General features: G+C 38.0%; 2 protein-coding genes across 6 annotated transcripts; one reads left to right on the plus strand and one right to left on the minus strand.

The window, feature by feature from the left end:
- Positions 1–15,683: 15,683 nt before the first annotated feature.
- LOC126720353 (extensin) lies at positions 15,684–33,645 on the minus strand. 3 transcript variants are annotated; one of them, XM_050422700.1, is made up of 4 exons: positions 33,098–33,644; positions 31,452–31,844; positions 30,924–31,415; positions 30,047–30,415 (listed from the first exon to the last, which is right to left on the minus strand). In XM_050422700.1, the coding sequence occupies exons 1-4, from the start codon at positions 33,177–33,179 to the stop codon at positions 30,384–30,386; spliced, it is 999 nt and encodes a 332-aa protein (XP_050278657.1). In that variant the 5' UTR covers positions 33,180–33,644; the 3' UTR covers positions 30,047–30,383. The 3 variants fall into 3 exon arrangements, with proteins under 3 accessions (XP_050278656.1, XP_050278657.1, XP_050278655.1); XM_050422699.1 differs by lacking the exon at positions 30,047–30,415 and adding an exon at positions 15,684–15,800 and having other exon boundaries at positions 30,924–31,844; positions 33,098–33,645; XM_050422698.1 differs by having other exon boundaries at positions 30,924–31,844; positions 33,098–33,642.
- Positions 33,646–39,408: 5,763 nt separating this feature from the next.
- On the plus strand, positions 39,409–49,184 carry LOC126720354 (pentatricopeptide repeat-containing protein At1g79490, mitochondrial-like). 3 transcript variants are annotated; one of them, XM_050422704.1, is made up of 6 exons: positions 39,409–42,076; positions 43,367–43,672; positions 43,905–44,734; positions 44,885–44,943; positions 48,241–48,343; positions 48,739–49,184. In XM_050422704.1, exon 1 carries the CDS (start codon positions 39,526–39,528, stop codon positions 42,028–42,030), a length of 2,505 nt encoding a protein of 834 aa, XP_050278661.1. In that variant the 5' UTR covers positions 39,409–39,525; the 3' UTR covers positions 42,031–42,076; positions 43,367–43,672; positions 43,905–44,734; positions 44,885–44,943; positions 48,241–48,343; positions 48,739–49,184. The 3 variants fall into 3 exon arrangements, with proteins under 3 accessions (XP_050278661.1, XP_050278660.1, XP_050278659.1); XM_050422703.1 differs by having other exon boundaries at positions 43,905–44,083; positions 44,536–44,943; XM_050422702.1 differs by having other exon boundaries at positions 43,905–44,943.
- Positions 49,185–71,889: the final 22,705 nt, after the last annotated feature.

A 71,889-nucleotide genomic window follows, 5' to 3' on the forward strand; every position in this document is an offset into this window, starting at 1 on the left:
GCGATCGTCTAAAATATGATATTTTTTTTGATATTGGTTGTTTCGTTTTTTTAGAATTAAAAGTTTTAAAATACGTTTTATAAATATATGAAAATTAGTCCAATTAATATATTAAATTGTATAGAAAGGTTGGATTATTATTTTTAATTTATATATCGCTTATAAAATATTAAGTAACAATACATTTTACATTGTGTTTGAACACAAGATATGCTGAGTTGGTCATATTTTTGCGGATAGTAAATTTAAGTGAGGTTTGAAATGAATCTATTTGAAACTGAATTGAAATATTTAATAGAAATGACACCATTTAGAATTACAAGATCTTAAAACATTTTATTTTATATTTAAAATACTCTATAATATGAAAAATCTTCATAGAAATGTAGCCATATTTTTCATGAAGGCATTTAACATGGCAATAACATATATGGTCAATATTTCCTAATTTTGGCATGATCATAGCGGTATTAATAAAATGAAACCAATTTAATCAAGGATAAAATTGTTATAAAAAATATATTAAATTAATCACTTTTTTTTTTTTGGCAAAGAAGTGTTCAGAGTATGACCATTAAGATATTGGAAGAAACTAATAACTCTTCTTAAAATGTCTAACTTTAAATTGTCACCTAATGCCACAAAATGTGTTGAGTTAGTCATGTTGAAATTGAAACCAACTAATTACATTGTCCAGAGTGGTTAATGGTTGGGAAATTTCCCATACAATATATTTGGGCCGATAAAAGATAAAAGCTTATAATAGTAATGTTATAAGGGAATTTTTTGTAATCAACTCTGTGAGGGATCTAATCCTGCCATTCTTGCGTATGCTTAAATTGTGTAAGAGGTTTTTAGCAACCATTTCTATAAAACTCAGGATCTACATTCCTAACCACAACAATACAATCTTCTAATACAAAGTTTTTTGGCATTTGTGGCGTCAACAACTCATGAAGTAGTCCTTATTGGTTAATAAATGTATGGGAACTAGCCAATTTACCTATTTTTAGAGGCATTTTTTTCAGAGTATTTGTCAGAATAGTTTTGAGATAATGCGTATGAATAACATTCCCATTGTTAGAAGGCAAATTATTCAACCAAAAGTACTACCCTATAAAAAGATATTTAAATTGCAACTACTAAATGAGGTCGGAAAGCTATTGACTTTGGTAAAAGAGAATTCAAGCTATTGCAGATGTTACAAATCACTAGATAAATTTACTCTGCATTGCACACTTAAAACTTAAAAGAGAGCACATTTTAATTTGACAACAAATAAAGAGAAACGTTATAGATAAATAGCAATGTGAGCTATCTATGCCAATCTCTTTGCCAATGTGAACTATCTAGCTACTACGTACTTTCAGTCATACATAGCTTAAAAAACATAACTAAATTAGCCAAGGTTATTCAAAGAAAACACTTCAACAAATTTTTAAAACTAAAATGAGTCCTAATGTATTTGGAATGTTTTAGTCAAGTAAGTTAAACAAAGTTTTATTAACAGATGAGCAAATGAGGAAGTTTCATATAATATCAAGGGAAGAAAGTAAAGTTTGAATATATATATATATATATATATATATATATATATATGAAGAAGTAAAAACAATTTATTGTTCAAAGTATATATAAAGATAAGGTTAAATTGCAAAATTACACCTTTAAAATTTGAAAATGTTTGGATTTTATATCCTAAAGTTTTATAATTTGAATTTTACCCCTTAAATTTTATTTCGTTTGCATTAGCAATCTCTCCGTTCATATTTTCCGTTAAGTGTTATGTAAGCTAGTCACAAATGTTTAGTTTGTCCAATAAAATGATGCAACGTCATTTTTATTATGTTATGTCATTTTAAATTTTTTTAGTCTAAAAAATGATGTGACATCATTTTTGTAGGGACACGGTTTTAGTTGGCCCGATCCTCGTTGGTTAGGTCTTGGCCCAAAGGGTCCCACACAATGAATTTTTTTGTAGAGTATGGCCTAAAGAACTTGGTTTCAGTTAGCTTAAACGGTTTGTTGCATGGGCTCAGGGGATACAGAAACAAGAACAAAAGAAGGTAGCAATGAAGAGAGATCTTTCTCAAATGATCTGGTCTCAAACTTGATTAATGGGCACAGATTCATGCAAATAAAATTTCTCTACAGTGTTCTCTCCTCTCTTTTTCTCCGTCTCTCGTTCCCCTTGTAGAGAGGGAAAATTCCCGACTTATCACAAGCAGACACGTCACATTACCAAGTCCACAAAATACAGCCAATTACAAAGCACCACGTACTGCTGCTAGGTTTTGCTATCACTATTCAGAAGCCAACAGAAATTTGCCAAGTGTCATGCAAAAACCAATCACACATCAGCGCACGTGTAAGCGATGATACAAACAGCTTCGCACGTGTAAGCGATGACACAAACAGCTTCGCACGTGTAAGCGATGACACAAGCAACCTCGCACGTGAAAGCAATGACATAAGCGGACCAATCAGGCTGTGACATGTGTCACCAATCAGACTCCGCCACGTATCGCTCACCCACCCCCAAACTCCTATAAATAGAAGCCTTCCTAAGGCATTTGAAAAAGGGCTGGAGGAGATCTCTGAAGGATGAAGATCCAGAGGGGCAAGATCCAGAGGACGAAGATCCAGAGGACCAAGATCCAGGGGACCAGGATTCAGAAGTGAAAAAGCTCTGCTGGAATCAAGCCCTGAAGCCTCCAGGAACTTCAAGAACTTCAACCCCAAAATCGGAGAACATTCGAAGCAAAATCATCCAAACTATCTGCCTAGATCCAAAAGTTTGCGGGAATCAAGCTCAAAGGTCCGAAAACATCAACAAATCATAAATCAGTGAAGCTCTACGGATTCAAGCCTCCAAAGCCCCGAAGAACTTCCACCACAAATCTTCAAATACAAAGAACATTCGAAGAGGAATCATCCAAATCATATTCCTAAATCTCAAAGTTCACTGGAATCAAGCTCAAAAGCCTCCAGAAACCTCAAGAAATCACAAATCAGTGAAGCTCAACGGATTCAAGCCTTTAAAGCCCCAAAGAACTTCCACCACAAACCTTCGAAAACGAAGAACACACGAAGAACACGAAGAACGTGAAGAACAAAGGATTTCCAACAAGCTCATAGCCAGAAATTCATTGTAATTCCGTTCCAAAGATCTTCGATCCATTCTTCAGCCAAATTGAAGTACATTGGGTGTTCAAGTCAAAATCACATTACTACAAATCCAATCAACAAATCTTTTAAGGAGATCGAATCAGAGGATAACTCTTTTGTAATCATAGAGAATTGTACCACACAATCATCAATACAAATTCGCATTTGTGAAACTATTTCACTTGTTTGACTTATTTCGAACCGAGAAATTTAGTCGCTTACAAATTCTGGCACACCCGGTGGGACATCTCTGCCTCTCATCTCACTCTCCTTTAAAGAAAGAAATTTACATCATCTTGCTACCAGCTCCAATGGCCTCTAGCAAGAACATTGAAGCTTCAACAATAGCTACTTCAATTAGACTTGGTACGACTACTACCAACAGCTGCATTGGTGCAATCAATCATAGCCAACCTAAAGCAAACAATCAACTTCAATATCAAACAACCAAGGAAGCCAAGGTCCAGACAATCATCTCCTTAGACCTTCTTACAAGAAACAAGGTCATCAATAAGGACGTCTCCACCTTGGAACACCTCAAGTATGGGGGCAAATCCCCTTCTTCCTACACAAGAAGTTGGTCGCACGATTTCTCTCCCATCGAAGGGAATCCAAAAGATGAGATTTCACGTGCTCACATCAAATCACTTCATTCTCCATCATCTTGGGAAGTTGTGTCAGTCATGATGACTAACACCTCTACCATGGAAGAAAAGATGGCCGAAATGGAACAAAGGGTCGTCCTTCTCACAAAAGCACTTGAAGATAAGGACCTCCAAATCGCAACTTTAATGAACAAACTCGAAGTACAAGATCTTGGTGAATCAAGCCATGGTCATAAATTCACATCTGCAAAGGATGACGAAGGGAGAGAAATTGAAAACACTCCCCGACGAGAACAATCTACTTCAGTTGCTTCATTGTCAGTCCAACAATTACAAGACATGATAACAAATACCATCCGAGCACAATATAGAGGTTCTTCTACAAGTTCTCTCACATATTCAAAACCCTACACAAAGCGCATCATTGGCCACCCAATCCAAAAGTGCTTCATCTTCAAAGAACAAATCATGAAGCTTGCCAAAGAAAACAAGATTGATTTAGACTTTGATGAAGTTGTCGGGTCAAACAATGTGACCGTTGCTTGCGATGTACTTCCAACTCTCAAGCAGGGGGCAAACACTAACCAAGCTCACAAGTTGATCAACAATGATGATGCAAGGATCGGCCCCATCAATGGGAAGTTCCTTAAACACTTCTATGCTTGAACATCAAGGATTGCTCCTCGGTAAGAGCTTAAACTACCCACTGTAGCGCTGCAAGAGTACATGATGTCTTCCCATTACCCTTGAAAGCGTACCAATAAGGAGAAATTAATCCCACTCCATGTTACCAATTGCGAGTGTAGCGTGGTGGTTGGATGCCGATGTCACTCTTGAGGCTGAGGTCTCGGGTTCGATCAGTGGTGATACCCACTATTATACATTGCGCCCCCTTTTTTGCAAAGAAATCACAAAAAAAAAATTATAAAAAAAAAAATCTTTTGAACTACGTGATGACTTGATCCCTCTCAAGGGTACGTAGGCAACTTAGTATCTTTTGCTGAGTTCAGTCACGCACTAAAAAAAAATTATTAAACAAAAATAACCAAAAAAAAAAAATCTGTTGAACTACGTGCTGACTTGATCCCTCTCCGAGGTACGTAGGCAGCTTAGTACTTGTCACTAAGTTCAGTCACATGAAAAGAGGAAGGATTGCTAGACTAGTTTGAAGAGTTTTTCAAAGGTCATCAATATGCTTTTGAGAACCCTTTGATTGGCAAGGCGTCACTTAAGATCAGTCAATTGCTCACTAAATGATGCTCAAAAATCATTGTGGTAGAAAATGATAGCTGCAAAGAATTGAAGTGAAGTCTGCATGGCATTGCCCCTCTTCTGTGGACATCCTCCTACGTCTCTAAAGTAATTCTTTACATCACTTATCTCCTGGTGGCATCTTTTTGTACCTTGCAAGCCTTAGCTACATCGTCTCTCTTCTAAGTTGTGCCACTTTACAACTCTGAAATTTGAACCACATCATCTCCCTTCTGAGTGGTGCAGTTTCACATCATGTCTCCAAAAGTTGGACAATGTCACCTTCCTCCTGCATCTGAAGTTGGTGTTGCGTCATCTCGCCTCTAAGAGCATATTCGTGCAATGTCAAATTCTTGGTGGCAGGTTCAAAGTCTTGATACAAGCTCCTTGCATCTTCAAGGTTTTGATGACATCTCTTTGCATCCTCAAATTCTTAATAGGAGCTTCTTCAAACTTCAAGGTTTTGTTGGCATCTTCTTGCATCTTCAAAGTCTTTATGAGAGCTCATTGCATCTTCAAAGTCTTGTTGGCATCTCTAAAATCTTGATGTTTGGTGATAGTACTATGTACCCTCGATGTTTGAACTTTGTTGTCTCTAAAAATTGGCGCTAATGCAACTTCAAAGGCCAATGTTGGTGCGACTTCAGTACAGATGAAGTGTTGACGCGATGTCATGGCAAAGACGAATATTGGCATGGCTTCAGTGCAAATAAAGTGTTGACGTGGCTCCATGGCAAATAGGGGTGTCCACGGGTCGGTCCGGGTCGGGTTTGTGCCCAACCCGAGACCGACCCGATAGAATCGGGTTGAGAAAATCCTGACCCGCCGCCGACCGGCGAGGGAGTCGGATCGGTGCGGTCGGTTTTGCGCCGGAAACACGGTCGGTTCGGTCGGAATCATCCAGGGTGAAAAAACCAGCCAAAATAGTTGATTTCAGGAGAAAAACGCCAAATCCGGCGGAGATCTAACCGGATCTGGTGAGATCTCGCTAGATCCGGTGAGATTTCACTAGATTTGGACGAAATATCACTAGATCTACTTGATAAGTCGCCGAAATATGAAAGTTTGTTGTCGGAATCTAGAAATTTGACGCCGGAATCTGGAAATTTAACGCCGGAATCTGGAAATTTGTGCCGGAATCTGGAAAATATCGCCGGATTCTGGAAATTTTTTGATGGAAATCTTAGTATATCGGTCGAATCAGGTTTTTTCGGGTTTTGGGGAGGAAAACCGAGACCGACCCGCCGGAGTCGGTTTTTGGAACAAATGACCCGCCGCCGACCGGTGACTTGATCGGGTCGGCCGATTTTCGGGTCGGATACGGTCGGAATCTTCGGGTGGATCGGGTCTTCGGATTGGATGGACAGCCCTAATGGCAAAGATGAATATTGGCGTGGTTTCAGTGCAAATGAAGTGTTGACGTAGCCTCATCTTGAAAAGGCTTCATTACAAAGACAAGTGCAAATATTGCTTCAATAGACAAAGTAATGGTGATGCTTCAATGAAAATGCAAATGCAAGAGTTGGCGCAGCTTCATGATAAAGATGAACGTTGGCCCGACTTCAGCGCAAATGAAGTATTGACGTGGTTTCATGGCAAATAAGAGTATTGGCATGACTTTAGTGCTAATGTGGAGTGTGGTCATGGCTTCATAGCAAAGATGAATGTTGGCACGGCTTCAGTGCAAATAATGGTGCGACTTCATAGTAGATGCAAGTGTAAATATTGCTTCATGGCAAAGATGAATGATGACACGGCTTCAGTGCAAATGAAGTGTTGACGTGGCTTCATGGCAAAGATGAATGATGACATAGCTTCGGTGTAAATGAAGTGTTGACGTAGCTTCATGGCATGGATGAATGTTGTCATGGCTTCAGTGCAAATGATGGTATGACTTCAATACAAGTGCAAGTGCGAATGGAGTGTTGTGATGGCTTCATGACAAAAATGAAGTGTTAACATGGCTTCATGGCAAAGATAAACGTTAGCATGACTTCATGGTAAAGATTCTTGATGTCTGGCTACAGTGCTATACGCCCTTGATGTCTGAGCAATGTTGCCTCTGAAAAATTGCTTTATGGCAAAAATGAACGTTGGCACGGCTTTGGCGAAAATGAAGTGTTGACGTGGCCTCATGGCTTCGGCACAAATGAAGTGTTAATATGGCTTCATGGCAAAGATGAGCGTTGGCACGGTTTCGGTGCAAATATGGCTTCATGGCAAAGATGAACATTGGCATGACTTTGGTGCAAATATGGCTTCATGGCAAAGATGAGCATTGGCACGGCTTCGGTGCAAATATGGCTTCATGGCAAAAATGAAAGTTGGCACGACTTCAATGCAAGTGAAGTGTTGACGTGGCTTCATGTTGAAAAAGCTTCATTAAAAAAGACAAATGCAAATTTGCTTCAGTGAACAAAGTAATGGTGATGCTTTAATGCAAATGCAAGAGTTGGCACAGCTTCACGACAAAGATAAGTGGTGATGCGACTTCGATGCAAAGAAAGGTATGGATGCAACCTCAATGCAAATGCAAACTTTGCGCGGCTTCATGATAAGAACAATTGGTGTGACTACGTTGCAAAGACAAGTGTGGAACACGTTCATGCAAAAAAACAAGTGCTAGCATTGTTCCATTAACTAACAGCACTAGTATTGCTTCATTGCGAACACCTGAGCCAATACGACACCAACAACAAGTACTGGCGATAGCATTGTTGCCTAGCTGAATATTCTTATGGAAACGTCGTTGCAAAGATGAATATCACTAAAAGATTGTTGTTGCAAGAAAATAATGTAACAACATGAAAGCATACATCACTGCAAGAACGTTGCTATCAATAAAATACAAAGCCACCAAATGAAGGCAAACACTTCTATGAGAACGTCAGCGTAAAGTTTGATGTCAAAACCTAAAGACCAAGGAAACTGTGCTGCAAAACAAAAACAAGCAACAAAAAAATTTGTTAGGGAAAAGATCTTATAGCACGTAAAAAAAAAAAAATAATAATAATAAAATAAAAAAATAAAGAAAAAAAAAAAATCTTGAAAGCAGGAGGAAAAAGCTGAAGGTTGAACATGTATCTCAGTGATGAAGAAAGGCAATAGCATGCCTTTATATAGAAAATTTTTGAGACAACAAACAAAAAAAATGAAGAAAGTCAGCAAACCATTAATGATTCCACCAACCGGCCAATGGAAAAAACTGCATTCACATTTCAGAAATGTGAAAACAATTAGAGCTCAAAGTTAGATTTTACAAAATGTACTCAAAGTCAGGGAAGTCTGCACCAAATTTTGAAATGAACGAGGATATCCAGCCATGAAGATAGAAGCTGACGGCTCATCACCCACCTCATGACCTACAAGTCCAAACCCAGGTGCTGCCCTGTCAGAGCCGCTCACAAAAAAGGACCAGAAAAGTCATCATAGACAAACTATCACCCACGGCCTTCCCTTTAAGATTTGTGAAAATCCAGACCTTATTTCACAAAACTGACCCCACAGGGACCTTAAACGGACTTCAATTGACAAAACCCTGAAAAATCAAGGTCACCAGAGCTAACACGCGCTGCAACGCGCCGCCAAAAGCTTCAGAGGATCGCGGCCTCCTCCTCCACTTCTGCGCAAATCGGGCCACCATTTCAAAAAACAGAAACTTCCACTAGATCCAGCGGGCCCTGATCTACAAAATCTGAAAATTTCAGGCCCAAACGATGAGCCACGCCCTAGCACGCGCCGCCAAAAGCTCACGAGGATCCGTGGCTTATTCCTTCAATCCTGCACAAATATGCTCGTAATTTCAGAAAACGGACGACACCAGGAGATCCAGCGTGCCCAGATCTACAAAACCCCAAAATTACAGGCCCGAACGAAGAACCACGCGCTGCCACGCGCCTCCAGAAGCATCGGAAATCTCTGTCTTCAGCCACACGCGCTGCCCCATATTCTCACGCGCTCACACGCGCCGGCCTGCCTCTCGCATGCATGCACGCGCCACACGCGCCTCAGTGCATGACGTCATCAATGACTAATCGGTTTGGCCCTCTGCCCAGATCCGACCTGGACCGACCCGGATTCGAACCGCCTGAAAAAAAAAAAAAAAAAAAAACCTTGACCAAGTAGACCTTTGATCTTGACCAAAAAATCAAAAATTTCAAAACGGACCTGTCCCATTCAATTTTTCGAGTACATTCCGATTTTGGGACCCATTTCTTCATTCGAGGCTCGAAAATTGTGCAAACGTCCAATTTCCAAAAAGTTGACTTTTGTGCAAATGTTGACCAAACGTCAAAATTTTTAAGATAGACCTATCTTACTCAAATTTTCGCATACATTCCGATTTTGGAGTCCGTTTCATCATTTGAGACTCGAAAATTGCACAAATGGCTCAAATTCCAAGACAGTTGACTTTGATGTTGAAATAAACCTAAAGTCAAAATTTTCAAGTCACACTTGCTTTTCTCAATTTTTCGTGTACATTCCAAATTTGGGGTCTATTTCTTCATTTGAGATCCAAAATTTCTCAAATAGTGTGATTTTACAACTGTTGGCTTTGAAGTGAACTTTGGCCAAGAATCAAGACATTCGGGCAAAACTTGTCTTGTTCGGACTTTCTCAAAGATTCTGATTTTGAAATCCACTTATTTTGGATTTGGTGATCACCAATCAAACCCACATCTTTGAAGTATTGACGATGTCCAAAACTTAAACTCCTGAGATCAAAATTTGAGATTCATCCATTTAATTGGGATCTCCTCAGGGTTATTCTCCAGACTTCATCAAGACTTCTTTCTCCAAGTATAAATGAACTCTCACAAGTGTGTCGGAACTTGAGGTTACACTGGGTCATTAATTCAACCTACCATTCTCATTCGGTGCCTACCATTCCCACCTACCGTTCCCACCTACCGTTCCCATCTACGATTCTCACCAAAAATTCTCAACTACCATTCTTAACTACCTACCTACCATTCTTCATCTCTCTACTATAAATAGGAGGGCCGGGTTCATCAAAAACTCATCCGAAAAAAAAAGAGAAAAAAAAATACACTGAATCATGAAATGAAGAGTTGCTTCTTTCAGATTTTCAAGTCCTCCTTTTCACAGCCATTTCTCATTATGACCTCATCATTCTCAACACCTAGCAACCGATTTCGCTTCATAATCGGTTTGAGATCAACCCTCCCATGGTTCGGTCGAAACCCTATTTACAACATCATTGCAGTTTTGAGATCCAAACAAACTTTGTTTCTCAACTTAACAACCACCTTTGTCCATAAAATTACTCGTAACAAGGTCTGCATTGCGGTTCCATGTTTCCTTGGACTTAGTTGGCCAGGAAATCCAAGTCCGGCAGACACACCTGTTCCTAACCTCAGGGCTCCTGTAGTCTCTTTCCAATTGCTTGGTCTTCCAGCAGAAGCAGTGGTTCGGAACAAACAGCAACTTGTCTGGTTTCCAAACCAGGTTCATAAGTTAGCTCCATCTTTCATTTTTTCTGTGCTTTTCCAACAAGTGGCAGTAGATGAAGATGGTAAAAAGTGTTGGGGTATCCTACAAATTGTTTTCCATCCAACACTTAAAACAATCTCCAAGGCGCCAGCTCATCAGAATTCAGCCTTTGGTGCCGGTAAATGGTCATCAAAGCTTTATTCCATGTCCCCACTACTATGGGACCCAAAGGTCATCGTTGCTGGTACCTCAAAGCTCATTTTCTGAAATTACTCCAACTTAAAATTAGCTTGAAGAATTTCAGAAAGTACTCTTCTGAAATTACTTCAACTTAACGTCCGTCAGTATGGTCCCATTACACAGGCACATTCAATTACTTGCTGCCGGACCTCATTCAGCATACAGTCAGTCCCATATTCAAAGTTGTACTTCCCATAAACATCTACACCAGAAGGGTCCCAGCATACAGGGCCAGCACCATGGTGGTGTATGCTTTGCTCATTTGCTTTGCTTCATCTCCATCTTCTTCGTTGCCACTACCAGCATACCCAAAATCCATAAGCTTCTGAAATTACCTCAACTTAACCTGAGTGAAATAATGACACATGCACATTCAACCACTTTCCTACATGTCCTCGTCGTAATCCAAAGTATGTTCTTCAGAAATTACTTCGCTTGGACTTCTTAAGAACACGAGGCTAGCCTCATGACTCTGCATGCTGTATCTAGCCACCATTCTCTCATCTTCCCCATCTTCAACATCTTGTGATTGCCGCCAACGATCCAAAATACTCTTTTGAAATTACTTCAACTTAACCTCTGCTGAGAAGGCTCCATCACGCAAGTACGTTCAAATACTTGCAGACCCCTTTTCGGTCTCATCAAAGCCTTTCATGTGGGTGGGTCTATTCTTCGGAAATTATCTCATCCTTTTGAAAGCTCCACCATCTTCAACTACTTCACTTAAAGAGTCAAGTACCAAAAATCCATTTTTCGAAACTCATTCCCACACCACACTCCGAGATTGTGTGCGTGAACGAGTCTCAAGGGGGTATTTGTAGAGAAGGAAAATTCCCGACCTATCACAAGCAGACACGTCACATTACCAAGTCCACAAAATACAGCCAATTACAAAGCACCACGTACTGCTGCTAGGTTTTGCTATCACTATTCAGAAGCCAACAGAAATTTGCCAAGTGTCATGCAAAAACCAATCACACATCAGCGTACGTGTAAGCGATGACACAAACAGCTTCGCACGTGTAAGCGATGACATAAACAGCTTCGCACGTGTAAGCGATGACACAAGCAACCTCGCACGTGTAAGCGATGACATAAGCGGACCAATCAGGCTGTGACATGTGTCACCAATCAGACTCCGCCACGTGTCGCTCACCCACCCCCAAACTCCTATAAATAGAAGCCTTCCTAAGGCATTTGAAAAAGGGCTGGAGGAGATCTCTGAAGGATGAAGATCCAGAGGGGCAAGATCCAGAGGACGAAGATCCAGAGGACCAAGATCCAGGGGACCAGGATTCAGAAGTGAAAAAGCTCTGCTGGAATCAAGCCCTGAAGCCTCCAGGAACTTCAAGAACTTCAACCCCAAAATCGGAGAACATTCGAAGCAGAATCATCCAAACTATCTGCCTAGATCCGAAAGTTTGCAGGAATCAAGCTCAAAGGTCCGAAAACATCAACAAATCATAAATTAGTGAAGCTCTACGGATTCAAGCCTCCAAAGCCCCGAAGAACTTCCACCACAAATCTTCAAATACAAAGAACATTCGAAGAGGAATCATCCAAATCATATTCCTAAATCTCAAAGTTCACTGGAATCAAGCTCAAAAGCCTCCAGAAACCTCAAGAAATCACAAATCAGTGAAGCTCAACGGATTCAAGCCTCTAAAGCCCCGAAGAACTTCCACCACAAACCTTCGAAAACGAAGAACACACGAAGAACACGAAGAACGTGAAGAACAAAGGATTTCCAACAAGCTCATAGCCAGAAATTCATTGTAATTCCGTTCCAAAGATCTTCGATCCATTCTTCAGCCAAATTGAAGTACATTGGGTGTTCAAGTCAAAATCACATTACTACAAATCCAATCAACAAATCTTTTAAGGAGATCGAATCAGAAGATAACTCTTTTGTAATCACAGAGAATTGTACCACACAATCATCAATACAAATTCGCATTTGTGAAACTATTTCACTTGTTTGACTTATTTCGAACTGAGAAATTTAGTTGCTTACACCCCTCTCTTGGGAGACTTTTACATATTATATAGGCCCTCTCCTATCATTTGGGCTTTATACTTGTTGATCATCCAAACCCCCACTTGAGCATGTCCCATCAGACACCCTTATCAATTCTTTGTGAGTTGCAGTGGCCAAGGTGGCACTGTTCAGGGGTCTTCTCTTCATTAATGCGGCCAGGAGAGTAGTTGTGATACATTTAATGCGGTGGTGGCAGCCTTTGTTGAGATATTTTGGGTCTCCTTCCTTTTGTCATATTTGAGGAATGGACTACAGTGGCTGGGACGCACCTTCGGTCTGGATTTTACATTGTCCGAGGAGGAATTCCTCCTCGGACACATTCTCTGTACCCCAGTGGGCCTAAATAAGGATTCTGGGCCACGATGTCTCCTCGGACGGATTGGTCCTCGGACGAGTCCAGGGCCCAATCAACCTATTATTCTGGACTGGTCCCTACAATTTTATTGGACAAATTAAACATTTGTGACAAATTTAAATGACACTTAACAGAAAATATGAACAAAATTTCAAGTGTAAAATTCAAACACTCTTAAACTTTAGGGTGTAGTTTGCAATTTAGCATAAGAATAAAATGAAAGTAAATGTTAATTCTACCCTTGTATCTTTCCTTTATGAAATCAATCAATTCACATATTCTAAATTTTAACCTAATTTAGAACCTCAAAAATCAAGTAATAGGAGAAGTAAGAGAGGCCGCCCCTCCTCTAGAAAGGACATGAGTAGTGGAAAATATTTAATGGATAAACTAGTGAAAGAAGCAAACAGAAACCTTGTAATACATCCATTAAAAGGAGAGATATTACAGATGAAGAAAGTTTGTGTCTGTACATTAGACATTTCTCTCAAATTTAATACAGTGGAGTATATGAACCTTAGAACAAAGAGGTAAGGAATTCATGAACAAGCTATTCTCAAACACACTTTTAATGCACATTATAAGCCTAATGGGCTGATTAGCTTCTACTTCAAATCCTTCTTATAAATGATCTTTGCATTTGCATAGTTTCATCATCCATGTCTATGTGGTTCTGAAATAAAAAGAAAAGGAATAAATTTAGTTACAATTAATATATTAAGTTTCTTGATTAAATTCAAATAGCTGCTTTGGATGTAACTGTCATTGAAAAAGATAATACTATTTATACTTCATTGCAACATAATCATATATTTGAATACATTTAGGGAACTAAATATATTACACCTAAGGGTTGTACTTAAATTTTGTCCCAAATAAAAAGTGTTGTTTACCTATTATGTTTCATCCAAAAATCTTTTGTTTGGGAATGTTTTGATTTCTTTTATTCTTTTCTGGTATGTTTTCCTAACTGTACTTTGTTGAAAACCCACAAGACCAATGATATTATAATTTCTGGACATTCCTTTAGGTTTTAATGTTTTATCACCGCCATCATATATGCAAAAGACATGGTTTTTATTAATTACTAGTTTGTAATTTTATGTATATGTACAAGGTTGCACGGATACAATTAAAAACAATAATAATTACATGGTTAAATTTATACTTTTTAGAATATATAACAATGTGAGGGCAAACCTAAATATTTTGTAAGAGATTAAATTCTATAAGGATGTGGTGTAAAACTCAAGTTTTAACCCTCCAATCCCATGTCTCATTATCATATTACATATTATAGAATAAGTATAACCACACTCAATCAATTCTAATATCCATTTAAAAATTTAACTTAATTGTGAGTTTATTGAAATATTATTATATGTGATAAGATGTATTAAATTTTAAGTAAATAGTTGATATGTCAATCTTTTATTAGATGATGTAAAACAAATTTTACATCTCATCTTTATTAAGTTCAGACTCATTTTTTAATACCAAAACCAAAAGGAAAGCAAAATGTAGGCAATTGTGCATGCATTAGACAAGGAAGCACCACCTCCCAAAGCTCACTCTGTGTCTGTTTGTGCACAACTTTTCTTTACTTTATCGAAAAGAAGGTTTCGTTTACAAACAAAGCTTGGGTTCTCGATGTATGGTACCTGATGATTTTCGATGGAATCTGTTGGGGCTACAACTGTAAGAAGGATATAGAGCACGACATGAACATTGACATGATATGACACTAGACAGAGAAATATGACAATTTTGAAGAAGATTTTTATTTTTATTTTTTTTATTTTTTTTTAAGTTTCTAAAATACAGAATAATCAAAATATCTAATTTAAAAAATGATTTTTTTTACAAAAAAAAAAAATTATGTTTTTTTCCTCCTAATATATTATAAATACGGACAAAACTTAGGTACAATACCTTAGATGTTATTTCTTAAATTTTCCTTTTAAAATTCAGCCATTTAATTACTTAACTAAAAAATACACTTCCTTCCCATAAAAAAAAAATCTACATGACAGAATCTTAAAAGAGGAACTTAAGGAACAATATCTAAGTACTATACATAAGTTTTGCTCTATATACATATATTAAAGAGTATTCTTGTCTTCTTGATATATCCGTATTAAATAAATTGTGGAATTATAGAGTGTCCGTATTTCTTAATCTTAGCGGTACAATAAGCAATTAAGGATTGATACAATATGGGAGTTAACAAAATTGACCAGATGGTATTAGGTTTCATGATCAAGATGTCAGAATCAAACAATTCAAACTTGTTGGCAAACATTTTTCAAATATATGTTGATGTTCATTCATCATCCAAATTTTATTATAATTTCATAGGTTCAGAATACTGCAATGCATGCAGTTTATACATCTCATGCAAAGAGATTAAAGGTAGATCCCACGTACAAAAAGAAAATTTTCAACACAAGAATCTAAAACCAAAAATCTTAAAACCCTATACTTATTAAGGGAACCACCTATCAAAATCTTTAAATATTACTTACAAAATTCATGTTGAATTCACTGTAAGTCTATAATATATATTGATTATTCAAAATATATATGGGAGAGAGCCTGAGAAAAAAGAGGGTCAAATCTGTCTTCTAGTTTTCAAGAGTGGGTCTTGCATCTTCAAGCTAATAGTACTCAAAGTGGCACCCATCATAACCTGTGGACACACCCCCAAAAAAAGAAAAAAAGAAAAAGAAGAAGAAGTAGGATTAGTAAATTACAGTAGCAGATACGTACATACACATTGTATGAAAACAGAATGTACATGCTTTGCCCTATTTACAAATTACACTATTTAAATTTGAAATATTTTAAATTTAGTTCTTTTACACTATTAATTTAGGTCCTTTTAACTTTCAATCATTTTTAATGTAGTCATGTTGTCCACATCCATTCAATCTGCACCGTTATGTCAACAATGTTGTTTAGAAAGTGGGAAATACTAAAACTAATGACAAGATTTAAACAAAATTAGACAAAATGACTAAATTGAAAACATATTAAAGGACAAGAATGAAAAAAATATTTTAAGAATACACCACAGGTGGCTCAAATAATGGTGGGCTTGGAACAAATATAGTGGGGGCTGGTATATCTGTAGTTGGGCTTGGAACATAGCTTCATATATGGGCTGGGCTCAATATAAGGTGGGCTTAAATATAGGCCCTAGTGGGCTTGGAACATAGGTAGTTGGAAATGGTACACTACTGGGTGGGCTTGGAAAATTTTCTAGGGGATTTGTGGTTGGCGGGCCGGAGATCGTGCCGGTTGGGCTTGGAGGTGGGCTTAGGACTGGAAGAATTGGTGGAAGACAGTAAAATGGTGATGGTACTGTGGATAAGTACAATATAGAGATGTTTTTTCAGGCGAGGGCATTGGACCTAGTGGCTCGAATGGTGGGAATAGGAAACACAAGCCAACCGCTTCAACCAAGATTAGCACCAAGGCTCGTTTTAGGACAAGTCATTTGGTTGAACTTTATTACACAAAGAAAATTTCCTGAAAGATTTTGAGGGTAGATGAACCAAATAGGCACAAATTCGTACTTTTTGACACCCCAAAATCACACCGCCAGACATATAAACCACAATTTAAATAATTTTAAAACAAGATATAGAAAAAGAAATGCCAGTCTTCTTATAAAAAAAAAAAAAAGATATAGAAAAAGAAAAATTACCCAAAAGAATTTGGAAAAGAAAAAAATCTGAAATAGAAGTTGACAATATAAATTAGCAAACATATTAGCTACACAATGAAAAGATTCCAGAACCCAATCAGAGAATGACTCAAACACAATCAAAGATTCAAAATAATATTCTACATTGATCCTAAATACCCATATAAACTTCAAATAAGCCAAAACCCATAAATCTAAACCATAAGTTCTTTAACACTCTGTTTGTTTCGGTGTAAAATATTTTCAATAATAAAATATTTTACATGTAAAAATTTTTACCGTAAAATATGTTCAAGTGTTTGGAATGACAAAACATGGAAATTACATTAAAAAAAAACATTTATAACAACCAAAAACCGAAACAGAACGACAGAGAACAAAAATCTTATGTACCTCAAATGAAGACCCAAAAGGGTGAATTTTCCATCTACAAACTTCAATTTTTTTCAAGCCCCAATTTCCTTTTCCAATGAACCATTTTCAATGCAATTATTAGTGCCATCCTGTCTTTGATATCATCACAAAAACAAAAATACCAATGCCTCCATGACTTTTTCACCAGCAAGGTGCCACAAACACTCCAGAAGCCTACAATAAACCCAAATCCAACGCAAACATAGAACCATAGCCTTTCAAAATCATCTCCACCATGCTTGTCTTCAGAATTGCCACCATTAAAATTTGGCTCATCAAATGTTTCATCTCCTGGGCACTTGGTTAGAAGAGGAGAGCCACACAACGAAGGGTTGCCCTCATAGATGGAAGCATCATTTAGTGTTTGGAGCTGATTGCCAAACGGGATTCTTCCAACCAAGTTGTTAAAAGACAAGTTCAAATATGCCAAGGAGGTCAAAGAAGACATGCTTTCAAGAATAAGTCCAGAAATATTGTTGTTTGAGAGATCTAGCGTTTCTAGCCACCGCAAGTTCCCAATATCATCAGGAATCTTTCTAGTTAGATGATTCATTGACAAGTTTAGCGTACCTAATCCCTCGAGACTTGTTATTTCATTAGGAATTATTCCTGTCAAATTGTTCCCCGAAAGATCAATGGTGTTAACAAATTTGAGAGTAGTATCATATTGCAACTCTCTTCCTTTTGTCACTATGATTGCTTTTTCAATATATATCAAGTCAAAAGAGTTGTATTGATCAATGTTGTTTCTGTAAACCAAAGTAGTCAAATTATTTAAACAACCTGAAATGCCTCCGAAAAGATTGTTTTGTCCAATATCTAGGATATAGAGATATGAAAGACCGCACCATTCTCGCGGGATGATTCCATTGAATAGATTTGACCGTAAACATATAATTAAGATACTTGGTCCTATCCATGATGGAAGGTTCCCAGATAAATGATTCCCACCAAGATCAATGCTCAAAAGAGAACAATATTGTAAAGTAGAAGGAATTTCTCCATAAAGGTGGTTGTTGCTCAACACTAATATAGAAAGGGAACTCAAGAAACCCATTGATCTCGGAATTTTTCCATGCAAGTTGTTATATGAAATATCCACAGCCTTCAAATTTTGTAACCTTTTCCAATGATTGGGGAGCTTCCCTGAAAGTTGATTGCTCTTGAGGCAAAGTAATGTAAGATCTTTCATTTTTTGTATGGATAATGGAATTTTACCATTGAGGAGGTTCTCTGAGAGGTCTAATATTTGCAAGCTAGGCATTAGATCACCAATATTTGATGGGATAGGACCTGCAAATGAATTGTTTTTTAAATATAGTTGGACCGAATTTTTAGCAAGCCAAACTGGGATAGGACCTTTGAAGTAGTTATGACTTAGATCAATAAATTTTACATTTGGATATACTAATTGTTGTAACAACTTCCCTGTGATCTGATTGTTGGATAGATCCAAGTCAACGAGTTGAGAGGTCTTAGAGAACCATTCCTCAGGTATAGTGTCTGTGATTCTAACGTTTTTAAGATTGACATACGCAAGATCATTTTGAACTTGAAGCCATAAAGGAAATTTGGGGCCAATGAGATAGTTTTCTAGTTCAAGAGTTTTGAGCCTAAAAGGAGGAACCCAGTTGTACATCACGATGAAAACTAAAGAGTGGACTGTGTAAGTTGTTAATACAAAATCTTCTAACCTTGTGAGATTCATCAATTGGGTTTCCGTGATGACACCTCTCCAGGAATTTGCACTGAGATCCAAGATGACTAGTTCTGAGAGTTGTCCAAGACTTGCAGGAATGGTTTCATTCATCTCATTAAAAGAGAGGTCCAACTGCTGTAAGGATGACAATTTGCCGATAGAAGGTGGAATTGAACCCCAAAAAGAGTTGCAATAGAGATTGAGGTATCTCAAGCTCTCAAGTCTCCCCAGTGAATCAGGTATGTTTCCAAACAACTTATTGAGACTCAAATCTAGGGACTCCAGGCTATTGTTCGGGCAAGCTGAGAAATTATCTAAAAAACCATTAATATTGCCGCTAATATTGGTCAATCTAACAGATAAAGTCTTCAATTTACAAAGATTTCCAAAAACGCTTGGCAAATTACCTTTGATGTTTGGATTTTCACTCAAATCAAGGTGCTCAAGATATCTTAGGTTCACAAAATTGTATGGAATGGTACCTTGTAAAGAATTAGAGCTGAGATCAAGAATTGTGAGGCTTGTAAGATTAAACAGCCACTGAGGTATGGAAGAGTTAAATTGGTTGTTTGATAAATCAAGGACAAAAAGAGATGTGAAATTGACAAATGGAAGAGAAGGTGGTAGGCAGTCAAGTTCACACTCAGATAAATGTAACTCATGAAGGGAAGGAAGCATATTAACTGCATGCAGCCAATTTGCTCCTGCGAGATTTCGTCCCCCCAAATCTAGGTACTTCAAAGAAGAGAGCCTTGGCAGCCAATTGAAATTTTCGTCTTGTATGTTGACGTTGTTGCTATGATGAAGGTCAAGATGCATCAGGCTCGACAAATTTCCAAGATGAGGAAGAATTTCCTCTGGAAAGGATGCATAAGAGAGAGAGAGATACATCAAGTTCTCTAGCATACCAAAAACTTTAGGAATTTGGACTTGATCAATATTATTCCAGATTAGATCCAAGTAATTTAAATATTTCAAGTGAATCAAAGAAGAACTTATCTCTCCAAATGATCACGAATTGACTTCCTTTTTACAACTTAGATTGAGCTTGGTAACACGACCTGATTGGTTGTTGCACTCCACGCCTCTCCATTGGCAGCAATCTTCACCAACCCGAGAAGAAAGCCTACCTGAATTTTCAGTTACACCTTTCTTCAAGCTGAGAAGTGCTTCTCTTTCAATGTAGATGCATTTGATTTTAGCCCGACTCTGATCTTCACTGCATGAACTGGGTTTGAATATCCCCAAAGGTGAGGATCCAAACAAGGAAAAAAGAAGAAATACAACAATAAAATTAAGATTAAGATTAGCCATATATGGAGTTATAATAGTTTATGTTGTAACTGGTAATGAAACCGCAGATGTGTAGTGATTTATAGGAAGCAAAAAGCCAATACGGCATGATGAATATCTATTAGTGTGAACTGTGAAGCATGAAGTCACCGTAAATTGATCTCGTCAGAATATCTATTAGTGTGAATTGTGAAGCATGAAGTCACCATAGATTGGTCTGGTAAAAAATAATAATAGCGCATTGAAAATTTTTTCCATATGGTATTCAGGGAGAAATTAGTGGAGTCAGTTTTTCCACATGATTTGTACTTCCACTTTCACTCCACACATGATTTATACTTCGTAGCAACTTTTTTATTTTGAAGATTTTTTTTTTTTTTTAAATTTTGAGAGAGTTTCAACAAAATTAAGATAAAGATTAGCCATATATGGAGTTATAATAGTTTATGTTGTAACTGGTAATGAAACTGCTAAAGATGTGTAGTGATTTATAAGAAGTAAAAAGCCAATGCTGCATGATGAATATCTATTAGTGTGAATAGTGAAGCATGAAGTCATCGTAGATTGGTCTGGTCAGAATATCTATCAATGTGAACTATGAAGCATGAAGTCATCTGTTAGGTTCTAAAGACTTAGGATTTTATATATTTAGAACTCTAATGTGTATTGTTGGCAAGCCATGATCAAAACAAGATATTTAGTCGTGTTTAGACTTGCTCAAAGTTGGTTCATTTATGTAAAGTTGGAACAAACTGATGTTGAAATTGTTATTGCTTCTTGGCCTGGTTCAATCGATTGAAGTTTAGGCTCGATCAATCGAAAATCGAGTCAGATGCGTTTTCTACAGAATTCCAACTCAGCCCTAGTTTGTTTTAAAACGTTTAGGGTTTTGTAATTTGCCCCAAGTATACAAGGCAAACCCTAACCACGTTTTAGTGTTGCTCATATTACTGTTTGTGTAAATCTCTTGTGAGATTTGTGAGGAGCTTTCCTTTACACAAGTTTAGGATTATCAAGAAGGGGATTTCTTCAAGAGCTTGATGATCATTCAGTTGCTGCCATAAGAACTTAAAGAAACACAAACGGGTGTGCTTATACTTGCTGGAGAATCCAAGAAAGAAGGAGTCTGTGGTCTCAAAGCTTGCACGTGGTCGTGTCAGTAAGTTTTTACTGGTGGGTAGCAATAGGATGTTAGTGGTCTAAGTCCTGTTAAACAACTTTGATTCTTTCATAGTGGATTTAGGTTTACCTTGAAAATAGCTAGGTTAAATCCTCCCTATGTTTTTACTGGTTTGGTTTCCTGGGTGATCATATCATTGTCTTATTTATCTTTTCGCTGCTTTGCATGATATGATTGTTTTGATTGTGATAACCTAGATTTGTTAATTTGGACTAAGTAACAACTTGGCTTATTACCTAGGTTAATCCAATTGTGTTTTTAAGGGGTCTAAAAACTGTGAAGCATGAAGTCACCATAGATTGGTCTGGTTAGAATATCTATCAGTGTGAACAGTGTGAAGCAGGAAGTCATCGTTACACCGTAGATTGGTCTAGTAAAAAAAAAAAAAAAATAGTGCATTGAAAGTTTTTTCCATATGGTATTTAGGGAGAAATTAGTGGAGTCATTTTTTCCACATGATTTGTACTTCCACTTTCACTCCACACATGATTTGTACTTCGTAGCAACTTTTTCTTATTTTGAAGAAACAATTATTTAATTTTGAGAGAGTTTCAACAAAATTAAGATTAAGATTAGCCATCTATGGAGTTATAACTGTTTATGTTGTAACTGGTAATGAAACTGCTTAAGATGTGTAGTGATTTATAGGAAGCAAAAAGCCAATGCTGCATGATGAATATCTATCAGTTTGAACTATGAAGCATGAAGTCATCATAGACTGGTCTGGTCAGAATATCTATTAGTGTGAACCGTGAAGCATGAAGTCATCGTTACACCGTAGATTGGTCTAGTAAAAAAAAAAATAATAGCGCATTGAAAGTTTTTTCCATACAGTTTTTAGGGTGAAATTAGGGGAGTAAAGTTTTTACACATGATTTGTACTTCCACTTTCACTCCACAAATGATTTGTACTTTGTAGCAACTTTTTAAAAAAAATTTTTTAGTGGTGTCCGCTCTTGATGATTATCATCATATCAAGACATAAATTGGTTTTGGTATAGGCAGAGATTAAACGCCAAATCTTTTATTCAACTATTAGAAACTATACAAATTGAGCTAACTGAAACTCACTTGGAGAAACTACTTTGTTGTTTGATTAAATCTATAATTTAGAGTCTTTAGACTTTATCTTGTGAAGAAATAAAGTGGTAGTTTTATTACAAAAGAAAAAAAAAGAAGATAAAAAAATATAAATTTGGTCCCTACATTTTGGTAATAGTCAATTTAGTTTATCTTATTTTCAAATTTCAACTTACAATTAGTTTCTCTTATTTTCAAAAGAAAAAAGAAAACAAATAAATTTGGTCCCTACATTGTGGTAATAGTCAATTTAGTTTCTCTTATTTTCAAATTTCAATTTACAATTAATTTGGTCTAAACCGTCAACTCACTAACGGAAAATACTTATGTAGTGAATAAATTTCATAGTTAGTAGATTTGAAGATTAAGTGGTCCATAAAACAATAATAAATTTTTTTTAATTACTACCTAAAAATTCCAATCGACATTTAATTTTTATTTTAAGAAAGAAAAAGAATTAAAAAAATTACTCTAAAATTTTTATATTTTTCTTTCATTTTTTCCGGCAACCAAACACATAAATACAACCAAAACAAATCAAACAGAAAACCTTCAACTTCATTAGATCTTCAACCACAAATCAAAGAAAACCATTTGTTATTAAGGTTTTTGAGATAAAGAAAGATCTAAAAACTAAAATGGGTGAGAGGCTGAGCGGAACAGTGAAGTGGTTCAATAACCAAAAGGGTATAGCCTACTCGAACGATCGGTTACACCTTTCTTGAAGTTGAGAAGTGCTTTTCTTTCAATGTAGATGCATTCGATATTTGTCACTGTGATCTTCACTGCATGAGCTGGGTTTGAATAATGTTACGTGACTAGTTTTTATTTAATTTTATTATTTAAGCTTTTATTAGGAGATGGGTGTTAGATAATGATAGGATAGATTATTAACTTAGTATTTGAATAAATCTTATAGTATATAAAGATTAGATTTCTTTCGAATTTAAATGTTAGCTTTATCTTATAAAGCCATCTATTTATATGGCTTGATGTTGATTAATAAAGAAAATTGTTGAGTACAATATTCACTTTGGAAGTCTAGACTCCCTCGAAATAGTTTATTTATCAATTAGGAGGTCTTGGTTCCCTTGAAACAACCAAGAAACTCAATTGAGTTTGTAACAATTGGTATCAGAGTCAGGCATGAAGGAACAATTGTTGGAACAATTATTGGAATGCATGGACAAACTGAAAGAGATACAATCTCTAGTAGTTGAAAGTATCAAGAAAATGCAAATGATATGCAAATCCTTGTGTTTGGCTAGATAGTGCAACCAAAGAGAGCAATTTGGCTCTCTATGAAGAAGAGAAGCTAAGGAAAGTAACGGGCAATGCAAACTCGAAGATAAGAAGGCCATGGGAGCTCCACAAAATCAAATCATCCCACCTTCACACAATTCAAGCATGCAACAACTTTTACATCGAGTTAAAGATAGTTTTGCAGCACTAAAAAGCTGATTAAAGATAATTTTGTAGCACCAAAAAGCTTACCACCTTTGCAAGTGCCCAATCATAAGATTCTTTCAAACCTAAGAAGTGATTAAGTATGTGAGAAACAATTTGGGAAGATCGAGCTCATCTGGAACAATATTTTTAGATTAAGCCCTTGAGGACAAATAATTTTCAGACTAAGCAGACAAGGGCTGATTTTAAGGGAGGAGGAGTGTTACATGCCTAGTTTTTATTTAATTTTATTATTTAAGATTTTATTAGGAGTTGGGTTGTTAGATAATGATAGGATAGATTATTAGCTTAGTATTTGAATAAATCTTATAGTAGATAAAAATTAGGTTTCTTTTGAATTTAAATGTTAGTTTTATCTTGTAAAACTATCTATTTATATGGCTTGATGTTCATTAATAAAGAAAAGCTGAAAAATATTATTATTGAGTGAATATTCACTTTGGAGATCTAGACTCTCTCGAAGTAGTCTATTTATCAATTAAGAGGTCTTGATTCGCAACCAACAAACTCAATTGGGTATGTAACAAATAACCCCAAATGTGAGGACCCAAACAAGGACAAAAGAAGAAATACAACAACAAAATTAAGATTAGCCATGGAGTTCAAATAGTTAGTGTTGTAAGTGAATAGTGATTTATAGGAAGAAAAAGAAAAAAAAAAGCCATGCTACATGATTGATATTTATCAATTATCAGAGGAAATTATTGTGTACTCCTAGAGTACCATAAATGTGTACTCCCTCCTCTCACATGAATGGTGGGTCCCACTAATTAAATTCATGGTAGAACTCACCATTCATGTGAGAGGGAGAACTACGCATTTATGGTATTCTGAAAGTACCAAATAATTTTCCAATTATCAGTGTCAAGAATGAAGTCACCGTAGATTGGTCTAGTCTATAAATTATAATGACCTTTGTTGTTTTTTCCATATGGATTGGAGGAGAAATTAGCGAAGTTAAAGTTTTTCCACATGGCTTGTAGTAACCAACCATGGAAGAAACCTTAGTTGCGGGTCTAGCATTTGAGTGAGAACGATGTTTATTTCACAAACACACACTATTGCACATAAAAGTACACAAGCACGATTTTGCACTGCACTCGTGATTTGAAGTCACATTTTTTTAATTATAATAGTGTGTACACTAGTTATTATCTTGATACTTAGAAATTGTGACATCAAGTCACAAGTTCAGTACAAAATCGTGTATGTGTATAGTGTAAAATAGTGAGTGCGCACTAGTTATTGCCCTTTGATGCTAAATATACAAAAAATTTGATAACTTTTTTTACATTTGTTGAATTGACAAACTTTCACTAGTTTTTATATGGGTCTATTGTTAATATTACTTTTTTTTGCTACTAATAATCTGCTATACAACATGTGTCAAATTTTTTGTCTCTAGACTCTCTCCAAGCATTTTCCACGTACACGGATGTGTCTTATGTTTGCTAAACGTAAACAATGGACATTGACTCATTACTTAGAATTTTGTTTGTTTGATTTTTTATGCTAAACGTAAACAATGGGCTTTGAATCATCACTTAGAATTTTGATTCTCTTTTTTTTTTTTTTTTTTTTTTACAGAGATACTCAGTTCATGATTAAGATGTGAGTATCAAACAATTCAAACCTGTTGACGAACATTTTTCAAAGCCATATATATAGCTGTAGCATTTTAATATTAAACGATTAACTCTAATATTTTTATGAATAAAAAGTTAGAAAAATTAATGTAAAGATATGAGAAATAATGTGGTAGATGAGGAATTAGTAATATAGTCAAATGAGGAGTTAGTGTGGGGACTGAGCTTAGAGTTAGGGGGTTCAAGTATATATATATATATATAAAAAAAAAAAAAAATCATTATGAAATTCTAAATAAGTATTTATTTAGCATTTAGCATTCACTAATTGTCAACAAAGACACACACACAAAATTATTGTTTCATAATATATTACATTGTAATTTGTAGGATCACAATTTGGAGCCCAAACCCAAAATATACGGAGTCTTGGTCCAATGAGCCCAATACAATGAATTTGTAGAGAATGGGTTGGAAACTTGGACTTTAGCGAATCAGATGATCGACCAACAGGTATAAATGATAAAGAAAGAAAGATAACATAGATTTACTAGGGAGAGACGTCCTCAGATTTTATCCAAGGAAGTTGATTCTTAATATATTGTTCTTTATACTTTGTTACCAGTCTCATCCCCCCCTTTGTTCTCCCCTTCTCTTCTATTTTATACTATTTTCCTCTCATTTCCACCGTCCACGTGTAGATTTAGATTGATGGTGCTGATATTTGTCCCATCAGCCCCTCCCCGAAGTCGTTGGGAGTAGTTGTAAAAGCTGAAAAGTATGGTTCAGTTAGTTGCAGAGTACTTAATGCAATAATAGCAGTTTTCTCTTAGATATTTTCATGCCTTCCTTTGTCATTTTCTTTCTTAATACTTATCATCTTCCATGGAATGGTTCGGAGTGTCACTCTCAATGGCTGGCCGTTCCCTTTGTCCTTGGCTTTGCCTGGCCAAGGAGGAGTTCTTCCTTGGACTGGGCCCTTGGCCCAACATATACATTGGTATGGGCTCCTAGGTCTGTTACCCCCACAATAGCCCCTCGGGATTCTTCTTTTCTTCTTCATAGAAGGAAAGGAGGATCTCGATGTGATAATAGCCCTTTGCGCCCATTTTACACCATCTCTGATTGCAAGATATTTTTTAGTTTATCCAAGTCGTGTTCCTAACGTTTCGGTACACGAGACGCGCCTTCATTAAGGTCTTTACGAAGTGATAAAGACCCAACGATTGAAGACTTCTTTGGAAATTGAGCGGAATTTATCTCACTCGTAACTCTTTCTTTAAGATTCTGGCAAATTAATTTCCACTAGATTTTGCCTTCTATATAAGACACCTTTGGGGGAATCGTTCTTCCTCATTTAAAGATCCTTGAGTTCTGCGGGGATCTTAAGTTCTTAACTCTTCAAGCATTCCCAGGGACCCTGCCAAGATGGTGATCGAAGTCTAGGGAATGAGGTGGCCAAGGATAAAGGTGAGGTCAAGGAAACCAAGCCCTCATCAGAAACCAAGGATGCTGCCAAGATCCAGGATGACGAAGTTAAGGCAAGAGAAGTAGAGGTCAAAGACGTTTCTTCCTTTTAACTAGGTAAGAAAGAAGTCCCTCCTCTTTCAGCCAAGACCCAAAGCAGGTGTAGATCGTATCAAATTTTTGGTGCGACAAAATCTGGGTCTCACCTGGCGACATATATCATGTGTGCGCAGATGTGAAGACGACCCAAGGTTGATCAAGCAAATCAACAAGGACATGGATTGACAGGTTTCTTGTTTCTCAACCTTGATAGCAGAACATCTTGTAGTTAGGAGAAGAGGGGTCCATCCAGCGTTCCCGCCTCTTCTTCTTTCTCATCGCCAGTACTATCCATACTGGCTCGATTGCTACTAGAACAAGATTGTGGATCTAGCGTCTTCGCTTCTTCTTCTTTTTCATCGCCGGTACCATCCATACTGGCTCGATTGCTGCTAGAACAAGATTGTGGATCTACCATTCCTATGAGTTTTCTCTTTTAAAGTTAGTTTTTGAAACAGGCTTGCCTAAGCCATTTTGTATATGATGTATTTTTCCTTTATTTAATAAAAAGAAAACTATACTTTTACTTTATGAATCTTTCCTTTTCTGCAATAATTATTTCATGAATGGGTGTGTTGGTATTTTCCCCTCAAATAGGACTTAGAATTGATACTATTGATGGTAACGAAAAGTTGTCACCCTGACTTTATCAAAACTGATAGTGGCACCAATCACTAACTTTAAATAAGTTAACTATGTAGAAATAATCAAGAAAATAATCATGTGCTCTATACTGCAAACAGTGCAACCATCAAAGAATGTGGAATTTAAAGTAAGTGATCCGAGGGGACTATCGTGTACTAAGGTTCTATTCAACATTTATGATGATGTTATAGCGTTAATTTCCTCCAAGCATCTGGTTTAAGGACTCAGGCATGCCTTGGGTTCTGTTTAAGCACTTTATAGAGATGGTATAGCTTTAATTTCCTCCAAGCATCTGGTCCGAGGACTCAGACATGCCTTGGGTTCGGTTTAAGCACTTTATAGAGATGGTATAACATTAATTTCCCCCAAGCATCTGGTCCGAGGACTCAGGCATGCCTTGGGTTTTGTTTAGAATTAGCCCCACTTCGGATCATCTTTGATTTGTAGTGCTATCAACATGCACCATTCTGGACAAAGGATTCCATGCAGCGAGACCGTGCCAACTAATTTTCCATCTACGTGCTGTGCTTCTGTCATTTCACCTGGCAAGGGTTCAGTGGTCTCAGCCACCAAGTCCGTGAGAACTTAGCCCTTGACGGAGGCACGAGATACATATTTGATATTGAAAGCCCCCAATATTGTTCCATACGGAGCAATCCTCTGCGTAGCATGCGCCACGGCCAAAATGGTCTCTTCCACCAATGGTCGATATATCGCTGCATCGCCTTAGTATGTTGAGCGTTCAACTCGCTAAAACACCAGGTTCCCACAGACGACACCAATTGTAGGGTCACAATTTGGAGCCTAAGCCCAAAATGTATAAAGTCTTGGTCCAATGAGCCCAATACTATGAATTTGTAGATAATGGGTTGGAAACTTGGACCTTAGCAAATCAGACGATCGACCAACAGGTATAAATGATAAAGAAAGAAAGATAACATAGGTCTACCAGGGAGAGACGTCCTCGGATTTTATCCGAGGAAGTTGATTCTTAATATATTGTTCTTCATACTTTGTTATCAGTCTCGTCCCCCCCTTTGTTCTCCCCTTCTCTTCTATTTTATACTATTTTCCTCTCATTTCCACCGTCCACGTGTAGATTTAGATTGATAGTGCTAATACTTGTCCCATCAGCCCCTCCCCGAAGTCGTTGGGAGTGGTTGTAAAGGCTAAAAAACATGGTTCAATTAGTTACAGAGCATTTATTGCAATAGTTGCAGCTTTCTCTTAGATACTTCCATGCCTTCTTTTGTTATTTTCTTTCTTAATACTTATCATTTTCCATGGAATGGTTCGGAGTGTTACCCTCAATGGCAGGCCGTTCCCTTTGTCCTTGGCCTTGCCTGGCCGAGAAGGAGTTCTTCCTTGGACTGGACCTTTGGCCCAACATATACATTGGTATGGGCTTTTAGGTCTGTTACCCCCACATAATTATTTATGAAAAAAGAACTCGGTGTGCATCTATGATGCTTGCGTTTGTTGCTGAGTAAGGGCCAAATTATTTTGTTTAATATTTTTAAAAGGGTTTAAGTTTTTTTAGGTAAAATTGGTTGATTGGACTAATTTATTTTTTTAGCTTTACTATTGATAATTTATGTTGTTGGGTTTTTTAATTTTGTTTTAAGATTTAGATCTATAAAATCTTTTATGGCATTTAAAATGATCCATAATATTATTAAGGGGGGCCAAATATAATTTTATTGAACCAAATTGCTAAAATTTGCACACACACACACACACTAGTATTGAGAGAAAGGGGGGGGGGGGGGGGGGGAGGGAGAGGAGGGATGAGGGGAATTGCCCTCCAAGGTCCAAGAATAGTTCTATCCTTGAGTTAGTGCTAGATTGCTAGGAGTTCTTGCCCATGTTGGGCAAAGTGGAACCTCCCCTTGCCATGAGGGCTTGGGGTTTTTCCATTGACTCACTAGTTTGAGCCTTGGGGGTGGGGTTTAGGTATTAGTGTTTTTAAACTAACTCAAAAAATATGTAGATCACATTGTTAAAAGAGAGACTCCTGTTCCTCAAAAGAAAAAGGAAAAAGAAAAAGAAAAAGAAAAAGAGAGACTCCTTATTTATTTATAAGTGTGATTTTTAATATGCCTCAAATGAATTGGGTTACATACGTGCATTGGGGGAGAATGAAGAGATGAGATAGATGAGGACTTAAATCTTCTTAAAAAGAGTGAAAACCTCACCTCAGTCTAATGGTGTTGAGATTTTTTAGGAAAAAAATTGTAATATTTTAATTTTGTTTCTCCCTTATATTTTTATTATATTGCACCAACACACATATATATTTTGTTCATTCATCATCCAAATTTTATTAATTTCATATGATCAGAATACTGCAATGCATGCAGTTTATACATCTTATGCAAAGAGATTAAAGGTAGATCCCATGTACAAAAAGAAAATTTTCAAGATAAGAACCTAAAACCAAAAATCTTAAAACCCTAAATTGACAAGGGACCAACCTATCAAAATCTATAAATATTACTTACAAAATTCATGTTGAATTCACTGTAAGTCTATAATATATATTGATTATTTGAAATATATATGGGAGAGAGCCTGAGAAAAAAAGGGGCCAAATCTGTCTTCTAGTTTTCAAAAGTGGGTCTTGCATCTTCAAGTTAATAGTACTCAAAGTGGCACCCATCATAGCCTGTGAACACACATCAAAAAAAAAAAAAAAGTAGGATTAGCAAAATACAATAGCATATGGAAACAAAATGTACATGTTTTGCCCTTTTGACCCCACCCAAAAAAAAAAAAAAAAAACAGAGAACAAAGATCCCATACAAAATTGTTTTCAACTAGACTTTGTACTTTATCAAAAGATTATGAGTTAAACAAATTTCAAATTCAAAACATTTTAAATTCAGTCCTACTCTTTTTTTTTTTTTTTAATATAAAAAATTTAGGTCTTTTTAACTTCCATTCATTTCTAATATAGTCATTTCATCTACCTTTGTTCAATTCATAGCGTTAAGTCTACAATATCGTTTTAGAAAGTGAAAAATACTAAAACTAATAATGAAATTGAACAAACTTAGACTAAATGAATAAATGGAAAACATATTAGAGTTCAAAGGATTAAATTAAAAAAAAAAAAAAAAAAAAAACTTAAAAGATTAAATTAAGAACTGGTGAAAATTAGAGGGGTGACTCACTTGGATCAACTGTGACAAGAATGGCTGAGCCTCCAAACTCGCACGTGCCACCAGCCGCTTTGGTCTTCTGCCAAAAGCTATTGAAAGCATATGAAGCGTGTGCAAACAAAGTGTTGGGCTGAAAGCAAGACCCATCAGGCTCAATTGAATTGCAATCAGCTCCAGACCAACAAGCATAGTCCATGGCTTCTTGAACAATTGGGTCAGGCACTGATGGCTTAGCCACACACCAAAGGGCTCTGTTTGGAGGAGTGTTTGGTGGTGGTGGCACTGTTGGTGGTGGGTACACCACTGGTGGTTGAAACAATGGTGGGCTTGGAACAAAAACAGTGGGGGCTGGTGTATATGTAGGTGTGCCTGGGACATAGCCTGGTGGGCTGGGCTCAATATAAGGTGGGCTTAATATGGGCCCTAGTGGGCTTGGAACATAGGTAGTGGGACTTGGTACACTACTTGGTGGGCTTGGAAAAATTTCTGGTGGGTTTGTGGCAGGTGGGCTTGGAAAAATTTCTGGTGGGTTTGTGGTAGGTGGGCTTGGAAGAATTTCGGGGGGATTTGTTGTGGGCGGGCCGGGTAATGTGCCGGTTGGGCTTGGCGGTGGGCTTAGGGCTGGAAGAACTGGTGGGAGATAGTAAAATGGTGATGGAACAGTGGGAGTTGGAATGGATGTAGTGGGAGGTTGTGGGGTATTAGGTGGATAAGTACAATATGGAGGTGTGTTTTCAGGCAAGGGCATTGGACCTAGTGACTCAAATGGTGGTAAAGAAAATGGCGAACTCAAACTGTAGGGTTGGACATTTGATGAATCCAACATTGGATCAATGTCTAAGTGCTTTGTAACTTTCAACTTTTTTGTGGTTTTGATGACTGAACTTCTGAGATGTCTTGGATGCTTGAATGGTTGCATTGATCTTCTAGCATCTGCTCAATAAAACATAGAGAAACCAAGTCAACTAATATATGACTTTGCGATATTGGTTTAATTTTCAATTTTTGTAAATTTGAAATGCACAATTTACTGCCTTTATTATTGAATTAAAGTTTGTTAATGGGAATGGTAATTCTAAATTGTTTTTAAGATTTTGAAGAATTAGTGCTGTGATTATCTCTATGTTGGTTATTAAAATGTGTCCAATTTCTGTACAAGTTGTATAAAAGCTTGTTGTTGCAGAGCCAAGTTAAGTATCATTTGAAGAGTATATTTTAAAAAAGAAAAAAAGATGAGTATCATTTCAAGAGAAACTTAAGTTCATATAAACTTTTTTTCGTAAGCAAGTAGCATTAATAAATAAATAAAAAACAATAATAATATAAGAGTTTACTGAGGCATATTCCATTGTGCACAACACAGCTACATTTTATGATTCAGTCGGGAGGAGTAGGTTCTACTTCTAGAACACTACTACAACAGCCAGCTTAATTATTATTATTTTTTTTTTTAATAAAAAAACCAGAATTTCTACATGCATCTATAGTCTTATATCATCACTTAATAATTTCTTATTGAATTACTGTTTTAAAATTCCCACCATTAAACTAAACACGTTCTTGTTCTTCTTAACACACTAAATGAGTATTAATAAGATATTTTCCATTCAATTAAAAAACTCATTTCTTGTACATAATTTTAAATTATATAAAATTTTAATTTTAATAGCTTTATACATAAGATAGTAATTGATATTTGATTATTGAGAAAATGAGAGTTATTAATATTTAATTATCTTGAAATTTTGTAAGCTTAAAGGATATTAATAAGAAAAGTATATAATTCAATATAATGAAAATTTATTAAGTGATATAATATTTACCAAAAATTAAGTCATGGGAAAGCTAAGCTTTCTTGTACTATAGCTTAAAATTATTGAAACTAAAGCAACTTCAAAAATCAGAAGTAACCCCACTCATGCATATAGCTAATGTTACTCGTAATCTTATCGTATCAAGCAATTATATATTCTGCTATGACGTGGCTTTGGTGCATTTTTTGTTTGCTTAAGGATGAAGAATTGGCAATTGATATGATAGTCTAAATAATAGTTTATAGTAAAATAAATTAGATAAGTAAATTCTATATATTTACACTAAAGCAGTTTCTAGTAAATCAATCAGATAAATAAATTCTATCTATTCACTCATAAGCAAAACACAACACCTGGACACAAATGGCTTACCACATTGGTTAAAGAAGATGGCTGCCATAGTTACATAGAGAAGAAGAATGCAGAATCTCTTGTAACCTTTGCTTGTTTCCATGGCTTTCTGCAATGCCCAGAACTTCCAAACTAGCTAGCTAGCTTTTTACAAACCAACTCCACAACACTCAAAATCTCAAGCCAAGCATAAGAGCTTTATATAGAGATCAGAGTAGGACGGCCCTAGAAGCGGACAAAGTAAGAGCATGGGGGGACAAGTGGCTATAAAGATTGATTCTTTAGCAGCCCAACTTTGTCATACAGTCACTTTGCTTAATGATGTGAAAATGAAGGAACACAAAAGAAGGATATAAAAAAAGGGTCTAAGAGAAGGTGTATTTTATGTTAAGCAGTTGTTCTCACCTCTGCTTCTGTATCATCTTTTTGCCTTAAGAATTTTTATAAGCAGTTGGCATATATGCTTGCTTGGTATAGAGAAAAATGAAAGCTCGGTTTTTTTCTGTTCCTTTTGGTTTTGCTTGCTTTCTACTCAAAGCTCTCTTTATCTCTCTCTCTCTCTCTCATGTCGGAGGAGGACCATGCCCAAGATCCTTGTCGTATGGCTCTAGTGCTCTTCTCTATACATTTTTTTGATTCCACTATCGCTCTTTGTGTACAAGGTTTATTACTATGTATATTTTATGTCATAGCATTTATTTTATTCTAATTATATTTGCTGACTAGGAAATTCCTTTTCACAAGTTTTACACTATAGCTGTAGCCTTTGGTGTCAGTCCCATATTCAAAAGAGCAATCTAGAGGCACCAAACTTTACAATTTTTTATTATTTTTATTTTTATTTATTTTATAACTTGTTGAGAGGATAAGTTAGGATTAGACTAGCATTACTTTAATATGATCATTATTTTCTTTTTATTTAGAGAAAAGACATGTAATATGATCCATTATTAACCTCACTTTTATTGTACATTAATCACATATCACCTTAACAATTGTGAATATTTTTGTATTACTAAGTTTATTGATTTTTGAGGATATTCAAAAGTGTTTCATGCTACACACATTTCAATCGACTCAAACCAATGAAATGACCATTGCCACTTGAGATATCTTTAGGCAATTAGTGACATTCCTAGCGGACTATACCAAGGCAAAGCACCATTTTTCTCCCCTCCAAAGTTGAGGTTGATTCTAGAAATAGAGATAGTACGTAAAAATGCAAAGAATGTGAATAGAACCTCATCTTACAAATTACTTTCTACATCGAACTATCATCCTTTGAATAATTTCAATTGGAATTGGTTATGGAAAGTGCAAGCTACTTTTAGACCTGTTCATTTTCTTTGCAATTATGCCCATGGTTGTCTATCCTCGAGATCGATCTTTTATATTTCGCCAATTTGACCCAATAATGCACACGATGTGCTTTTATTTTGTTAGAGAATGACCTCAAATTCCTATTTTAATTTGGATTGAGTTTTCTTCGAGTGTCACTATCTTTCCTCTCCCCCCCCCCCCCCCCCCCCCCCCAAAAAAAAGTTTTCTTAGGGTGGAAGGAAATTCTTTTCCTTGTAGAGGAAGCAATTTGATAGTGAGATCTTCCCATTAGGGAAAGAGGAATACTCTTAGAAGTATGTGGAATGAGTTTCTTTGAAAAGTAGTTTAACAATTTTTTTAGGATTGAAAGATGTCAGTGTGTATGAGTTGAAAGTTTGTTTGTTTTGTAAATGTGAAGCACCATTGGGTGTATTCACAGTTTTTTGATTATTAGTATCTTGTTTATGAGTTTGTTAGTTGATATTAAGAGATTGTTTTTGGTGTAATTAGATTTGGGTTAGCTTGTTCTTATAAGGCTTGTGAATATTGTTTGCGAAAGTGTTTAGTTTGTCTATGAAGTTCTGTTGAGTGTAGTTGTAATCTATATCATTGACGGTAGATTTTGATTGATATTTTTCATAGATGTAGACATGAAGTTGGCTAGCTAAATTAAATATTATTTTCTTGTATTGATATTTTTATTACTTGTCCGAATGAATGTGCTTCTAGTAGCTCAAAATTAAAACAAGGTGTTAGTAGATCTAAAGGTTTTGATCTTGGTTAAGTTTAACTATTTAAGGTTGCATTTGGTTAGAGTGAAAAGGGAAAGTATAGAAAAAAAAAAAAAAAAAAAAAAAAAAAAAAGGGAATGAAAATGGAGAATGGATTAACATTTTCCATCTAAAGGTTTTGATCTTGGTTAAGTTTAACTATTTAAGGTTGCATTTGGTTAGAGTGAAAAGGGAAAGTATAGAAAAAAAAAAAAAAAAAAAAAAAAAAAAGGGAATGAAAATGGAGCATGGATTAACATTTTCCATCTAAAGGTTTTGATCTTGGTTAAGTTTAACTATTTAAGGTTGCATTTGGTTAGAGTGAAAAGGGAAAGTATAGAAAAAAAAAAAAAAAAAAAAAGGAATGAAAATGGAGCATGGATTAACATTTTCCTGCGTTTGGCTGAAGAAGAAATTAAGTGAAGTACTCTAGACACAGAGTATGGAAATATATCTATAACTTCCCCACTATGACCTACCCCCCAACCTAGAGCAACTAGGTGGGGAAGTAAAATTAATCCTTGTTCATACATGGGTTTTTCTAGTACGAAATGAGCCATTTCAAATAGGTTCATTGCTTTGGTGATCATTTACTCCAACAACATCTAGGGTTCCTTGAACAATGTAATATTTCACATCGGGTAAATCCTTAACCCTTTCCCCTAGGAGTGTTCATGGTGCAATGTGGTTTTGGGCCATTTTTAGCACCGTGCTTTGCGGTATACTTTAGCCAAAATCATAACCGCGCTATACCTCATTTTTGCGGTCACATGTATGGTATGGTGGGTGCGGTTTAGAATTTAGCCAAAACCATAATCATACCACGCCTTATTTTTGCGATTACATGTGCAGTGTAATGTATAAGATGTGGTTTGAAGCTGGTATATTTTTCAAATTTTGGGTTTTTCCTACCTAGCCCAAAACTAATTTTTCCCTTTGTTTTGGGCCAAGTTTTAAACTATTGAGCTAGTTTTTTCTTTATTTTGGGCTAGCTTTCCTAATCAAAACTTGCTAGGGTTATTAACATTTTTTTTTTTGAAAATTAGGATTATTAAATAATATTAATAATATATTAATATTATTAATATTAATAATATATTTAATATTATTAATATTAATAATATATTTAATATTATTAATATTAATAATATATTTAATATATGGTGAGGGTGTGGTGCGGTGCACAGTTAATTGCGGTGCGGTGACGTTATGCTATTTTGCTGGTGGTTTTGGTGCGGTTTTTTCAGTTTGGTGAACACTTCTACTTTCCCCCTATCATAGTAGATAAACTTGAAGGGGAAAGATATCCCTTTAGACTTTATTGATTTATTAGGAGGAAAAAAAGTGGTGTGGTTGGGGATTTTCCACCTAGGCTAACAGTTTTCATTTGTCCAAAATGGAGATAGAAATGGGAAGTAAAAATAAGAGTCTAAAGAAAAATTACAAATTTACCCCTTGAAGTTCCATTTGAGACACGATTGTCCTTCGTTTGCTGGTTGATGTCTTCTTCAAATATGTATTGTCAATTTTATGATCATCACCCTCCCTAATGTCTAGCATACTCTACCTCTTATCCTCCACTCTCGAAGATGACTCTGCTTTGTTGTTAACATCTCCCATTACATCATTCATGTGAACAATGTGAGCCAAGGAGTTATTTATGGGTTTCTTTGAAGAAGTTGACCCATTCAATGTATTCTTCTAGACTTTTTTTTTGGGGGGCTTGTTGAAGGTGCCCTATTTTCCTTCTGACTCTTTCAGACATAATTTTTTATGTTTTGTGTGTTTTGTTTTGTTTTTTTTTTTGTTTTTTTTTTTTTTTTTTTTTTTTTTTTTCATTTCTAATTGCAACATTATATAATTTTATATAAATATATTGTTGCAACATAGTTAATTATTTGAAATTATTTTTATTTTTATTTATATGTACTTAGTTAAGAAATTTATTATGATGGAATCATTGTCTTTTGATTTTTTTTTTTTTTTTTTTTTTTTTTTTTTTTGAGAATGTCTTTTGATAATTTTATATTTTAAAAGAATCATTAGCCCGTAATGAATGATGTGCATCCATCTTAATATTAATTTGTTAATACAATGCTATTATAGGTCAAATGAAAAGTAATAAAATATTATTTCTTATTTAATAGGGGTATACGTATAATAGTAATTAATATCAATTTAGAAAGTATCAACTTATTTTTTAGTTTTAAGTTTTTCCTCTCAATCAAATAAAGAAGAAAAGGTGCACCCACTTTCTATCCTTAGATTGTTCCATCCCTTCAACTAGATACACATGAAAGAAATCAATTTTTTTTTTCTTTCCTCCTAATTTTTTATACTCCCTCTATTTTTTATCCTCCCATTTTTGCTATCATTTCAAGCAAACAGACTCTTGAGAAAATATTATATTTAGTGTACCTTCAAAATTGATTTGAGATAGATGCACGCAAATTTAGTTTCACTTCACTTGTGCAAAATTTGATCAACTTATTCAAAAGACTTGCTTCGATTAAGGTGGAGTTTTCGTAAAAAGAATGTAGATTGCTTAATGGACTTTGAGTGAAGGTGGAAATCTGTTAAAATGGTCTCAAATTCCTATTTTTTGATTTAGTTTGAAATTTCATATGGCAGGGAAAAAAAAACCCTTGTAAAAGAAGGAATTTGGTGTTCCATATTCACTTATTCATTTAGAAATTCACCAAGGAATAGGTATTGAAATTTAATATACGGACAACATTGAAAATAATTTAATGGTTTTAGCACAATAGGTCTTCTCGATGGAGAAATGAGAAGACTCTTTTAGAAGAATGTTAAGTGGGATTCCTTGAAGTGTGGGTCCTATTATGGATGAATGTCAATCCTGCAACAACCTTAATATAGGTAGAGATTATAAGAATAAGGAAGAAACAGAGGGCTAATTAACCAAATCAATTAGGTTTCCCCTCCACCTCCTTCTCCTCCACTATGTTTCTTTGAAGCATCTCTACTAAGTAAAGAGATTGAATATCAAACCCACCTTAACTGTCCCTTGGGCTATAGCTATTGGTGGGGAAGAAAAAAAAAAAAAAAAAATATATATATATATATATATTATTTAATTAATTAATTTTTAATTTTATAATAAAATATAGTGTTGATGAGGATTTTTTCTCCTTCTAAATTGCCGATTTGGATTAAATAATGGACAAATTTTAGGTACAAAATTGGTTGTAACCTTAGGATACAATCTTGCTTAATATCTTTTTTTTGGAAGTGAATTTTGACAAATTCACTATTAGATTACATATTTTTCTTATATCCTTCATACTTGCAAAATTTCTAGAAAATTAAAGATCAATAGCTATGTCATAAATAAATAGTTTAAATTGCAAGTTTTTGTAATTTAAAATTATGCATAAAATATAAGCTTATAGATTATATAGTAAATAATATTTGATTGACACAAAATTTGACATGTGTATTAAGAGCGTAAAGAACATGCAATTCAACGGTTAGATTTTCAAAATATGTAGTAATGTTTATTTTATTGAATAAAGTGGTAGTCTTAGACTATAACCAATTTTATAGCTTAAAAGTTTCTCAAAAAAAAAAAAAAAAAATTTTATAGCTTAAAATGATGTAAGGGTTAATGAGGCATTGGCTATGTTAGTAATATTAATAGACTGAAGGGTCACTATAAAAATGTCCCCAAACATGTGTGTGTTTGTTTCTAAAAAAAAATAAAAATCAAAACTATTTAATCCAACCCATTATTAATGCCAATGATTTCCTCGAAAAAAGAGTGGTGAAATAACCATTCTTGAAAATAATCAACCAATCTATATTCAAATATATATATGAAGATTCAGTGAATGAGTTGTAGTTAGGGGTGAAATGCCACTCAACCCTAGAGCTAGCTGGTTCTTCTTGAAAGGTGCTGAGGCGCAATAGTTGACTGGATATCTAGGGATAAAGTACTGTTTCAAAGTTTGATAGGGCCTAATCCAACAAACCGGTCATTTGGACCCAGGCCTCATTATAAAAAAAAAAAAAAATGTTAATCGCTATAATTGTAACACAAGAATGGCCTGAAAATTTCTTCATAACTGTGGCCCAAAATTGGAAGCCCGAAGAACCCAATCCGAACCAGTCTGCTGACTCTCAAGTCAATTTCAGAAATTTCATCATCTATCTTACGATTCCCCCCTCATGATCCGACCCATGAATACCGAAACCCATAAATAATCTGAATCGGACTCGGATCGACCGGCCCATCAATGCAAAGGGTTTTAGCCGGGTAAGCATTTCCAATACCCAAAAACCCTGAAATTTTTTCTTCTTTACATTTCTAAATTTCTCTGCTTTCTTACGAAAATTTCAATGATTAATTGTAGGAAATTGAACCCTAGAACTCTCAATTCACTCACCAGAAACTCTAGTTCTAGTTATACCTCTTCATTTCACTCTTTCAATTCAAAAACCCCTAATTTGTACACAATTGAACTGTATTCATGTTGCAAAAGCTTCAGTTTTTTGAGCTCTATAATGGGTCTCAATTCAATTTCCCAAAGGCTTTCTCTACCAAAAGACCCTAATTTTGTCAGCCCTAGTTTTAGTAGAAATTACTGCTCTGTGAAGAACAGTGATGGTGGGAATGGTGAGTGGACTGAGGAGATAGAATATTTGGATGAATCAGGGAGTGTTATTTACAGTGGGAAAGGTGTGAGGTCAGTTGAGCCTGGTGTTGATGACCATGTGATGGTGGGTGGGATAAAGAAGCCGTTTTTGAATGCTTCTGCTGTTGCTAAGATTGTTGAGGTTGTGAAGAGGTGGAAATGGGGACCTGAGTTGGAGACCCAGTTGGATAAACTACAATTTTTACCAACTATGACTCACATTACTCAAGCCTTGAAGGTTGTTAAGGATAGTGATGCTTGTTTGAGTTTGTTTAGATGGGCTAGGAGGCAGCCATGGTATTTGCCAAATGATGAGTGTTATGCGATGCTGTTTGATGGGTTAAACCAAAATAGAGATTTTGATGGAATCCAATTGTTGTTTGATGAAATGGTTGGTGATTCTAGTAATAATGGGATTTCATCATTTACTGCGTATAATCGGGTTATTCAGTATTTGGCTAAAGCTGAGAAATTGGAGGTGTCATTTTGTTGTTTTAAGAAGGTTCAGGATTCAGGTTGTAAAATTGATGTCCAAACATATAACTCTCTTATTACATTGTTTTTGAATAAGGGTTTGCCTTATAAGGCATTTGAGATATATGGAAGCATGGAAGCAGCAGGGTGTTTGTTGGATGGGTCAACTTATGAGTTGATGATACCAAGTCTGGCGAAATCAGGCCGTCTTGATGCCGCTTTCAAGCTCTTCCAGGAGATGAAAGAGAGGAATTTTCGGCCTGGCTTCAGTGTCTTCTCATCACTTGTTGATTCAATGGGCAAAGCTGGGAGATTGGACACCTCAATGAAGGTGTACATGGAAATGCAGGGTTATGGGCTCCGATCATCTGCTACTATGTATTCTTCTTTGATTGAGTCATATGTGAAGGCCGGGAAGTTAGATGCTGCTCTTAGGCTCTGGGATGAGATGAAGAAAGCAGGGTTCAGGCCTAACTTTGGGCTGTACACATTGATTGTTGAGTCTCACGCAAAATCAGGGAAGCTTGATATTGCTATGTCTGCCTTTAAAGATATGGAGAAGGCTGGATTTTTACCAACCCCATCTACATATTCTTGTCTCTTGGAAATGCATGCAGCCACTGGACAAGTAGATTCTGCCATGAAGCTCTATAACTCGATGACGAATGCAGGTCTGAGACCAGGTTTAAGTACTTATACTGCCCTTTTGACGCTTTTGGCTAACAAGAAGCTTGTGGATGTGGCTGCCAAAATTTTACTTGAAATGAAGGCCATGGGGTATTCTGTTGATGTGAGTGCTAGTGATGTTTTGATGGTGTATATCAAGGATGGTTCTGTTGATCTTGCTCTGAGATGGTTACGCTTCATGGGTTCATCAGGTATTAGAACAAATAATTTTATAATCAGACAATTGTTTGAGTCATGTATGAAGAATGGTTTGTATGAGTCAGCCAAACCTCTCCTTGAAACATATGTGAGCTCTGCTGCAAAAGTTGATCTCATACTATACACATCAATTTTAGCGCATCTTGTGAGATGCCAGGAAGAGGAGAATGAGAAGCATTTGATGTCTATTCTTAGTGCTACCAAACATAGGGCACACTCTTTCATGTGTGGACTCTTCACAGGCCCAGAGCAGAGGAAACAACCGGTTTTATCTTTTGTGAGGGAATTCTTTCAGAGCATCGATTATGAGTTGGAAGAGGGGGCTGCAAGGTACTTTGTCAATGTTCTTCTCAACTATCTTGTTCTTATGGGGCAGATAAACCGAGCTCGATGTGTTTGGAAGGTTGCCTATGAGAATAAGCTTTTCCCAAAGGCAATAGTCTTCGATCAACATATTGCTTGGTCCCTTGATGTTAGAAACTTGTCAGTGGGAGCTGCTCTTATAGCAGTTGCACACACCCTCCATAGATTCAGAAAACGCATGTTGTATTACGGTGCTGTCCCAAGACGCATTAAATTGGTTACTGGACCTACCTTGAAGATTGTGGTCGCACAGATGTTGAGTTCAGTAGAATCTCCTTTTGAGGTCAGTAAGGTGGTTCTAAGAGCCCCTGGAGATTCTGTCATGGAGTGGTTTAAGAAACCAATTGTTCAACAATTTCTTCTAAATGAGATTCCATCAAGGTCTGATATCCTCCTGCACAAGCTGAACACACTTTTTCCCAGTTCAGCACCTGAAATTAGATCTCTGTCTCCTCCCAAGCCTCTAATTGCAAGGAGAGCAATGTAAACATATCTGATATCAGTTATAGGCCTTGTATTTGTGAAATAAAACTGTAAGTTATTATATGTTTCAGTGGTGTCTTCTTTCTACCTTGGGTCTCTTATTTCATATTGATGAGACATGCATATAGGCCAAAAAAGAAGTGGAAGTATTGGCAAAATAAAATTTTTAATTAAGAAATAAATAACAAATGATAAAAATTCAAAGAAGAAAAGGTGTTAATCTCACAATTGACAAACGTTTACACATTGAGTTGTATTTTGAAAATCCATGTTATTTCTGAAACTCAGATTGTTCTAATATCTATGAAACTTGAACTTCGCTTTTAGTAGCTTCCAATCTTATAATTTTTTTTTTTTAGATAAGTAAATAATTTTATTGAAATCTGAAAAAAGTGTGCTCCCAATACACTAGCTGTATACAACAGGACATACAAAGAAAAGAACAAAAGAAATATGTAAAAGAAACAACTATGAAAATCTCAAGGAGGCCAAATAATCTAGGAACCCTGCAATCAAAAATGATGTAGGCGGCTATATCCACTCATACAAGGACTTGAGGAATGTATATTTCAGCTTGGTCATGGTAACTGGCATTACTTTCATTCCAAATGGACCACATGAGATACAATGGAGCTGCTTGCCACACAGCCCCATTCCCATGCCTACCAAAGCACCCCTTCCAACCCTTGATCATCTCCCTGACCGAAAGGGGCATTACCCATGACACACCAAACAAGGAGTATACCATACCTCCCATATCTGATGCCACTGCACAGAGAAGAAACAATGAATCACATCCTTACCACATTTTTTTACAAATGAAGCACCATGCCATTACATTTATAATATAAATTCACATAACAATGTCATATTGGCTATTGGAAATTTTAGTTGTTGTTGATATGCTTTTATCCTAGACTGATTTCAATGTTTTATCTGCACAGAATTTGTTCAATATATTTGTTTATATTGATGTGACCACATGACCAAGTGATATTCAATGTACATTATTTGAGAGGCATGACAATTTGTCAAACGGTGGCAAATGAGGAGCTTTTTGATTTTATAGCCGAAAATGATTAATCTGTTAATTTTGGATAAAAGTGATATGTGTAGTATTTTTCTCATTCATATTCAAAATATGTTTTTTTTTAATTTTTTGGCAAAAATTATCATTTTAGCTTTGATATTGCATTTGAAATGTTTGTTTGAGATTTTTTGTGTATGACTACATGCAGATAGGAGCATGCTGTCTGCGTGTGGCTTATTTTTTAAAGCAGATAAGAAATTTTGAATCCTGAAACTATCTTTTTATCAAATCTATTCTATCTGTAAAACAGGTCAAGGCAGGCTGGGAAATTGTGACAACTGCAGGTCAAAACTCTCCCCCAGCCCCAATTAAATTTTTGAAAGAGGGGAATACAAATGAAATCTGCTTCTCCTGGATGCCTTACCTCATAAGGTGGCATTTGACTCATTGTGCCTCAGCTGCTTTATATCAAGATGCATATCTTTCTGTTTGTTGCTTGGCCCATGACACTAAATTGGCCTGCCCCACAACTTCCAAAGTCTGTGTTCTTTTTCTTCTGTTACTCTGTTCAAGAGTGAAGTTGACAACTTTTTCTCTGCACTCAAGACTGCCAAAGGTGACCTGGTTTATGCTTAGCTTCCAGTGTTGATTAAGCAAATGCTCTTTTGTTTCGAAGTCTTTAGATTTTGAAATAAGTAAATAACAGTTATCAGCCATAGAACTCCCCCCCACCCCCCACCTCCTCAAAAAAAGAAAAAAGAAAAGAAAAATGAGATGTTGGTAATCTGTTCTTACTTAACTTACCTGCATTAAGTTCCAAATGATAGTTTTTTTTTTTTTTTTTGCAGGCTTGTTCTTTATTGAGTCAAATATAGCTGCAGCTACTGACGATAAGCAAGTTACTCCTATTGGATTTGACAATATTTCCTGATATGATTGAGTATGCCAAAAATTTGGATTTGAATATCCCTGTAGGGGCAACAAATTTAGATGCTTTGTTCCACAAGAGAGAGTTGGAGCTTAAAAGGTACAGTAGGAATTCAGTTTTGGTTTATGTTCAGCTTTATTTTTAGTGAATTTAATTTTTTGTTCTTGCGTTTGAGTAATGTCCCTGAGAAGAATGGACATGACAAAGATTATCCAATCTCATACTTGGGATGTAAAGCTAGCCCAGTCAACTGAGTACTAAGCTCATCAAGCTGAGCTACCTTTGCTGAAATTTGATTGGCTTGGGATGTGAAGCTAGTGTGGTTAAGCCTCCCATTTAGCTTGGTTGGTTTGTTAGAATAATCAAATGGTAGTTTGAATCAGGTGTGGAAAAAATTTATTTCCTCTAATTATAAAAAATTGTTCATAGATAAAATATGCTCTTCTTAAAGGCTCTGGAATAATAGTAAAACTAGAATGGAACGTTTTAGTTATGAATGATGCCCCTAAATTCATCTAACAAAACCATCTCTATTCCATGTCTAATTTTAGTGGTTATGGAAGCAACTTGGAAAGAGAGTTCCTACTTAGCGTAAGTTTCGGACAGACTAGGGAAGTCACAGGACTGGGAAATGTTCTTGAAATGGTCACTGTTTAATTTGTCATTCACAACAGCAGCTGCTTTTACTCACCTTAAAAATTCTGGTTGTCTTAGTTACCTTCCAGGCACTCAATAAGTTTGGAAATGCAGGTTCCTCCCTCCACACTTGTCTATAGTTTGCTATGTATATTTAGTTACATTTTCTATTTCTCTGAAATATATATATATATATATATATATATATTTATATATATATATTACCTGTATGTTTCATCCAATACATTTTTGACCTCCTTCCAGAAATGCAGATCAATTCACAACCTTTCAAGACTGTCAACCATACAAAGACAAATATACAGGTAATGTCATTTTTAGGTGATTGCACCAATTATGTTGTGATAGTCACTTTGAAGATTAATAAATTCATACCATTTTCAACTATCTTTATATCATGAACTGGCATTTTCTTGAAATTTTTATTATAGCAGGGTCAAAGGTTGGCACGTGTAACAAGATAAGTTGGCATACTCAACTAGAGGCAACTCCTTTTTTTGGCAAAAAATCATTTTAATCTGGAATCACTGGTTTTCCTTGTTACTAGTGGATAGTGGTTCTTACTTGACCATGGTGTCAAGAAAAAAATCCATTAAATTGTCAGTCATTGAGATAGCTTCTTGCTTAAAATAATGCAAGGAAGCGTAATATCATCTTTTGTTTGTACAATTTTCCATCCTCATGTAAGCAGGTGGGTTATAGAGAGCAGATTAGACAAGCTAAAACCTATTGTTACTTCTCTGGCACAACAACCTTTTCTCCCCTGAACTTTCTGATCCTCAAAAAAATAAAAACAAAAATCAGTCCTGCTTTTATTATTGATGTCGCTATACACTTCTCATTGTTGATAATTTGGCGATTGGCGTTGGCATAATCTGCTTGGCCAAAATGGGTCTATCAAAAAGGCATCCTCTTTAAACCAAGTAAAGGAATGCCTTTGTCTGCAGTGTCTTTTCTCTATTTTTACATAGGTAATATTGATTATATTAATATATAAATGAAAACGAATTTGGACTACTTGTAAAATTCGAAAAATTTGAAAATTATTCTGTTGCAGTGTTGTTAGATTCTCTTTTTACTGTCCTATAGCTGAGTATAATAACCAAGGGAATGCTAATTTTATTACTCAGTAGAAATTCTGTTCTTCTGATTTAAATTGTTTGTCTTTCCATAATATACACTAAATTTGGATTGAATAGTGTATTCTGCTGTTGAGATTCTGAAGATAACATTTTTCTTGTCAATGAAATTGCAAATATCAACTCTGGTGAAGAACATATTTTACAGAATTTAGACCTCAAAGAAATTGAGGATCCAGAAAATCAGGTACATGTGGCTATATTTTAGGGGTCCCCTTGCACCGCCCTGCTTGGTTGTGACTATTATTTGATATATAAATTGATGATGTAGTATCTAGTCCAGCTATTTTTCTGTTGCAATCCACAATGTAAATATCTGTGCAATGGTTGTATTGTATGAAATGAAGCTAACACCCATTATGGGTGCATTTGATTTCAACACGTAACTTGGACCATCATTGCAGTAAATTTAAGTCAAATGTAATATCTAGGCCGGGAACCCAAAAAAAGAAAGAAAAAGAACTGTCATGCATGATATGAGATACAGATTGTTGGCTAGAAAGAGGGTTCAAAAGATCAATTCAAGCAGTTTTGAGTAGCCAAGAGCATTGTAGCTCAGTGGCACTGCCTGTCTCCTCTATGAAGAGAACCAAGGTTCAAATCCCCCCTCCCCCACTTACTATAACAATTGAATTATCCAAAAAGAAAAGACAAAAGACAGTTTTGAGTAGTTTCTGGAGGTTAGCAGCTTCTGTTTTGCACTCTATATTAGCCTATTAGGTAGTTGTAGACTTGTAGTTTCCGAAGTTTTTTTTTTTCCCTTTTTTCCCTAGTGTCTTGCTTTTATCATCTTTTTCTCATTTGTTTGAAAAAAATTTCTTATTCATTTTTTTTTTTTTTTTTAAAAGAGAAAAACAGTCAATTTGATGGCAAGCGGTGTGTTCTGTCTATACTCTATATTGAGAGAAAAAATAGAAAAGAAAAAAAAAATGAATACACCATTAGAACACACCTAGACTTTATTGGCTAAGCTAGTTGTACATGTGTCACATGATTTACTTGTTCAATTGTTTCTGTGTTTTTAAGCCCAAGAGAGAACTACGGGTATTGGGGTGATCTTTTCTTTTGCTTTTCTTCCCCCCCCCCCCCCCACAAACATTAGGCTGCATAACAGGATAGCTCTCCTTTGATCATAAACTCCTTAATCTCTAACTCTTCCCAATCAATAAGAAAAGATTGAATAATAAGTTTTTGGTACAACTCAGACAAATTACAAACTAAATTAGCCTACACTTATAGAAATAAGATTAGTTTTCATTCTTTCAATAATAAAGATTCTATCTGTTATGGATATTAATAATGGGATTAAAGACTAATATAATGTTTTAAAAGAGAAAAAAAGAAGAGAAGCACATGTAATGGAAAATCAGACTAAAATTACTAAAAGCAACTGGCTTAACATTACACATCCTGAAGACCATCACTAAAAATATATTGTCAAGGTGTATTGTTCAAAACTTTGTTATTTCTACAAACATACTAATCTAGTAAAAAACTGATGGAGTTGAATTAGGTTTTAGGCTTTTAACTTCAAATCAAGATTTAAAATATATTAGAACACATATTATCATTGGTGTTCTATGTTCATAAACATTGTGAAATTTCCAATAGTTCTCACTTACAAAGTCTCAAGAGACTAGAGGGGGAAAGGCAAAGAAAAAGAAGGCAAATTGATTTTGGTTGCTATCAGTAAAGCAGGAATAGCAGGCTGGGATCTAATTCTTTTTAAATCCTTTGGAAGTTCAAGTTGTCATTGGTATTCCTTGTAAGTACATTTTAAATCTAATAGTTCCCACTTGAGAAGTACAAGTTTGCCTTGTTCTCTATCCAGCAGGCAAGAATATTTAAATTGTCAAGTTAGGTATCTCTTTTGTGAAGATACTGTGTCAACTAGGATATGGACATGTATTCTTTGGTGAGACTATTTTCTTTATATCAATAAAATTTGATTTTTTATCAAAAAGAAAAAGAAAAGAAAAGGATGTGGGCATGACATGGTGGTATAGAATTGTTTTGTAGTGGCTGTGCTTCTCTACCTTACGCAACTGAGCTAATAATGAATCATCTGTAGATATGGTGTTGTTGTAACTTCTGTAAGCAGATGTGGAGATTCTTATTAACAAACTCCCTATCCGATAACCCTCCAAAAAAATAAAAAAAAAGGGATATGTGTGTAGCTGGCAGGCTAATTTTGCACTGATAAATTCTAATAACTTTGGGCTTGTGGTAAATGAAGAATCTCTGGATTCCTGCAGGCTTGGAGCAACTTTTGTATGAGGGTTTTTGTTTTTGTTAATGCCCTTGTTTTCACTTGCACTATAATTTTCAGCCTAAATGTAATTGTTAAGCTATCCAAAATCTGAAAGTGCCCTGTGTTCCTTTATCGATCATATATTTTTCATTGGGCTTTTCTTGTTATCCTTTATGTAGTCAAGAAATACTTATTTCAATATTTATTTTCAGGATTTGATAAGTCTTACAAATAGCTTTTTCAGTTTAATGGTACCTTTTCTCCTCTTAAAGATGGAGGCCTACAGTTTGACTTATTATGGATCGGATTTATAAGGTAAAGTGTTCTTCTATCCTTTACCATGGATCGGATTTATGGGTCATAAATTTAAATGTTATCAAGGAGATAAGAGTGAGTAATGTTAGAAGAAACCATACACAGATGTGCATTTTTTTTATGATGATTTTTCTTATCAGATTATGAAATTTGATTTGATGTGTATAAAGGAGGAATGAAAGACATAATCATAGTGCTACAAACCATACACACAATATATTTCTGTACAACTTAAACATGTATTAGGGAGCTAAACCAAAGCCTCTACGAAATAGGACCAATTTTTTGGCCCTGATGACACATAAAAGCTGTAACCATAGCCTATTTCTTGCCTCAATTGACTTTGTCTTTCTTTTTTTAAAATTAAATATTTCTAATAATGCAGTAATATGCAGGGTTATTTTGGTAACAGGGAGGGAAGGGAAAGCAGGAGAAGAAGATGGGGGGAATTCTGCTTTTGTCTGGACTCTGTAGAAACCGTGAGGGTGAAAGAATCATGAAAACATTGTACATCTGGGAAACAAATGAAAAGAATAAAAATTTTTTATTTTTTTTAGCTACCGTGGAAGCACAATTAACTGCTAAGAACATAGCTCTCATAAGAGTGGTGGTTCTTCTTACAGGCAGAGAGGAGGAAGCTATGTGCCTATACCAAAAGAAATCAAACTGGCAGTTGCAAGCCAATTTAGAAGACATTTGCAAGATCAAAAGCAATCTTGGGTCTGTGATGTAGCTTGGAACTTGAGTTTCTTGCAGCTGTAGCTTAAAATACCTTTGTACCTCTAAAGTCTAAACCTGGTACTATACCAAGCCTGTTGATGTTTTATTCTTTTTGCCTCAATGTCTAGTCCTGCTCATTTTATTTTAAATATAAAGGATAAAGTTTAGGGAAGTACATTGTTTACAATTTTTGTTTTCACAATTATTGATATGGTGTATTTTTATTGGTAAATAATAAAAGTGATGTAAGTGATGGCTATAGTGAAAGTGATGTTATTCTAATAACAATTTATCAACTTACCAAAAAAAAAAAAAAAAATATATATATATATATATATATCAACTTAAGATATCGAAAAACATCAAATATGGTCATCATAGCATTAAAAAAAGAAGAAAAAAAAGAAGCCCAATGAATTTTTAAGAGAGTGGTTTATCATGCTACTTATGCTCTACTATTGATTCCGTACAATGATGTTGTGGAGGATAAGGCTTTGTTGCATAATGCAATGAACTTTTTAAGTACTGCCATTGGATGACTGAAGGGAAACAAATCTTTTTCCAATGATAGATGCATGGACTAACCTGTTTCCAACAAAGTCCTTGAAGCTAAAAGTCAAAGAATATATCATTCATGCCCAACTTTATAAAATGTTCAAAATGCCTTCATTATTCTTGCATTTACCACTCTTTAGAGTAGTTCTCTGCTTTCTTGGACACAATAATAACATTGCTTTATATTGAAAGGGTAGTTATATAGTTGATAAAAATTAAAAAGATAACATGAAAGTATGCATCTTCGAGAAAAAGTGCAAAGAGTTCAAATATGCAAGAGAACTGTGGTGTCACACTTCCAGGGTATTTATATTCTAGTTAATTTATAACTTATGAAAATATAGGATTTATTAATTTGAAACTTTGTTTAAACTATATGGAAAAAGGTTTAATTTGAAATCCTCTAACCAAATTATTTATTTATTTGCAAGACATGCAGGAAGTGGCATAACCTTAGCTTTTAAAAAAGAAAAAAAGATGACAATGATAAAAATCCCTTGATATAATGGTAGATTCTAAAATTTCATAACCTTAACATTGATTCTGAAAATTTCTACTTGAAATGCTAAACTGGAGGAGAAATTATATAGTCCTTTGGTATACCACGTCACTTGTCCACCATTCCACTAAAAAATTTTCATTTGTTTAAAATTGTTGAGTCAGTAATTAGTTTTTGTTTAAAAAAATTTTCTAATTCAGCAATTTTAAACAGGTGGGAGTCTTTTAGTGGAATGGTGGACTACGTCACTTGTCCACCATGAGGACCTTATAATTTCTCGAACTGGAGAGTAATTGAGACATATATTATTCCACTGTGAAAGTGTAGATTTATTTCACAAAAAGGAAAAAAGGTAGTTTGATGGGATTTATGACCAAATACAAAACGTATGGTATTCTCAAAGTGTACTGCATAGGGTTGGCCGTGCACACCACTCATGGAAGCTACCTTCCCACCAAGGATGATTGTATTATCTCCCCCATTTTGTATGAAGAAGCACCTTAAAGGGTTATCAATCAACCATAGACCATAGTGAATTTATGCAAACATAAACAAAAAATAAAAAGGGAAAGAGAATTCCTTTTTGCTTGGTTTACAAATTATGGGCATGTTTAGTAGGAGAGATAAGAGGAGAAGAAAGGAATGACCGGAATATATACTTAAACTAAGATATTATAACCACTTCTTTTCCACTTCGCTTTTTCCATTTTCTCAATCCAAGCAAAATATGTGTTTATTGAGATACAAAATGTAGTCATATATTTTGGGAAACATTCTAAGACCACAATCAATTTCATATCTATGTTTATAATTATTTGATGTGGCAGATTGTGAATGTTTATAAAAAAAGTAGTGGGTTTATATAAAAGCAACAAACAACTAGTCATAATATAGGATAATCGTGAAAATGAGTGTGTAATTGGTTGTAACCTTCTTAAAATAAGTCATATTTTGGCTTTAGACTTTTATTCTTGCAAGAGGGCCAAATTAGCCATTTACCACTTTTCGCGGAAATTATTAGCAACATACCACTGTTTACAAAATAAGAAGCAATATACCACTTTTTTGAAACTCGAGTTCATGAAACTCAAGTTTGTTGTGTAAATCGAGTTTTAAACACTCGAATTTCATATAAAAAAAACTTGTGTTGACGTGGATTTTTTTATTGAAAAAATGACACATGAAACTCGAGTTCCATGCAACACAATAGTAGAGCTTACCAAGTTTGAGTTCGTTGTAAATACAAAACTCGAGCGTAATGGTCTTTTTTTTTTCTTCTATGGTACTCGAACTTACCAAGCTCGGGTTCCTTTTAATATGGAACTCGAGTTGGTAAGCTCGAGTTCCTTATACTTTTATTTTTTTGATAATCAACAAATAAAAATAAATATAAAAATAAGTAATTTTTTCATTTGAACGCACAAACATATGTTAAATAGAAGCGTTATAAAATATAGAAATTTAATTTCAAAATATTAATTTTTAGGCCACTCATACCCCTTGTTCAATCATTTTTAACACACTCATCAATTTCTAACTTCTCGGAAGCGTTATGGTCAAATTCGTTAAAATATTGTGGGTTATAATGAGAAATTAGAACAACATGTAAAAGAAAAATCTCACTCCATTTTTAGCCATGGGCATACTGAAAGAAGTTTAAGCTAAACATTGTTACTTTTTCAATCCTGTTCCGAATTACTGTATGGTCAAATGATTGATAAGTATTGTAGAAAGAGTGGACCACTCGTATATAAAGAAGAACTTACGTCTTACCACATTTGGATATATAAGTTCTTGAAACACTGCAAAAAATCTTTCACATTCCTCTTAGAAAAACTGCAAGTCAAGAACTTACATATCCAGACGTGGTAAGACGTAAGTTCTTCTTTCTATCTGAGTGGTCCACTTTTTCTGCAATACTTATCAATCATTTGACCATATAGTAATTTGAAACAGGATTGATAGAGTAACAATATGTAGCTTAAACTTCTTTTGGTGTGCCCATGGCTAAAAATAGAGTGAGATTTTTCTTTTACATGTTGTTCTAATTTCTCATTGTAACCCACAATATTTTAACCAATTTGACCATAACGCTTCCGAGAAGTTAGAAATTGATGAGTCTGTTAAAAATGAATGAACAAGGGGTATGAGTGGCCTAAAAATTAAAATTTTGAAATTAAAATTTCTATATTTTACAATGCTTCTATTAGAATAAATAAAAACATATGTTTGTGCGTTCAAATGAAAAAAATTACTTATGTTTATGTTTATTTGTCGATCATCGAAAAAAAGTACAAAAAACTTGAGCTTGCCAAACTCGAGTTCCATATTACAAGGAACTCGAGCTTACCAAGCTCGAGTACTATAGAAGAAAAAAAAAAAAAAAAAAAAAAAAAAAAGAGATGCTCGAGTTTTGTATTTAAAAAGAACTCAAGCTTGGTAAGCTTGAGTATTGTGTTGCATGGAACTCGAGTTTACCAAGCTCGAGTTCCATGTGGCATTTTTCAATAAAAAAATCCATGTCAGCACAAGTTTTTTTTTTATTTTTTTTTATTTTTTTTATTTTATGAAGCTCGAGTGTTTAAAACTTGAATTACACAGCAAACTCAAGTTTCATGAACTCGAGTTTCAAAAAAATGGTATATTGCTACTTATTTTGCAAACAATGGAGGCGTATGAGTGGCCTAAAAATTAATATTTTGAAATTAAAATTTCTATATTTTACAATGTTTCTATTTAAATAAATAAAAACATATGTCTGTGCATTCAAATGAAAAAAAATTACTTATTTTTATGTTTATGTTTATTTGTTGATTATCGAAAAAAAAGTATAAAAAACTCGAGCTTGTCAAACTTGAGTTCAATATTACAAGGAGCTCGAGTTTGGTAAGCTTGAGTACCATAGAAGAAAAAGAAAGAGTATTATGCTCGAGTTTTGTATTTACAAAGAACTCGAGTTTGGTAAGCTCAAGAATTGTGTTGCATGGAACTCAAGTTTACCAAGCTCGAGTTCCATGTGACATTTTTTCAATAAAAAAATCCACATCAGCACAAGTTTTTTTGTGAAACTTGAGTGTTTAAAACTCGATTTACACAGCAAACTCAAGTTTCAAAAAAGTGGTATATTGCTACTTATTTTACAAATAGTGGTATGTTGCTAATAATTTCTGCGTAAAGTGGTAAATAGCCGATTTGGCCCCTGTAAGAGGGGAATTGAAGAATATGCCTAAAGCCCATACATGGACTTGGGCTATTATAAACTGACAACTCAAAAGTGTCAAATAGTAAGAGTTACATGAGTGGAGATGTGATGTTTGAATTCTGTGTAAGGGAATGAAAAAGAAGATTACTTGTTTTGTTTATTGTAACGCAAGCATATAATACTCCATTTGAGGTTGGCTTGAGATTACACATATTAACTTTGTTCTGTGTCCTTTTGGGTTTGGCTTTGGATTACACATATAAACTCCATACTCCCTTTCTTCTTAGTTCAAACTTTACGTAATTACTGACTTGTTTTGGAAACTTTTTTTTTTTTTGAAAAATGTGATGTAAGATGCTAAGAGCCTTGTATCTCAATGACATTATTTGATTCCCACAATGGTGAGAACCTAGTTTTAAATCCCTTTCTTCATTTATTCAATAATAATGTAAGGACACGTTCCGTAACGAACCGCAGTAGTGTTGGGTTCGCACGTGAATGGGCCCAGACAATATCATTTGTAGAGAGTGGGTTCGAAAGGCTAAGCCTCGGTTACCCAGCGGTGGGTTTTTTGTGGTGCTCACATGTGATTGAGGTGTCTTCACCCTTGGAGTCTTTATCTTGGAGGTGGATTGGGAGGCCCTTCCTTTTTGGCCAGTCTTCCCAGCCCCCTCTCCAGATTACTTATTTTTTCTTTTATACTAGCCTGCGTTCACTTTCCTTCGTCCACATGTAGGGTCGACCTTTCCAAGACTGATACTTGTCCCGTCAACCCAAGACCAAAGTTGTTGGGAGTGGTTGATAAAGCTAAAGAATACGGCTCTGTTAGGTGCAGAACTATGTATGGGGAAGGTAATAAGGGCAGCCTTTCCTAGATATTTTAGATTTTCTTTCAAGTTTGTCCCTATACCGTTTCTGCCCCTCTTCTTGGTGGAGCTTTAGGTCAGCCGAGGACTGCACTGTCCTCGGCTGCTTCTCCGGGCCAATTTATGCTTTATGTTATTGAGTTTGGACTATAACCTTCTTCAGCTTGGGCCTTAGGGCTCCCCATGAATAAGTGGGCCTGGCCCATAAATTGTTGGGCCCCACAATAGCCCCTCAAAACCATTCTATCCAACCTCCTGGTTAGAGAGAGGGGTTTTGATAATTCCGAGCCTTTATTATGGCTCATTTAATTCATCCCTTGATTGACGCTGGCGACTTTTCACCTGCCCAGGGAGTATACCGGTCTACAAGATGTTCCCCTTAATTTGCGCACGATGCGTTTAAGCCGTTTGGTTATCCGAAGCGCGTCTTTAATATCTTCCCTTTACGAGACCTCCCAGATTCAACGGTTTTTGATGGCGTGGGGGAATGAAACGGGCGTATCTTTATTTGCAGATTTCCTTAGAGACCCGAACACATTAAGTACTATCCTCTTCGTCCCCTATATAAAGAAAAGAAACAAGAGTTGTTTCTCCCACAGATGAATCCCTTTAATCCCCCCAAAATTCGAAACCCTTAGATTCCCTCCGGAGTTTACTTTTACTCTCCGGTTATACCTTAACCTGAAACACACTCGCCATAGTGATAAGCAATGAAAAAACCATTCCCCTCCCAGAAACACCATGTTCTAACGAAGCTCGAAATGGCTCGGTCAGGGCAAGGATGGCGGAGACTCAAGATTTGTCTCGCCTTTCTTTCAGCCAAAATCCGAAGCAGGGACTCGTTACGTCACACTTTCGGCGTGACTGAGTCGAGGACACACATCATTAGTACTACCCGCTCTCTCATGAGCATATCTAATATGGCACCAGTGTGTTAGGAGTCAGGACTGGGGCAGGGATTAAGTGTCCCTGCTTCTTCCTCTCTTCGTTCACTGGCGCCTCCTTTTGCTTCTCTTTCTTCCTTCTCATCTTTTCCCTCTTCTTCTCTTCCTTCTTTTACTCATGTCCTCCATCTTCCTCATTCATCTCCTCCATCCTCTTTTTCCTTCTCCTTCATCTTCTTCTAAAGAAGGTTCTTCTCTCAATATGAGCAATACTGAGGCAGAGATTGGAGAGACTTCGAAGACGAGTTTAAAAGACACCTGACTGCTTACTTATCTGTATTGCGGATGTCATTGTTGTTTCGGTAGTTCACATTTTGTATAGGCTTGTTTAAGCCCCTTTTTGTACGTTGTAATAATTTTTCATATTAATAAAAATTGTTGTTATTTTACTTCGCATGTTCTGTTTCTATGTTTTTGCAAGTTTACAAGCGCTGCTCGGCACAATAATATAGCATTTGAATCAATGACAACTAAGGCCAAAATACTTGCTAACAAAAAGATGTCACCATAACTTTAATAGAATTATTTGACACAGTAATGCCTATCTGTGAATAACGACACTTACCCAAAACAATGCCGAGATTAGAACTGGATGCTCTATGCGGTGTAGGAAGTAATCATCCGAAGAGATATCACCCGCAAGAATGAACAACCCCCGTAGGCTACCGAATAATGGGGCGTCCCGCCATCATCCTAACACTTTATCGGCCTTAACATTTTACAATATTTGAGCCGAGGGCTTTCCCCATCCGAGTAGTGGGCGTCCCAATAGGCCTGAGTCCGAGGACTTTGCAACGCCTTGGTTTTGTCCAGAACCTAGTTTTGTCATCCAGGTAGTTGGTTTCCCCATAAGCTTGAGTCCGAAGGCTGTAGTTCAGTTTCTCCCTTTCCTCAGGTATTTCGCCAGGTGCCGAGCAGGAGGTTGTCCTCGGCAACGACTATTCCTCGGCGTGGGCCGTTGTCCCTGGGCCCCCATGCAGAACGGGCCTGGGCCGCGAATTCACTAGGCCCACAAGTTAGGAGGTATTTCTGTAGTCTTTGGTCACGCGGTACTTTTTGGCGTCCCAGTGTTCGAGGTGCACCTTCCCGAGACTCCTTTAATCTCATGGTTGCAGGTGGTGTTGGAGATTGAGCCGGAGCCATTTTGTCTGTAGCGTTCCTTGGGACGCTGCGTGAATTAAATGCCACCACCTTATCTTTTTAAATAAATAGGAGAGAAAGTTGCTTCACTTACGCACCAATGCTTCAATTTCCTCCCAAATCACAACTCCCATATCCAGTGCCACCCCCCCTTTAGCATAACATGTTTGAGGCGAGGGTTGGGGAGAAGGAACTCTCTCAGCCACAGAGGTTCCGTGTCCTCCTAAGACTCAAAATAGTGAGGTACGGGCAAAGGAAGCACAAATTCAAGAGAATATTCCGCTTCGACAGAGGGGAAAGGGTGTTTCTCCCTCTTTTAGTCAAAATCCGAAGCAGGTTCTGTTCATGCCAGAATTTTGGTGTGTCAGAAGAAAGATTCTCCGCCATCATCGCCTCTGCCCTGTCGCAGGCAAATTTTTGGTGAAGGCTCCTCAACTTCTGGTTCCCTGCACCTTTCCTTCAGCAGTGTGAGGCTCAAGTTGGGTTTCTTTTGCTGCCTGAGTTATGGGCATGCAAAAGCATTGAGGAAGAACAAGGTCTTGGAGCAGTAGCCAACCTCTCCTCTGTGCCACTTCCTCGGCTTTATCTTATTCTCTTGTATCTTTCTTTTTGGTTATGTGGTTAGCTTTAGAAGCCAACCTCTCGTCTGTACTGCCTCTTCGGCTTTGTCTTATTCTCTTGTATCTTCCTTTTCAATTATGTAGTGAGCTTTGACATAAGCTGATTCCAGCTTTTCATTGTACACTGTACTATTTCTTTGTTTTAGTAAAAATGGAAATTTATTTACTTGTTTTGAATATCGTTCTTCTGGCAACACCACTTTGCGAATGGGTGTGCTCCATGTGTGTGTTTCTCCTCAGCGATATTTAGAGCAAGAACCCTTGAAACACAATCCAACTAATTCTAATTTACCGACACTACCAGGCAAAATAATAACAATTCATAGTAAGTTAAACTTAGGAAACTAACTGAGATAACGATTGAACGTTCTGCAATAAGTGCGAGAATACTGTCCGAGAACGATAAATTCTAAATAATTCATCCGAGGGGGTGACCGAGCATTGAATGACTTCGATTATGCTTTTGGAAACATGTTGCTCCATTCCGTACTGGTCCCTTTGGTGTCGAAGATCCGAGGGCAAACTAGAGAATCCATGTAGTTCAGGAATTAACCCAATTGTTAACGGAGAGTTTTCCTCGGGAAGATTCTAAGGTCCACGTAACGTAGCTTTTCCTTTTAAGTAGTTGGTTTCCCCAGAGGCTTGGGTCCGAGGACCATACAAGGCCTTGGCTCTGTCCAAAACTTGTATTCTCTTTGTAAGTAGTTGGTTTCCCCAAAGGCTTGGGTCCGAGGACCATACACGGCCTTGGTTCTGTCCAAAACTTGTATTCTTTTTGTAAGTAGTTGGTTTCCCCAGAGGCTTAGTTCCGAGGACCATACAGCGTCTTGGTTCTGTCCAAAACTTGTATTCTTTTTTTAAGTAGTTGGTTTCCCCAGAGGCTTGGGTCCGAGGACCATACAGGGCCTTGGTTCTGTCCAAAACTTGTATTCTTTTTGTAAGTAGTTGGTTTCCCCAGAGGCTTGGATCTGAGGACCATACAAGGCCTTGGTTCTGTCCAAAACTTGTATTCTTTTTGTAAGTAGTTGGTTTCCCCAGAGGCCTGAGTCCGAGGACCATACAGGGCCTTGGTTCTGTCCAAAACTTGTATTCTTTTTGTAAGTAGTTGGTTTCCCCAGAGGCTTGGGTCCGAGGACCATACAAGGTCTTGATTCTGTCCAAAAATTGTATTCTTTTTGTAAGTAGTTGGTTTCCCCAGAGGCTTGGGTCCGAGGACTATACACGGCCTTGGTTCTGTCCAAAACTTGTATTCTTTTTATAAGTAGTTGGTTTCCCCAGAGGCTTGGGTCCGAGGACCATACACGACCTTGGTTCTGTCCAAAACTTGTATTCTTTTTGTCCAAAACTTGTATTCTTTTTGTGAGTAGTTGGTTTCCCCAGAGGCTTGGGTCCGAGGACCATACAGGGCTTTGGTTCTGTCCAAAACTTGTATTCTTTTTGTAAGTAGTTGGTTTCCCCAGAGGCTTGGGTCCGAGGACCATACAGGACCTTGGTTCTATCCAAAACTTGTATTCTTTTTGTAAGTAGTTGGTTTCCCCAGAGGCTTGGGTCCGAGGACCATACAGGGCCTTGGTTCTGTCCAAAACTTGTATTCTTTTTGTAAGTAGTTGGTTTCCCCAGAGGCTTGGGTCCGAGGACCATACAAGGCCTTGGTTCTGTCCAAAACTTGTATTCTTTTTGTCAGTAGTTGGTTTCCCCAGAGGCTTCAGTCCGAGGACCATACAGGGCCTTGGTTCTGTCCAAAACTTGTATTCTTTTTGTAAGTAGTTGGTTTCCCCAGAGGCTTGGGTCCGAGGACCATACAAGGCCTTGATTCTGTCCAAAACTTGTATTCTTTTTGTAAGTAGTTGGTTTCCCCAGAGGCTTGGGTCCGAGGACCATACACGGCCTTGGTTCTGTCCAAAACTTGTATTCTTTTTGTAAGTAGTTGGTTTCCCCAGAGGCTTGGGTCCGAGGACCATACACGACCTTGGTTCTGTCCAAAACTTGTATTCTTTTTGTCCAAAACTTGTATTCTTTTTGTGAGTAGTTGGTTTCCCCAGAGGCTTGGGTCCGAGGACCATACACGGCCTTGGTTCTGTCCAAAACTTGTATTCTTTTTGTAAGTAGTTGGTTTCCCCAGAGGCTTGGGTCGGAGGACCATACAGGGCCTTGGTTCTGTCCAAAACTTGTATTCTTTTTGTAAGTAGTTGGTTTCCCCAGAGGCTTGGATCTGAGGACCATACAAGGCCTTGGTTCTGTCCAAAACTTGTATTCTTTTTGTAAGTAGTTGGTTTCCCCAGAGGCCTGAGTCCGAGGACCATACAGGGCCTTGGTTCTGTCCAAAACTTGTATTCTTTTTGTAAGTAGTTGGTTTCCCCAGAGGCTTGGGTCCGAGGACCATACAAGGTCTTGATTCTGTCCAAAACTTGTATTCTTTTTGTAAGTAGTTGGTTTCCCCAGAGGCTTGGGTCTGAGGACTATACACGGCCTTGGTTCTGTCCAAAACTTGTATTCTTTTTATAAGTAGTTGGTTTCCCCAGAGGCTTGGGTCCGAGGACCATACACGACCTTGGTTCTGTCCAAAACTTGTATTCTTTTTGTCCAAAACTTGTATTCTTTTTGTGAGTAGTTGGTTTCCCCAGAGGCTTGGGTCCGAGGACCATACAGGGCCTTGGTTCTGTCCAAAACTTGTATTCTTTTTGTAAGTAGTTGGTTTCCCCAGAGGCTTGGGTCCGAGGACCATACAGGACCTTGGTTCTATCCAAAACTTGTATTCTTTTTGTAAGTAGTTGGTTTCCCCAGAGGCTTGGGTCCGAGGACCATACAGGGCCTTGGTTCTGTCCAAAACTTGTATTCTTTTTGTAAGTAGTTGGTTTCCCCAGAGGCTTGGGTCCGAGGACCATACAAGGCCTTGGTTCTGTCCAAAACTTGTATTCTTTTTGTAAGTAGTTGGTTTCCCCAGAGGCTTCAGTCCGAGGACCATACAGGGCCTTGGTTCTGTCCAAAACTTGTATTCTTTTTGTAAGTAGTTGGTTTCCCCAGAGGCTTGGGTCCGAGGACCATACAAGGCCTTGATTCTGTCCAAAACTTGTATTCTTTTTGTAAGTAGTTGGTTTCCCCAGAGGCTTGGGTCCGAGGACCATACACGGCCTTGGTTCTGTCCAAAACTTGTATTCTTTTTGTAAGTAGTTGGTTTCCCCAGAGGCTTGGGTCCGAGGACCATACACGACCTTGGTTCTGTCCAAAACTTGTATTCTTTTTGTCCAAAACTTGTATTCTTTTTGTGAGTAGTTGGTTTCCCCAGAGGCTTGGGTCCGAGGACCATACACGGCCTTGGTTCTGTCCAAAACTTGTATTCTTTTTGTAAGTAGTTGGTTTCCCCAGAGGCTTGGGTCCGAGGACCATACAGGGCCTTGGTTCTGTCCAAAACTTGTATTTTTTTTGTAAGTAGTTGGTTTCCCCAGAGGCTTGGGTCCGAGGACCACACAGGGCCTTGGTTCTGTCCAAAACTTGTATTCTTTTTGTAAGTAGTTGGTTTCCCCAGAGGCTTGGGTCCGAGGACCATACAGGGCCTTGGTTCTGTCCAAAACTTGTATTCTTTTTGTAAGTAGTTGGTTTCCCCAGAGGCTTGGGTCGGAGGACCATACAGGGCCTTGGTTCTGTCCAAAACTTGTATTCTTTTTGTAAGTAGTTGGTTTCCCCAGAGGCTTGGGTCCGAGGACCATACAGGCCTTGGTTCTGTCCAATACTTGTATTCTTTTTGTAAGTAGTTGGTTTCCCCAGAGGCTTGGATCCGAGGACCATACAAGGCCTTGGTTCTGTCCAAAAATTGTATTCTTTTTGTAAGTAGTTGGTTTCCCCAGAGGCTTGAGTCCGAGGACCATACAGGGCCTTGGTTCTGTCCAAAACTTGTATTCTTTTTGTAAATAGTTGGTTTCCCCAGAGGCTTGGGTCCGAGGACCATACAAGGTCTTGATTCTGTCCAAAACTTGTATTCTTTTTGTAAGTAGTTGGTTTCCCCAGAGGCTTGGGTCCGAGGACCATACACGGCCTTGGTTCTGTCCAAAACTTGTATTCTTTTTGTAAGTAGTTGGTTTCCCCAGAGGCTTGGGTCCGAGGACCATACACGACCTTGGTTCTGTCCAAAACTTGTATTCTTTTTGTCCAAAACTTGTATTCTTTTTGTGAGTAGTTGGTTTCCCCAGAGGCTTGGGTCCGAGGACCATACAGGGCCTTGGTTCTGTCCAAAACTTGTATTCTTTTTGTAAGTAGTTGGTTTCCCCAGAGGCTTGGGTCCGAGGACCATACAGGGCCTTGATTCTGTCCAAAACTTGTATTCTTTTTGTAAGTAGTTGGTTTCCCCAGAGGCTTGGGTCCGAGGACCATACACGGCCTTGGTTCTGTCCAAAATTTGTATTCTTTTTGTAAGTAGTTGGTTTCCCCAGAGGCTTGGGTCCGAGGACCATACAGGGCCTTGGTTCTGTCCAAAACTTGTATTTTTTTTGTAAGTATTTGGTTTCCCCAGAGGCTTGGGTCCGAGGACCACACAGGGCCTTGGTTCTGTCCAAAACTTGTATTCTTTTTGTAAGTAGTTGGTTTCCCCAGAGGCTTGGGTCCGAGGACCATACAGGGCCTTGGTTCTGTCCAAAACTTGTATTCTTTTTGTAAGTAGTTGGTTTCCCCAGAGGCTTGGGTCCGAGGACCATACAGGGCCTTGGTTCTGTCCAAAACTTGTATTCTTTTTGTAAGTAGTTGGTTTCCCCAGAGGCTTGGGTCCGAGGACCATACAGGGCCTTGGTTCTGTCCAAAACTTGTATTCTTTTTGTAAGTAGTTGGTTTCCTCAGAGGCTTGGATCCGAGGACCATACAAGGCCTTACTTCTGTCCAAAACTTGTATTCATTTTGTAAGTAGTTGGTTTCCCCAGAGGCTTGGGTTCGAGGACCATACAGGGCCTTGGTTCTGTCCAAAACTTGTACTCTTTTTGTAAGTAGTTGGTTTCCCCAGAGGCTTGGGTCCGAGGACCATACAAGGCCTTGGCTCTGTCCAAAACTTGTATTCTCTTTGTAAGTAGTTGGTTTCCCCAGAGGCTTGGGTCCGAGGACCATACACGGCCTTGGTTATGTCCAAAACTTGTATTCTTTTTGTAAGTAGTTGGTTTCCCCAGAGGCTTGGGTCCGAGGACCATACACGACCTTGGTTCTGTCCAAAACTTGTATTCTTTTTGTCCAAAACTTGTATTCTTTTTGTGAGTAGTTGGTTTCCCCAGAGGCTTGGGTCCGAGGACCATACAGGGCCTTGGTTCTGTCCAAAACTTGTATTCTTTTTGTAAGTAGTTGGTTTCCCCAGAGGCTTGGGTCCGAGGACCATACAGGACCTTGGTTCTATCCAAAACTTGTATTCTTTTTGTAAGTAGTTGGTTTCCCCAGAGGCTTGGGTCCGAGGACCATACAGGGCCTTGGTTCTGTCCAAAACTTGTATTCTTTTTGTAAGTAGTTGGTTTCCCCAGAGGCTTGGGTCCGAGGACCATACAAGGCCTTGGTTCTGTCCAAAACTTGTATTCTTTTTGTAAGTAGTTGGTTTCCCCAGAGGCTTCAGTCCGAGGACCATACAGGGCCTTGGTTCTGTCCAAAACTTGTATTCTTTTTGTAAGTAGTTGGTTTCCCCAGAGGCTTGGGTCCGAGGACCATACAAGGCCTTGATTCTGTCCAAAACATGTATTCTTTTTGTAAGTAGTTGGTTTCCCCAGAGGCTTGGGTCCGAGGACCATACACGGCCTTGGTTCTGTCCAAAACTTGTATTCTTTTTGTAAGTAGTTGGTTTCCCCAGAGGGTTGGGTCCGAGGACCATACCCGACCTTGGTTCTGTCCAAAACTTGTATACTTTTTGTCCAAAACTTGTATTCTTTTTGTGAGTAGTTGGTTTCCCCAGAGGCTTGGGTCCGAGGACCATACACGGCCTTGGTTCTGTCCAAAACTTGTATTCTTTTTGTAAGTAGTTGGTTTCCCCAGAGGCTTGAGTCCGAGGACCATACAGGGCCTTGGTTCTGTCCAAAACTTGTATTCTTTTTGTAAATAGTTGGTTTCCCCAGAGGCTTGGGTCCGAGGACCATACAAGGTCTTGATTCTGTCCAAAACTTGTATTCTTTTTGTAAGTAGTTGGTTTCCCCAGAGGCTTGGGTCCGAGGACCATACACGGCCTTGGTTCTGTCCAAAACTTGTATTCTTTTTGTAAGTAGTTGGTTTCCCCAGAGGCTTGGGTCCGAGGACCATACACGACCTTGGTTCTGTCCAAAACTTGTATTCTTTTTGTCCAAAACTTGTATTCTTTTTGTGAGTAGTTGGTTTCCCCAGAGGCTTGGATCCGAGGACCATACAGGGCCTTGGTTCTGTCCAAAACTTGTATTCTTTTTGTAAGTAGTTGGTTTCCCCAGAGGCTTGGGTCCGAGGACCATACAGGGCCTTGGTTCTGTCCAAAACTTGTATTCTTTTTGTAAGTAGTTGGTTTCCCCAGAGGCTTGGGTCCGAGGACCATACAAGGCCTTGATTCTGTCCAAAACTTGTATTCTTTTTGTAAGTAGTTGGTTTCCCCAGAGGCTTGGGTCCGAGGACCATACACGGCCTTGGTTCTGTCCAAAACTTGTATTCTTTTTATAAGTAGTTGGTTTCCCCAGAGGCTTGGGTCCGAGGACCATACAGGGCCTTGGTTCTGTCCAAAACTTGTATTTTTTTTGTAAGTAGTTGGTTTCCCCAGAGGCTTGGGTCCGAGGACCACACAGGGCCTTGGTTCTGTCCAAAACTTGTATTCTTTTTGTAAGTAGTTGGTTTCCCCAGAGGCTTGGGTCCGAGGACCATACAGGGCCTTGGTTCTGTCCAAAACTTGTATTCTTTTTGTAAGTAGTTGGTTTCCCCAGAGGCTTGGGTCCGAGGACCATACAGGGCCTTGGTTCTGTCCAAAACTTGTATTCTTTTTGTAAGTAGTTGGTTTCCCCAGAGGCTTGGGTCCGAGGACCATACAGGGCCTTGGTTCTGTCCAAAACTTGTATTCTTTTTGTAAGTAGTTGGTTTCCTCAGAGGCTTGGATCCGAGGACCATACAAGGCCTTACTTCTGTCCAAAACTTGTATTCATTTTGTAAGTAGTTGGTTTCCCCAGAGGCTTGGGTTCGAGGACCATACAGGGCCTTGGTTCTGTCCAAAACTTGTACTCTTTTTGTAAGTAGTTGGTTTCCCCAGAGGCTTGGGTCCGAGGACCATACAAGGCCTTGGCTCTGTCCAAAACTTGTATTCTCTTTGTAAGTAGTTGGTTTCCCCAGAGGCTTGGGTCCGAGGACCATACACGGCCTTGGTTCTGTCCAAAACTTGTATTCTTTTTGTAAGTAGTTGGTTTCCCCAGAGGCTTGGGTCCGAGGACCATACACGACCTTGGTTCTGTCCAAAACTTGTATTCTTTTTGTCCAAAACTTGTATTCTTTTTGTGAGTAGTTGGTTTCCCCAGAGGCTTGGGTCCGAGGACCATACAGGGCCTTGGTTCTGTCCAAAACTTGTATTCTTTTTGTAAGTAGTTGGTTTCCCCAGAAGCTTGGGTCCGAGGACCATACAGGACCTTGGTTCTATCCAAAACTTGTATTCTTTTTGTAAGTAGTTGGTTTCCCCAGAGGCTTGGGTCCGAGGACCATACAGGGCCTTGGTTCTGTCCAAAACTTGTATTCTTTTTGTAAGTAGTTGGTTTCCCCAGAGGCTTGGGTCCGAGGACCATACAAGGCCTTGGTTCTGTCCAAAACTTGTATTCTTTTTGTAAGTAGTTGGTTTCCCCAGAGGCTTCAGTCCGAGGACCATACAGGGCCTTGGTTCTGTCCAAAACTTGTATTCTTTTTGTAAGTAGTTGGTTTCCCCAGAGGCTTGGGTCCGAGGACCATACAAGGCCTTGATTCTGTCCAAAACATGTATTCTTTTTGTAAGTAGTTGGTTTCCCCAGAGGCTTGGGTCCGAGGACCATACACGGCCTTGGTTCTGTCCAAAACTTGTATTCTTTTTGTAAGTAGTTGGTTTCCCCAGAGGGTTGGGTCCGAGGACCATACACGACCTTGGTTCTGTCCAAAACTTGTATACTTTTTGTCCAAAACTTGTATTCTTTTTGTGAGTAGTTGGTTTCCCCAGAGGCTTGGGTCCGAGGACCATACACGGCCTTGGTTCTGTCCAAAACTTGTATTCTTTTTGTAAGTAGTTGGTTTCCCCAGAGGCTTGGGTCCGAGGACCATACAGGGCCTTGGTTCTGTCCAAAACTTGTATTTTTTTTGTAAGTAGTTGGTTTCCCCAGAGGCTTGGGTCCGAGGACCACACAGGGCCTTGGTTCTGTCCAAAACTTGTATTCTTTTTGTAAGTAGTTGGTTTCCCCAGAGGCTTGGGTCCGAGGACCATACAGGGCCTTGGTTCTGTCCAAAACTTGTATTCTTTTTGTAAGTAGTTGGTTTCCCCAGAGGCTTGGGTCCGAGGACCATACAGGGCCTTGGTTCTGTCCAAAACTTGTATTCTTTTTGTAAATAGTTGGTTTCCCCAGAGGCTTGGGTCCGAGGACCATACAGGGCCTTGGTTCTGCCCAAAACTTGTATTTTTTTTGTAAGTAGTTGGTTTCCCCAGAGACTTGGGTCCGAGGACCACACAGGGCCTTGGTTCTGTCCAAAACTTGTATTCTTTTTGTAAGTAGTTGGTTTCCCCAGACGCTTGGGTCCGAGGACCATACAGGGCCTTGGTTCTGTCCAAAACTTGTATTCTTTTTGTAAGTAGTTGGTTTCCCCAGAGGCTTGGGTCGGAGGACCATACAGGGCCTTGGTTCTGTCCAAAACTTGTATTCTTTTTGTAAGTAGTTGGTTTCCCCAGAGGCTTGGGTCCGAGGACCATACAGGCCTTGGTTCTGTCCAATACTTGTAATTTTTTTGTAAGTAGTTGGTTTCCCCAGAGGCTTGGATCCGAGGACCATACAAGGCCTTGGTTCTGTCCAAAACTTGTATTCTCTTTGTAAGTAGTTGGTTTCCCCAGAGGCTTGGGTCCGAGGACCATACACGGCCTTGGTTCTGTCCAAAACTTGTATTCTTTTTGTAAGTAGTTGGTTTCCCCAGAGGCTTGGGTCCGAGGACCATACACGACCTTGGTTCTGTCCAAAACTTGTATTCTTTTTGTCCAAAACTTGTATTCTTTTTGTGAGTAGTTGGTTTCCCCAGAGGCTTGGGTCCGAGGACCATACAGGGCCTTGGTTCTGTCCAAAACTTGTATTCTTTTTGTAAGTAGTTGGTTTCCCCAGAGGCTTGGGTCCGAGGACCATACAGGACCTTGTTTCTATCCAAAACTTGTATTCTTTTTGTAAGTAGTTGGTTTCCCCAGAGGCTTGGGTCCGAGGACCATACAGGGCCTTGGTTCTGTCCAAAACTTGTATTCTTTTTGTAAGTAGTTGGTTTCCCCAGAGGCTTGGGTCCGAGGACCATACAAGGCCTTGGTTCTGTCCAAAACTTGTATTCTTTTTGTAAGTAGTTGGTTTCCCCAGAGGCTTCAGTCCGAGGACCATACAGGGCCTTGGTTCTGTCCAAAACTTGTATTCTTTTTGTAAGTAGTTGGTTTCCCCAGAGGCTTGGGTCCGAGGACCATACAAGGCCTTGATTCTGTCCAAAACATGTATTCTTTTTGTAAGTAGTTGGTTTCCCCAGAGGCTTGGGTCCGAGGACCATACACGGCCTTGGTTCTGTCCAAAACTTGTATTCTTTTTGTAAGTAGTTGGTTTCCCCAGGGGGTTGGGTCCGAGGACCATACACGACCTTGGTTCTGTCCAAAACTTGTATACTTTTTGTCCAAAACTTGTATTCTTTTTGTGAGTAGTTGGTTTCCCCAGAGGCTTGGGTCCGAGGACCATACACGGCCTTGGTTCTGTCCAAAACTTGTATTCTTTTTGTAAGTAGTTGGTTTCCCCAGAGGCTTGGGTCCGAGGACCATACAGGGCCTTGGTTCTGTCCAAAACTTGTATTTTTTTTGTAAGTAGTTGGTTTCCCCAGAGGCTTGGGTCCGAGGACCACACAGGGCCTTGGTTCTGTCCAAAACTTGTATTCTTTTTGTAAGTAGTTGGTTTCCCCAGAGGCTTGGGTCCGAGGACCATACAGGGCCTTGGTTCTGTCCAAAACTTGTATTCTTTTTGTAAGTAGTTGGTTTCCCTAGAGGCTTGGGTCCGAGGACCATACAGGGCCTTGGTTCTGTCCAAAACTTGTATTCTTTTTGTAAATAGTTGGTTTCCCCAGAGGCTTGGGTCCGAGGACCATACAGGGCCTTGGTTCTGTCCAAAACTTGTATTTTTTTTGTAAGTAGTTGGTTTCCCCAGAGACTTGGGTCCGAGGACCACACAGGGCCTTGGTTCTGTCCAAAACTTGTATTCTTTTTGTAAGTAGTTGGTTTCCCCAGACGCTTGGGTCCGAGGACCATACAGGGCCTTGGTTCTGTCCAAAACTTGTATTCTTTTTGTAAGTAGTTGGTTTCCCCAGAGGCTTGGGTCGGAGTACCATACAGGGCCTTGGTTCTGTCCAAAACTTGTATTCTTTTTGTAAGTAGTTGGTTTCCCCAGAGGCTTGGGTCCGAGGACCATACAGGCCTTGGTTCTGTCCAATACTTGTAATTTTTTTGTAAGTAGTTGGTTTCCCCAGAGGCTTGGATCCGAGGACCATACAAGGCCTTGGTTCTGTCCAAAACTTGTATTCTTTTTGTAAGTAGTTGGTTTCCCCAGAGGCTTGAGTCCGAGGACCATTCAGGGCCTTGGTTCTGTCCAAAACTTGTATTCTTTTTGTAAATAGTTGGTTTCCCCAGAGGCTTGGGTCCGAGGACCATACAAGGTCTTGATTCTGTCCAAAACTTGTATTCTTTTTGTAAGTAGTTGGTTTCCCCAGAGGCTTGGGTCCGAGGACCATACACGGCCTTGGTTCTGTCCAAAACTTGTATTCTTTTTGTAAGTAGTTGGTTTCCCCAGAGGCTTGGGTCCGAGGACCATACACGACCTTGGTTCTGTCCAAAACTTGTATTCTTTTTGTCCAAAACTTGTATTCTTTTTGTGAGTAGTTGGTTTCCCCAGAGGCTTGGGTCCGAGGACCATACAGGGCCTTGGTTCTGTCCAAAACTTGTATTCTTTTTGTAAGTAGTTGGTTTCCCCAGAGGCTTGGGTCCGAGGACCATACAGGGCCTTGGTTCTGTCCAAAACTTGTATTCTTTTTGTAAGTAGTTGGTTTCCCCAGAGGCTTGGGTCCGAGGACCATACAAGGCCTTGATTCTGTCCAAAACTTGTATTCTTTTTGTAAGTAGTTGGTTTCCCCAGAGGCTTGGGTCCGAGGACCATACACGGCCTTGGTTCTGTCCAAAACTTGTATTCTTTTTGTAAGTAGTTGGTTTCCCCAGAGGCTTGGGTCCGAGGACCAGACAGGGCCTTGGTTCTGTCCAAAACTTGTATTTTTTTTGTAAGTAGTTGGTTTCCCCGGAGGCTTGGGTCCGAGGACCACACAGGGCCTTGGTTCTGTCCAAAACTTGTATTCTTTTTGTAAGTAGTTGGTTTCCCCAGAGGCTTGGGTCCGAGGACCATACAGGGCCTTGGTTCTGTCCAAAACTTGTATTCTTTTTGTATGTAGTTGGTTTCCCCAGAGGCTTGGGTCCGAGGACCATACAGGGCCTTGGTTCTGTCCAAAACTTGTATTCTTTTTGTAAGTAGTTGGTTTCCCCAGAGGCTTGGGTCCGAGGACCATACAAGGCCTTTGTTCTGTCCAAAACTTGTATTCTTTTTGTAAGTAGTTGGTTTCCCCAGAGGCTTGGGTCCGAGGACCATACAGGGCCTTGGTTCTGTCCGAAACTTGTATTCTTTTTGTAAGTAGTTGGTTTCCTCAGAGGCTTGGATCCGAGGACCATACAAGGCCTTACTTCTGTCCAAAACTTGTATTCATTTTGTAAGTAGTTGGTTTCCCCAGAGGCTTGGGTCCGAGGACCATACAGGGCCTTGGTTCTGTCCAAAACTTGTACTCTTTTTGTAAGTAGTTGGTTTCCCCAGAGGCTTGGGTCCGAGGACCATACAAGGCCTTGGCTCTGTCCAAAACTTGTATTCTCTTTGTAAGTAGTTGGTTTCCCCAGAGGCTTGGGTCCGAGGACCATACACGGCCTTGGTTCTGTCCAAAACTTGTATTCTTTTTGTAAGTAGTTGGTTTCCCCAGAGGCTTTGGTCCGAGGACCATACACGACCTTGGTTCTGTCCAAAACTTGTATTCTTTTTGTCCAAAACTTGTATTCTTTTTGTGAGTAGTTGGTTTCCCCAGAGGCTTGGGTCCGAGGACCATACAGGGCCTTGGTTCTGTCCAAAACTTGTATTCTTTTTGTAAGTAGTTGGTTTCCCCAGAGGCTTGGGTCCGAGGACCATACAGGACCTTGGTTCTATCCAAAACTTGTATTCTTTTTGTAAGTAGTTGGTTTCCCCAGAGGCTTGGGTCCGAGGACCATACAGGGCCTTGGTTCTGTCCAAAACTTGTATTCTTTTTGTAAGTAGTTGGTTTCCCCAGAGGCTTGGGTCCGAGGACCATACAAGGCCTTGGTTCTGTCCAAAACTTGTATTCTTTTTGTAAGTAGTTGGTTTCCCCAGAGGCTTGGGTCCGAGGACCATACACGGCCTTGGTTCTGTCCAAAACTTGTATTCTTTTCGTAAGTAGTTGGTTTCCCCAGAGGCTTGGGTCCGAGGACCATACACGACCTTGGTTCTGTCCAAAACTTGTATACTTTTTGTCCAAAACTTGTATTCTTTTTGTGAGTAGTTGGTTTCCCCAGAGGCTTGGGTCCGAGGACCATACACGGCCTTGGTTCTGTCCAAAACTTGTATTCTTTTTGTAAGTAGTTGGTTTCCCCAGAGGCTTGGGTCCGAGGACCATACAGGGCCTTGGTTCTGTCCAAAACTTGTATTGTTTTTGTAAGTAGTTGGTTTCCCCAGAGGCTTGGGTCCGAGGACCACACAGGGCCTTGGTTCTGTCCAAAACTTGTATTCTTTTTGTAAGTATTTGGTTTCCCCAGAGGCTTGGGTCCGAGGACCATACAGGGCCTTGGTTCTGTCCAAAACTTGTATTCTTTTTGTAAGTAGTTGGTTTCCCCAGAGGCTTGGGTCCGAGGACCATACAGGGCCTTGGTTCTGTCCAAAACTTGTATTCTTTTTGTAAGTAGTTGGTTTCCCCAGAGGCTTGGGTCCGAGGACCATACAAGGCCTTGATTCTGTCCAAAACATGTATTCTTTTTGTAAGTAGTTGGTTTCCCCAGAGGCTTGGGTCCGAGGACCATACACGGCCTTGGTTCTGTCCAAAACTTGTATTCTTTTTGTAAGTAGTTGGTTTCCCCAGAGGGTTGGGTCCGAGGACCATACACGACCTTGGTTCTGTCCAAAACTTGTATACTTTTTGTCCAAAACTTGTATTCTTTTTGTGAGTAGTTGGTTTCCCCAGAGGCTTGGGTCCGAGGACCATACACGGCCTTGGTTCTGTCCAAAACTTGTATTCTTTTTGTAAGTAGTTGGTTTCCCCAGAGGCTTGGGTCCGAGGACCATACAGGGCCTTGGTTCTGTCCAAAACTTCTATTTTTTTTGTAAGTAGTTGGTTTCCCCAGATGCTTGGGTCCGAGGACCACACAGGGCCTTGGTTCTGTCCAAAACTTGTATTCTTTTTGTAAGTAGTTGGTTTCCCCAGAGGCTTGGGTCCGAGGACCATACAGGGCCTTGGTTCTGTCCAAAACTTGTATTCTTTTTGTAAGTAGTTGGTTTCCCCAGAGGCTTGGGTCCGAGGACCATACAGGGCCTTGGTTCTGTCCAAAACTTGTATTCTTTTTGTAAATAGTTGGTTTCCCCAGAGGCTTGGGTCCGAGGACCATACAGGGCCTTGGTTCTGTCCAAAACTTGTATTTTTTTTGTAAGTAGTTGGTTTCCCCAGAGACTTGGGTCCGAGGACCACACAGGGCCTTGGTTCTGTCCAAAACTTGTATTCTTTTTGTAAGTAGTTGGTTTCCCCAGACGCTTGGGTCCGAGGACCATACAGGGCCTTGGTTCTGTCCAAAACTTGTATTCTTTTTGTAAGTAGTTGGTTTCCCCAGAGGCTTGGGTCGGAGGACCATACAGGGCCTTGGTTCTGTCCAAAACTTGTATTCTTTTTGTAAGTAGTTGGTTTCCCCAGAGGCTTGGGTCCGAGGACCATACAGGCCTTGGTTCTGTCCAATACTTGTAATTTTTTTGTAAGTAGTTGGTTTCCCCAGAGGCTTGGATCCGAGGACCATACAAGGCCTTGGTTCTGTCCAAAACTTGTATTCTTTTTGTAAGTAGTTGGTTTCCCCAGAGGCTTGAGTCCGAGGACCATTCAGGGCCTTGGTTCTGTCCAAAACTTGTATTCTTTTTGTAAATAGTCGGTTTCCCCAGAGGCTTGGGTCCGAGGACCATACAAGGTCTTGATTCTGTCCAAAACTTGTATTCTTTTTGTAAGTAGTTGGTTTCCCCAGAGGCTTGGGTCCGAGGACCATACACGGCCTTGGTTCTGTCCAAAACTTGTATTCTTTTTGTAAGTAGTTGGTTTCCCCAGAGGCTTGGGTCCGAGGACCATACACGACCTTGGTTCTGTCCAAAACTTGTATTCTTTTTGTCCAAAACTTGTATTCTTTTTGTGAGTAGTTGGTTTCCCCAGAGGCTTGGGTCCGAGGACCATACAGGGCCTTGGTTCTGTCCAAAACTTGTATTCTTTTTGTAAGTAGTTGGTTTCCCCAGAGGCTTGGGTCCGAGGACCATACAGGGCCTTGGTTCTGTCCAAAACTTGTATTCTTTTTGTAAGTAGTTGGTTTCCCCAGAGGCTTGGGTCCGAGGACCATACAAGGCCTTGATTCTGTCCAAAACTTGTATTCTTTTTGTAAGTAGTTGGTTTCCCCAGAGGCTTGGGTCCGAGGACCATACACGGCCTTGGTTCTGTCCAAAACTTGTATTCTTTTTGTAAGTAGTTGGT

The sequence above is a fragment of the Quercus robur genome, chromosome 4 (assembly GCF_932294415.1).
Source record: "Quercus robur chromosome 4, dhQueRobu3.1, whole genome shotgun sequence".
NCBI classification, from domain to species: Eukaryota; Viridiplantae; Streptophyta; class Magnoliopsida; order Fagales; family Fagaceae; genus Quercus; species Quercus robur.

What these genes read in the sequence shown, in the direction of transcription:
- LOC126720353 (XM_050422699.1), bottom strand. Translation starts at nt 33,179, where the DNA reads ATGGAAACAAGCAAAGGTTACAAGAGATTCTGCATTCTTCTTCTCTAT. An exon ending in CATCTTCTTTAACCAATGTG is followed by an intron (nt 31,845 to 33,097) that starts GTAAGCCATTTG and finishes TTTATTGAGCAG; the next exon opens with ATGCTAGAAGATCAATGCAA. An exon ending in TCTTGTCACAGTTGATCCAA is followed by an intron (nt 15,801 to 30,923) that starts GTGAGTCACCCC and finishes GTGTGTCCACAG; the next exon opens with GTTATGATGGGTGCCACTTT.
- LOC126720354 (XM_050422702.1), top strand. Translation starts at nt 39,526, where the DNA reads ATGATTAATTGTAGGAAATTGAACCCTAGAACTCTCAATTCACTCACC.